This window comes from Anomalospiza imberbis, chromosome Z, assembly GCF_031753505.1.
Source record: "Anomalospiza imberbis isolate Cuckoo-Finch-1a 21T00152 chromosome Z, ASM3175350v1, whole genome shotgun sequence".
NCBI classification, from domain to species: Eukaryota; Metazoa; Chordata; class Aves; order Passeriformes; family Viduidae; genus Anomalospiza; species Anomalospiza imberbis.
Window position 1 is genome coordinate 73,983,918 of NC_089721.1, and position 66,129 is coordinate 74,050,046.

General features: G+C 43.5%; 1 protein-coding gene across 3 annotated transcripts; it reads right to left on the bottom strand.

The window, feature by feature from the left end:
* Positions 1-16,520: 16,520 nt before the first annotated feature.
* On the bottom strand, positions 16,521-40,814 carry MELK (maternal embryonic leucine zipper kinase). 3 transcript variants are annotated; one of them, XM_068175686.1, is made up of 18 exons: positions 40,671-40,814; positions 40,294-40,395; positions 39,920-40,005; positions 39,386-39,502; positions 38,716-38,859; positions 37,131-37,199; positions 35,953-36,045; positions 33,956-34,054; positions 31,012-31,080; positions 30,378-30,476; positions 29,278-29,364; positions 27,847-27,975; positions 24,339-24,558; positions 22,592-22,685; positions 21,555-21,723; positions 18,489-18,592; positions 17,205-17,378; positions 16,521-16,661 (listed from the first exon to the last, which is right to left on the bottom strand). In XM_068175686.1, exons 2-18 carry the CDS (start codon positions 40,355-40,357, stop codon positions 16,631-16,633), a joined length of 1,848 nt encoding a protein of 615 aa, XP_068031787.1. In that variant the 5' UTR covers positions 40,358-40,395; positions 40,671-40,814; the 3' UTR covers positions 16,521-16,630. The 3 variants fall into 3 exon arrangements, with proteins under 3 accessions (XP_068031787.1, XP_068031784.1, XP_068031786.1); XM_068175683.1 differs by having other exon boundaries at positions 40,574-40,807; XM_068175685.1 differs by lacking the exon at positions 16,521-16,661 and having other exon boundaries at positions 16,686-17,378; positions 40,574-40,806.
* Between the last annotated feature and the right edge of the window lie 25,315 nt (positions 40,815-66,129).

Sequence of the window (66,129 nt, forward strand, 5' to 3'; positions counted from 1 at the left end):
TAGCAGTGACCCTCTCTCATTCTGACATGGGTCCTCAGGGTCATGCCAAGACTCCCAGAGCCTGGTCACCTTATGGAGTACCTGCCTGGTTGTCTGGTATGGGCTCTCCATGCTGGGAAGCTGTCGGCCTCTGGGGACCCACCTTACCGCCTGCTGGCCTGGCACTTTTATCATGCACAGTAAGAGGAGACATAATCAATTCCCCAGTCGGCACTTTGCTCTGAATACACACTTTTTCAGTCTGATAGCAGGACTAAATTAGTTATTTAGCAATGAGACCCTAATTTAAAGTGAGCAACTGCCCTGACAAAGATCATTGTTCAAGGCTGTCTCCCCTTTGCTTTTAGATGAGAGGCCCACCAATCCATGGAAGGGGATAAATAGACAATTAGAAAATAGATATATTTTGTTAGTTCTACAAAGCTCCCTGGTGCTGTCAGGCTCACAATAAAGGGGGCTCTGGTAAATTGGTGGGCAATGAAAGCCAGCTGTACAGTCATCACTCCTACAGACACAAAGCCATATGTGGCCATTTACAGAACATCCCTGAAAATAGATGGAGCCAATAAGACCAGGGGGAACTAAAAATACTTGACAAAGTTGGCTGCTCTTCATTTAACAAAAATAAAATATCTAATGGCGTATAATAGAAGCCATCAATCATTCTTGAGTAAAGAACAGGTTTAATACTTCAGTTTTAACTATTAATGCAAGTTTTTATTAATCTGTAGTAAGTCAGCAATTAGTATCTACTGTGTGCAGCACAGTGATGTTGTGCAAGGGCTCAGAAAAGGCATGGGCTCAGCAGCACAGCTGCAAAGATAACCAGGCTCAAACACGGCAGGGGTGGGAGACACAGACATGATAAAGAAAGAGGACTGAAGGTGAGAAACTGCCTCTTCAAAGACAATGAAATATCTACGAGCACTTCCTAGCAAATATTCCATTTAGGCTTGCAAGCAAGATGACATCTCTTCTTTTTACTTATTTACTTTTACTCTTTCTAGGCAAGGACACATGAGTTAGGTGTTAGGGAAAGTCCTTCAACCACCTGCTTACCACTGATAAATATCTGTAGTGATTTTCCTGGTGATAAGGATTCGGAAGTTGAAAACTCCTGACAAGTCCTCAGTTCTGCAAAGTGGGCCTGTGGTGTGGAGCTCAGCACTGAATCCAGGCAACAACACATGGAAGTCAGGCATGAGATGGAGCCAAGTCACACTACACATTTGCCTTCAAGGTGCCTACAGCATATGCATACCACTGCTGAGTCATCACAGCTATTCTAAGAAACTACTTCTTCATGTAAACAATCAGCCAACCAAATACCAAGTTTCATCAAAATAAACTCAAATTTTGCCTCATGTTACCACTGCTATGAAACAGGACAAAGCTGCTACAATGCTTGGAAACTGGTATTTAATAACCATGGAGCCACGGCCCCCTCACGAGATAAAAACATGCATCAGCAAGTCAGATGGTACTGGTTGTGCACATGAGTGCTCAGACTTCACCCTGCAATATTGGGGTCTTTGCCTGCACTTAAGAGATGGCATATGCTGCAAGGTAACTGTCTGCTCTCTTGCCTATTTTTAGTTGCTTCCACAGGACAAGAATTGTAATTTATTTTGCAGAATAGCAAATGTCACATCCTATGAGTACATTGTTGTACAAAATGTGATATAGTAACTGGAGAAAAGTGACCTTCCATAATGGAAGTGTCCTATAGAACTAATAGAAAATGATAACCAATAGCTTTTACCAGATAATTATATCCCTCTTCTAGAACAGTTTTAAAAGCCAAGGACATCTCTATCCATAACACTGTGCACTTCAGGCTTGTTAGGTGTGTGCCTTTTTTTTTTTTTCCTCTCTTTCTATTCCATTACAGCCAAATTAATTTAATCTGTGTCTAAAAAAACTCACACTGGTATTGTCAGGGATTCAGACACAAGGCTTAACCTTTTGACTATGACTGACCATCTCCTCCTTTCTACATGTACCACAAGCTTAGAAGATTCCAGTCTTCCAAATCTAGTTTAATTGATCTTAAATCTATTATGTTTTCTTTTAATGGGGATTGCTGGCTGGGCAACTGTAGTGATTTTGATTCCCTAATTTAAGATTTCTTTAATTTTGAGATTTCCTAACCAATGTACTGATGAGTGTGGTGGGTTTCAATGCTGGCTAATCACCGATGTACTCACTTTCTGCTGTGAGACAGGATTAGGAGAAGGCAAAGCAGGCTCAAAACTTTAAAAGGTATAAAGAAGATTTTATTAACAATAACTAAAAGGGAAAAAGTAGTAAGAATCAAAACAAATCCTTCAGACCACGTCTCCTCCTCTCACAACCTTTTCTTTTCCACTGATAATGTAAAGAAACAAAACCTTAAATTTCTAGTTAGTTTACCACTTCTAAAATAGTTTTCCTTCAGTTTACTTAGGGAGACAGTTCCTCTTGTTAAGGTTATGGGGACTTCTCCACAAGAAGAAAAAAACAGTTCCCTCGTGGCTCTCACGACTAGCAGCCGCCCGGGGAAAAATCTGCTATTGTGAGGCCCCTCCTGTTTTCCACAAGCCTTCTCACAGCTTGTCAATGGGTTATGTTGACTTATGGGGTATTGTTTTAAAAATGAGCTGTTCAAAAGCAAAAATTCTCCTTATCTATTTCTAAAATAATCTTAAACCCTGAGAACAGAGATCTTCTTCTTCTCCTGGGGTACAGGACTACTCTTTTTCTCTGTTCAGACTTCTTATGGGATTACAGCTACTTTGACATCTGTTTAGTTTGGAGGCTTTCACTTGATATCTGTAAATTGAACCCTTTTCTCTCCCTATACAGTTCCATGTGCTTTAGGGAAAAAGAGTCTTTTCTCCATAGTTTACAAGAGGATTTCAGCCCCAAGATCAAGGCATCTCCTCATTCCCTCCCATCTGGGACTTAACTTCTTTCTTACTGACCCCGATGTCTTCATGTTGTTTCTTTATGTGCTTGCATCTTGTTCCTTTCTCTCCCTCGAGGGAAGATTGAAGTACTGAAAGAGTTAACATGTTGCCTGGGCCCTTCAAATGGTCAGATTGGTTTCATGGTTGGTCTTTGGTTTTCTCTGCGTTCAATTCTAGCCGCAGGGCCACTCTACACGGGCTGCAGGGGTCTCTGGTCTCAGCTGTGCTGGGGGAAGGGGGCCTGGTAGCAAGATCTTCACAGCCGCCGCCAGCCCTGCTCCGGCCAGGGTTGCTCCGGCCAGGGCTCCGCAGCCTCCCCCGCCTTCCTTCCCGGCAGCTGCTGGAGCCCGGCCCGGCCAGAACAGAGTTGGATGGGAGGCTCCCGGGCGGCCCGGGGGAGGGAGCCCAGCCTGGCCGAGATGGGGGCCGGGGCTTGTTACCTCTTTGCCGACCGGAAAAAGAAAGTTCCAGAGTTTTTTTCATCTTTAACATGTGCTTTTCACAGAGGCATGCTCAGTTTCTCAGTGGTTCAACAGACTGTCAGTTACACAAAAAGCTTTTGCCTCACTTCCCCGAATTCTTCCCATGTTAAACTGTGACAGTAACAAATACAGAATTTTTTGTATATGTCTACAGCCACACATGAATGCAGATTTGATATGTCCTCTACCAGTGTAGGGTGCTATTCTGAACTGAAGCCTCTTTTGTAAGGGCTTTTTAGTCTGCTTTTGAAAGATTTCAGCAGCTGCATGTGGTAATGGTAGTAACTGAAGTGCACACCTCCTGATGCATAGTTACCTGTGTAAGAGCAGAATAAAAATTTAGTTTCTGGGAACCTACAGAATACTTCCAGGAAAAAAAAAAAAAAAACATGGTTTAGGGCATATCCACGGTTCAGTGTCAATATAGCTACCTGAAACAGAAAACAAGCTTCCATTTACCAGCAGAATGAGGACAGAAAAATGAGCGCATTCACAGCATTGGGAAGAAATGAGCATTCTTGCTTTGGCAAGCTCAGCCAGAGGATAGAAACCATTTTACACCTACACCTCTCTGGAAATGTTGGAAGAGTCTCCAAATAAGGGCCAGAATAACAATACACAAAACAGGTCAGCAGTCCCGTTTTTCCAGCATAAATATCTGTGTGCTCAGGAATACCAGATATGGAGGAGCATGGGTTCTGTCCCAAATTGTCATGTTTGTCATGATAGTTAGTAATACTTTGAGAGGGAAAAAACACTGGTTTCATAGAGCTACCAAATATTGCCCACATATACTTTCTGTCAGCAGACTCAGCTACCTACGTCTTCATCAGGGTTTTTCCATTACCTTAGAAATCCCTCATGCTTCTCTGGTAGGAAAAAAAGCAAAAGTTTCTATAAACTGATCTTCCCATAAAAATGTAGGACAGAATCTCAGAATGCTGGAGGTTGGACCCTGGAGATCATCTACTCCACCTACTTGCTCAAGCAGGGCCATTGGCACTGTGCCCAGTTGGGTTTTAGAGGTCTCCAAAGATGGAGACTCCACAGGGATGATGCTCAGTCACCTTCACAAAGAAGATGGGTTTGCTGATATCAGAAGGAATCTCCTGTGCCTACATGAGCTTCCTCATCATCATTCCTTCCATCACATACAGATAGGTAAGATTGTTCTAAGCCTGCTCTTCTCCAAGCTGAATAGTTCCAACTCTCTCAGCCTGTCCTCATAGAAGAGATGCTTCAATCCCTTCATTGCCTTTGTGGTTGTGGGAGACCACAATACTGGACACAATACTCCAGATGATTCTCACCAGCACTGAGTATAAAGGAAGGCTCATCTCCCTCAGCCTTCTGGAGACAGTCTTGCCCAGGATGCCATTGCCTTCTTTGCTGATTCATGGTCAACTTTGCATTCACCAGTACCCCTAATGTTATTTGTACCATCTGCTTTCCAACTGGATTTCATCCCTCCTCATGGGCAGTACTTGGCTTTTTACTTTTTTGAACTTCAAGAGGTTCTTCTCTGGCTTGCTGGCATCTAGTCAGAGAAAAAAAAAAAAAAAAAAAAAAAAAAAAAAAAAAAAAAAAAAAAAAAAAAAAAAACTCCTAAGAGAAGGATTTAATAACTGGAGTTGCATTTGTATTAGTCAGCTAAACAGAGATGGTCTTACCGGAGGTGTGACACTATGAGGATGGAACCAGAAATCTCAATTTGCACACTTAGAAAAACACACACTGAACATGTCTGGACAGTGTTTGGACAGCAGTTCAGTGCAGCCCCTTGCTGGGCTCATTGTAATATACGGTCTGTGTGTATGTGCCCTGTCTTCCACTGGTGCCAAATGACAGCTGTAATGGGAAGGAGTATTTTTCAATCCTAAGACACCCAGAAGGGTTCCAAGTCTTTGTCTTTCCCCATCAACTGACATGTCCTGAGAGGTGGGGTATCCCAAACAGACCTTATCTTATGTCCCTATCAATAGATTGGAGCTCAAATCCTCCATGTTTGCATGGGCGCAAACAGCAACAACATCTCTCACACCTTGGAGACAGTGTAAGTCAAGTGGTCAGGAATAGACAGAGCATGTAAAGATGCTTTTTTTTCCCCATGCTAAATGTTCAAAACCTTAGGGAAAAGGCAAATCCCTCATAACTTCAAAAGGACAACAGCCCGGCTGAGTCCCATCAGCAGAGGGCTCAATGTTGATACTGGAGGAGTTGCATCCAAAGTGATACTCAGAGCTCTGGTTGCAGAAAATAGAACACAGTGCTTACCATCCATGGGGAAAGGTTTGGCACACTGCTGTTAAATGGAGTTCTACTAATTTACAAGGCATATCCTTAAAGATCCTTTCTATGATTAAATTATCATTAAATGTTTTAATACATGAAAATCACCAAAGAGGATGAATTTGCAAGGGATTTTTTTTTGTTTACATTTGATAGGACAAATACAAAGTAATTGCTTTTCAGGATGTGCTTGTGCTCATTTGTATGATTATGACTTTTTGATTAACCTTTTTTTTTCTTTCTGTTCTGTACATAGTAAGCAGGATCATCTCCTCTTGTAACTTTATCATTTTAATAAACCTTCCCATGCCAGCAGCAACCCAGAGACCATTGTGACCTGCCCATGACCACCTGAGCCCTACTTGATTTAATGAATTTACCTTACACAATCCTTGAAAACAAGTTTAATCAAATCCGTTTGATACACCAAAAACTCAATGGACACTCGTGTTACATCTTGGTGGAGGAGGTGAGTGTATGCGTGTGTTTGTGTGTGTGCATGTGTGTGTGTGTGTGTTAATGTCCTGGGGTGACTTTATGATGCTTGTATCCCCATTTGTCTGTTTAGCCCAGAACTAAGTTCTGCATCTTTAAGACTGGTTCTGAGAGCAAAGAGAGGGAGAGAAGCACAGAGTTTGTTTTGAGAAACTGCTCTTGCTCCCCTGCATTTGTTCTCCTAGACTGTGTTGTCTAGAGACAGACAGCAGAGAGAGCTCTCCTTTGTTTTCTAGTTAGTTTTTAGCTAGCTAAAGCAGAGAAGTTCCCTAGACTATAGTTTTTCTTTTTCTTAGAACTGTTCAAACCTGCTCTAGACTGAGAACTCAGAAGAGCACCAAGAGGTCACACCTATAGCCCAGCAGAGCCTAGCCTAGGCCACAGCATTTTTCCAACACCAAAAAGACTGATAACAGACAGAGTGAGCCAAGCTGCAGCCCACAAAGAAGACTTTCTGATTTTGTCAAATCTTCAGAGCGGCAAGAAATTTTATTGTTTAATATTTTTCAATTTTTGTGCTAGTAAATGTTTTGCATGTTAAATAAACACATTTTTTCCACTTTTCTGCAAAGAAATCTTTTGCTGAACCAGTTGGGGGAGAAGCCACTTAGATTTGCTTTCTAAAGAGACCCCAATTCAGAAGTTTCCTCCAAAATTTGCCGAAAAAGTTCTTTGGTTTGTCTTTTTAAGAAGAAATTAGCTTTTTCTCCGTGACCTTTGCTAAGTGAAACCATACACATGAAGAATAGATTAACTTCTCTCAAAAAAAGGTAAACAGAAAGAGCAGCCATGCAAGTTTATTCAGTCTGGCTGATTGTGATGGGATCATCATCCCAGTATGGAATGTCCATGGAGGAGTATAGTAAGATAGCCATTACTTTTCTAAGGTTTTAATTAAATAATCTCCCACTAAATAATGATTTACAGTTCATGAGTGTCAGCACCTCATTTTTAGCAAGATTTCCAACTCAGAAACATGAAAGAGGGACAGAAGTACCACACCAATCCTTAAGTTTATAAAGTAGTTGCAAAAAAATCACAGGAAAAGAGATTAAATAGGAAGAGTTGACTATACAGTTTATACACTGGTCAAAATTGCAAAGCCACAGTATATTGAAAAAAGCTACATACAGAGTGACACATAATTTGGAAACAAGCCAAGTGACTGGGACATCATTCCTAGCAGGTTGGTCCCTGTCACAGCAGCATCTCCAAGAGAGGGAACTGCTGCCCACTACACCCTCATCAAAGCCATCTCCAGAGTCAACACAGCCCACAAGGCTGCAGAGTGGGCTTCCTTTAAATGTTATGGTGTTATTACTTTTTTTTTTAATCACCCCCTGTAGTTACATTGAAATGACCTCTATCCTCCTGCTACTGTAAAAGCTCCTTTCTAAGGGAGATCTCTGGAAGTCAAGATATGTGTTTTGCTTCAGGTTGAACAAAACATCTGCCCTGACCCTGAAAACAAAGTCAATGAGAATGTGTTTTGGTGACTGTTGGCTGAATTTTCATGGGGGAAAAAGATCAGCAAACCAAGCACCCAGACCAGTTGTACGGAGAAGCTCATTACATGGGCAGGACAGACTTGGTCCCTAAGAGGTCACAGGGAAAACCCCTGCCGAGGAGTGAGTGCTTCACACCAGAGGAGTGTAGTAACCTGCACAGCCCTTTACCACAGCTTGCCATGTTGCTTGGTCACTTCCATCCCACTGGAGGTCCAGCGACAAGCATGCAAGTAATGCTCACCATTCCCTGACTCATCAAAACCAAGGTAATCAAAGAATAACCAAGGTAATCAAAGGTAAACCAAGGTTAATCAAAGAATCACAGAATGGTTTGTGTTGAAAGAAACATTAAAGATCATTTTGTTCCTGTCATGGGCAGGGACAACTTGTATTAGATCAGCTTGCTCCTAGCTCCAGGCAACCTGGTCTTGACCACTTCAAGGGATGGGTTATTCATGAGCCTGAGCCCTGTTCCCAAAGCCTTATGGAAGCTCAGTTTGTTGCAGCCCCTGCCATTAATGTGACTAGGAAACAAGGATTCCAGGGTTTGGGGTACAGAAATTACCCCTACAATTCACATATCCATAAAGCCCTTACAACTTGGATGTGTGGCTTTGTGATCAGGTTGGCCCAAAGCACTGTTGCTACCAGAGAGGCTGCTGGTCCTTTTGCAGTACTCTGCTTCAGGGTCACTTCTCTCTGCAGCTTCTCTCTAGTTTCAGGTACTTTCCCAACAAAGGCTCTCCCCAGCACAAGACTTTTCCTTGCAAGCTGGTGCCTGCCAAGGGAGAGAGCAAAGGGTCATGAATGAACAGAAAAACAGGAGCTTGCTCTCAACTGCAGCACACTGCATTCTTCTCCTGTCTTTCCCAAAACACTTGCCAGCCCCTGAGGGAGGAGAAAGCCCCCAACATCCCCTCTGTACCATGAACTCCCAGGCAGGCATAGGAGGAATGTCCCCACTACTACCCCTGGGTCTAGCACCCTACTCTGAGTCTGTGCCTCACTGCTCCCCTTTGGGGCTCTGCATATGACATTGTTCATCTGACTCCTGTGCTGCAGTAGGCTGGGATTCCCCAGCATCCTGTCAGGTCCCCTCTTAGTGCAATGTCCTTTCCTTTCTATCCACACACTGCCAAAATCACCTGTCATAGAACTATTTCTATAAAACCAAGTATGTCTGTGTAGTGGTGCTGTGGCTGAGCAGCTGAAGGGAGGTTCTCAGCCATTCATGAGAAGTGGGACACCATTTGGGGATGATTATGATTAAATTTATTGCTAGTACAATATCTAAGTATTGCTGATATCTACATAAAACTATGTTTAAAAGTATCTAAATAACAACTCATAACACTAATCACTCATTTTTTGCAATGGATTGCAGTAGCATCGAGTCACAGTCTCTCCTGTTGAGTTGCAAGCCTTGGCGAGACCCCCTCTTCGTCTGAGCTTTCTAGAGAAGTGTAGGTCTACTTAGTCTCAGATCTGGTCACAGTCTGTCTCTAAAGGATTATGATATAAGCAGGTTCAGCTAGAAATATACAGGTTTACAGTTGGCCTTTCAGAATTCACACATCTCAGGTTGGTTTTTGCTTTAGTTTTTTTCTGTAAGTATGTACTGAACAGGATTTTATCTAAGCAGCCCAGATCCCAATGTTAAAACTCGCTTTTATCCCACAAGTTAAACAAAATAGAAAATCTATTACTATGCAATTAATTAAAAACGGATTAGTTACTAGCTGCTGAGCTTTTAATTAAAAGAAAACCTGTATTATCCTGATCATTTGCATGAGAAGGCTGTAAAGTATTGCTGCATAGTGATATGGAGAGAGTTTAGAAGATTTGAGTGCAGATCTCCATGTTTCAAAATGAAGATGCTGCTACCAACAGCAGGAAGCCACTTTACTGTTTCCCATTTGGGAACTCTGCTTTGTCCTAGCTAAATTTCCCTTTTTCCAGCCCTCGAGGTCAGCACATCTAGCAACTCAGTTACATTTTCCCAGCTGGCTTGTGAAGCCGAAACCCTGAAAATAAACACTGGAGCAAGGCTAAATATTTTCCTCTGATTCCTCCTTTCCCAGATAGCTATGCGTCTTCAAGACAACTGGGTCTTACGGGGAATTTCAAATTGCAATTAAAAATTTTATTTTCACCATTGCTAGCACTATTTTATAAATCTGAATAATTTGACTTCATGGGAAAATGTTTATTGCTTTTTCTTCTTAGGGCCAACTTTACTGAATTATGTCAGTCTCAGTGTTTGCTTCCTATTCTGCTCCTCAGCCTCATGAAACCCTATCAAAAAAAAAGGCGACCCCAGATGCAGGAAGAAATGATGATGTCTGGCTCCAGATCAGAAGGCTGAAGGATAGTTTTATTAAAACTATACTATATTACATTAATATACTATTTAAAGAGAGACTATCCTATTCTGCATACATACTTCTTACTTACATATCTAACAACTCTAACTAACGAACTTGTGACTGCCTGCTGAGAGTCTGAGACACAGATGGATCCAATTGTCATTGAAACCCAAACAACCTTCACCAGAATCCAATCAAGCAATCACTTCAGGTAAACAATCTCCATACCAAATTCCATATGGGGAAAACAAAGGAGCAGAGATAAAGATTGTTTCCTCTTCTTCTCTCTGTGCTTCTCCTGAGAGACAGAATTGTCTCTCTGTCCAGAGAATGTGAATGCCACAAAACCCCTTCAAGCTTCGCTGGTGTCTCCTGAGTGTACTGTCTGGTGCTGATGGTGACCTTCTCTGAGTTCAGATATGGGGAATCCTTTCCCTGGCCGGACCTTTATGGGGACATCCAGCTCCTGCACTCCAGGAGAAGGCCTGGTAGAGGTCAAGGAAAGTTCTGTCCTTGGAGGTCCCACACCTGCTACTTCATCTCAGCTTGCAAGTACCACTGGCATTCATAAAATCACAGAAATCATAGAACAGTTTGAGCTGAAGGGATATTAAAGGCCATTTTTTCCAAATCCCCTGAAATGAACACCTCCTCTCTCACATGTATGGGTAAGCTGGCTCCTGATGTGGGATAGACAAGTGTTCACACATGTTTTATGAGCATGGTAGGACATATCACAAAATAAAGCTTTTGAAGATTGCAGGGTGGTTGGACTAGATGGCCATTAAAGGTCCCTTCCAACCTGAATGCTTTTTTAATTCTATGAATATTGCTTGGCATCAGCAGTGTGACATGGGAATTTTCTCCTGTAGGATATCTTGGGGTATTTAGTTTTCTATATAGAGTTTCTTATGACTCATAGTTCTTCCTTGGGATTGTGATATATTCTGAAGGTTTAATCTCATTTTGCTGTTGAAGCCAACAGTTTGTCCAAGACAGATTTTTCTCCTTTTACCAGCAGATAAAAAGGAGAATTTTGTCCTAGAAAGGATGGTCATTAACTCACTTTTTTTGTACTGTCTTCAGCAAAAGTAGCAATCACTTCAGAAGACTCAAGCCTGGATGAGGGGAGTGGACAGGAAGGAGAGACTGAGAAAACTGAAATCCATGAGAAGCAGCCAAGGACTCGGGGAGATTTTGAGATGTAATGAGCCCTTGGGGAAGGCAGACCAAGAGCATCCTTCACAGGAAGGCTTTGAGTGGGAGACAAAGGACCTAATAGCTGTCATGAACTGAGAAGGTACAAGAGTTCTGGAAGAAAGGAGGAATAGAATGTTGTTAAGGCAACAAATAAAGTACTCGATTTCTTTTTAAGGAGATGTTGGGTAAAGGGTTGTTTTCTTGTGATGATGACTCAAGGCTGTAGGAAGGGCTAAAGAAGAACTGCACTTAAAAAGAAAATTTATGTATAGAAACAATGGAGAATTACAATTAAGAGCTCTAGGGATTGGAGAGTGATTTGTCCAGCCATTACACAGTCATTTCAATTTAAATTAAAATTGCAACTATTTCCCAGGCTACTAAAAATATGTGGTGTCACATTAAGAGTTTTAATGGACCTTTCTCCAGGGAATGTAGCAAAGGTAGTTAGTAGCACATAATAACTAAGTATTGGAAACTGAATAAATTCTTTGCCAAAACACTAATATGATAAAACCAAAAAATGGCAGTAGATGAGTTTATTTTCTCTAGTGAAGTGCAGCACCCATATTAAATCAAAGAAACAGTTCACAAGGTGTCCAAGTCTACATGGTTTAACCAGAGTTGACTGATAAAAATAAATAAAAGTCTGCCAGATATATTTTTCTAACCTGACAAGTGCCTGTGTGAATGATGCTGCATACTTCGTTAACAAACTACAACAGTGCTATTGAAATGTACAGTTATCCCTCATTCACCTAGAATACGCAAAATAAGTCACTATGGTCTATCCAATATCCCTGATGTAAGGAAAGATGACTTACTCTTTATGTTTTCAGATTTTAGCTTAGTGATTAAGCTTTAAGTTTTAACCACTGCAAAACATGTTTTCAGAAACAGGTTTTTACTGAGTTGCTTTATTAAAGTCTACTTTAAGATCTGACTGATCAATATGTACCCATTCACCAAGCCAAAGACAGCCTTCAGGTGAGCCTGGATGGCTTTTACAATTCAGAAGGTACTTGGGATCTGGGAGCACCAGCTGCTGTGCTGGGTGTACTAAGCAGTTTTCATAAAGAACAGGACAATGTGTTTTGCCTGCAGGTGCCGCTCTACCCCACACCAGAGCCCAGAGGAGGCTATGATGCAGTGGGAGACTTGATGGAGACAGGAGATCCCTGCTTCTAAACTGGAGCAGCCTGTCCTTGGAGGACTGCACCCTGTGGAAGAGTGTCCCGCCACCACAGCAGTTTTAGGAGAACTGCTGCTTGAGAGATGGGAACCACACTGGAGAAATTCTCAGAGAACTGCCTCCCATGGGAAGGGAGACCATGGTCTCACAGGGGAATGATTTCTCTCCCTAAGACAAGCAGAAGAAAATCTTGTGTGACGATCTGACCCCCCACTCCCTGTCTCCCTTCACTGTCAGTGGGAAGGAGGGAAGTGTTAGGGGGAAAAGGTATTTTTAAGGGCTTATTTGATTTCTCATTTTCCTGCTCTGATTTTATTAGTAATAAATTCACTTAATATTTCTAAACTGAGCCTGTTTTGCCCTTGGAGTGTTTTTTCCTGGTTCTTATCTCAACTCATGAACCCTTCATTAAATTTTCTCTCCTCTGCCCAGCTGCAGCAGGGGAGGGTGAGTGAGTAGCTTTCTTGGATGCCTGGCATTTGGCCAGCATCTAACTACAACATCCCCATGGGGTTAAATGCTGACAGTGACACCCTATGGTTGGAGGTATCCCTTGGGTCGGTTAGGTTTGGCTATCCTGGCTGTGCCCTCTCCCAAATCCTTGTACCCCCTGGATGCTCATTATCAGAGCATGAGAAGCTGAAAAGCCCTTTTCTTAGGTTCAGCACTATCCAGCAACAGCTAAAATGTCTGTGTGTTACCAATGTTATCCTCCTCCTAAACCCAAAAGATGGCATTGTACCAGCTCCTGGGAAGAAATAAACTCGAGCCCAGCCCAAACCAGGACAATAATGAATGTAAATTGAGTTTAGATTCCAAAAGAAAAGGGACTGAAGTTAGTACACATCTCTAGGAATAGCAAAGCAAGCATGCTTTCAAAACTGAAAGATACCCATGACATTATACAACCTGGCTGAGTGAATGCAGGCAAGACAAACCTTCTGGCCCTGCGTTTGTCTGTGCAAAGTCTTCTACAAGCTTGGCACACAACCCATGCTTCTGCTCGTCCAAATAGCTCCTTTATCTGTTAATCCTTGTTTTTGTCTTCGAGAGGGGGAATTGTGGGAATCCTTAAAATCAGAGAGTTTTGAGAAAGCTGCCAAAGACAGGCCTCAGAGACAGCAAAACTGCGATTAGAGCTAAGCAATAGCCATAAGATTTGTCAGCAGAAAAATTATGTAAAAGTAAGGACAAATAGAACAATGGTCTGTGTATTAACACTTGGCTAGAATAACTCCCTAAGCTACATAAAAGTACATTGAACAAGATATTAGGAAGTTCTAAGCTTGATAATGGAGCTCTGTGCTTTAAATTTTAAGGCTTACAAGCAAGTATTATATTTGAAATAAGCAAGCATTATTTTAACAAAAGGTACTGTCAATATGCTTTTGCTTTGTGTGATTAGTCAAAAAACTTTTAAAGTTATAACACTGAGCTCTTGGTCTGCTGCCAGGGATATGAGCTGCTGGCATCTGCCCATTGCCATACCCATGTAATAACATTGATGCTGGAAAATAAACAACTCGAGACGTGTTCCTCAGCACACGTCCCGTTCATGATTTGTACATAGACCCCAAGCCAGCAATACTAAGGTCAGGTGGGAAAAATTTCCAGCAATGTTAGTAAAAAAAATTAGTGCTATAGTAGCAGCAGTTTGGTTAAAAAAAAAAAGGCATACATGATTCCTGTTTCTTGCCTGTTTTCTAATTCCTATCACCAAATGTTATGCATTCACAGCAAGGAATATTAGTAAAAAAAGTCAGGCTGGTAGCCTGTGAAGAAGAACCTTATTTCACACATCAAAGCTTGTAAGACAATGTGAATCAAACCAGTGATCTTTAGCTTAAAAAGAATGAACAAGACATCGTAATTACTTGTCTGTTCACAACATCAGTTTTGTCACCATGGGGAGAAGATAGTTACACACAGAGAATGTGCTTTTGAGCAGTGGCAGTTGGGGTATTACAGGATAGTTCTGTAGTCATTCCTGAATTTAGAACTCAAGGAATGCAAAGGCAAGTAAATGTTTCACTTCTTCAGCCCTTGCACTTTATGACTGCGACTGGTGATTTAAAACAAGTCATCGTGCTATTCATTAGCAAAACTGCTACCAATATGCCTCCTTATAACAGCCCTTCCTTCTTCTATCCTTTCTTCATTTTGATCAAATTCCAGGCAGAAGCCAAATTCTTGGGGAGAAGTTTGTATTGAAACAAGAAAACAAGGAAAATCAGAGATCACATGATACTGCAGCACTCCAGATACACAACAGCCACAACCCTCAGCTGCTACACCAACAGTTTTAGCTGATTTCCAATTGATATCTGATATTTAGCAGATTCAAATTTCAGCATGCAGAAACCAAACAGGAGTGTCACGTTGCAGCTGGGAATATTGAATGTATTTAAGTGCTGATGTGAATCTTTAAGTACCAATTTATTAGAAAAATAGGTTAGCTCTGCTTTTACCAACACAAATCGTTAATTCATGTGCCAGTCACACACAACATATGAGATCTCCTGCACTGGCAGGAGGAATGGCATCACCATTCACACTTCAGTACTAGCAGTTAATGGATGTCAAGAGCATAGTTGCCTACTACACCATAGGCATAATCAAAGGTACCCAAGAACCTATTCTGGACCCTGACAGACTGACCCCATATGGCTCCCCTGCTCATCATCTGGTTCAGTGTGGTGCTCACTGCAAGTATGCAGCATGTGCACAATGGCCCATGGGCACACTCCAGGCTTCTGTGTCCCCCTTAAAACCAGAACCCACCCTCTGCCCATGTGACATCCCTGCCCAGACCTGAGGCCTCCCACTTTCTTGCCAGTTCAGTGTCTCATTTGCTGGGGAATACATGTACAGACCTGGGTTGAGGAGGGCATAGCCAGCACCAGGCTGAGACTTCTGTGCATTGCCCCATCAACTGGCACCATTGCACCAGCACTCTCAACACCCCAGACCTTCAAGATTCCTGTCTCACTAAGTGCAAAGTTATATTTTGATGCAGTTTCCCCAGAGACCCTGCACTTGCTGTGATTGACAGGATTGTTTTGTTGTCTTTCTGTCACAGACTAGACATAAAATGTGTCAAGTTGAAGGGAATCATAACCATCAAGTCCTGCTCCTCTTGCAGGACTGCCTGTCACATTTGCATCTCTCTACTTTAATTTCTGACTTTCCCTTTCCTGACTTTTCCTTAGTATCCCATTTGACAAGGTCCTTGATTAGATAACCTTTCCAAAGTGAACATGATCATGTTCCACATCCTCTTATCAATTAATGTGACCAGCTACCCCTGGCTCTCATTACTACCTCTCTTACTATCCCTCTGGTGGATTTGTGTCTTTGTTCACATTGTCCCGGTTTTCCTACTAGTCCCTTCTGCACCTAAAATATTCTTAACTGGAAACACTTCAAGGAGCAGCAGTTCTCTCTTTGCTCTCCTTCCTTCCCAACATTTCTTTTTCTTGAAATCCGCTAAAAATGTTCCTGTTCTTTACTTGTCTGTAAAGCAGCAACTGGACAACCTGGCATTGGAAACAAAATTGGTGGATGTTTCTATCTTGATGCAGAAAAAATAACCCACCAGTTCCTGAGGTAATGGTTACAGAGAACAAGCAGACAGGTTTCATTAACAGCCAGATCTCATGTCTGTCACTGCAAGCTTCCAGCAATGCTCAGCCCTCTGTTTGTTAGGGTGACCCAACCCTTTGGTGGATGTGCCTCAGGCTTTAGTTAAGGGGCAATAATGTGAGGTTTACATGCAACAAATGGCAGTCAACTCCTGTTTAATAAAAAGCTTCAGCACACTGTCAAATTGTCTAGGTATTACTGAATGTCATCGCATAGAGAAAGGCTTCAACATATGTCTTCCTGCTGCTGCTAGGGATTGGCCTGATGTGGTTTCTGCTGTAGCACAACTAAATGCAGAATTAAACACTCCACACAACACCTAGCACAAGCATAGGGAGATATGCATCTGTTTTTATGATATGATAACAACCCCCCAAGCAAATCTTAGATGCTCTTGCTTTGTTCTGCATATTTCTAGTTTTATTTCTGGTGCTTATGTTCTCTTAAAGGTGTCACTGAATTCCTTGCAGACAGTTGGCTGACAAATGCCTTCTCCATTCAGAACAGTTCAAAGGTGGTGGTGTTCTTCAGAGATCCTCCTATCATCACGTTAAAAGGCTTCATAACAAGATAGCACAATGCTTTATATGGGATCAGTTTAAATCCTAGCACTCTTGACTTCACATTTACTAAAGCCCATCCTATTTTGTACAACACTGAGCATATAGTGTAACTCCGGGAACCACAGCTGTGACTTAGTTAATGATCTCAATAAATCCTACTTAAGCAGAGACAGGAAGAGAATTATGCAAATGACTATTACTGTGCACCATGCACTTGATAACTGAAGACATCCCACAATAAGCTTCAGCACATAAAACCAGCACTTTTTAAACCCAGATATGTGAAAAGTACGTAAGCAAGGGAATGGCTTACAGAATTTTGCTTCAGAAAAGTTGTAGTTGCAGAACATTTATTAGAAACCTAGTATTAAAGGAAGCACACAGAAGGAATATGTACAAGGAGGGATGGTTAAAAACCCAAGATGACAGATTTTTCACATATAGCTGTGACTGTGAGAAAGAATTACTTGTCTGAAAAGACCTTTCTAAAACATCGTGATAAAAGACTCTGCCACTCACACTTGGCAGCTAGATAAGATGTCTTCTATCAGCCTCTTGTAGACCCAGGCATCTCCTTTAAGCCGTTGTCGCCGGATACCCACTGCTTCAGGCTTAGTGAGCTGACATACTTCTAACTCAAACTCCATAGTAACTTTACCAAAATCTGACCGTGTTTGACATTTCAGGGTATAACTGTAAAACAGAAGGGAAAACAGAATAATTATTGAACCATTTTGTATTTTTTTTGCAATGCTATTTTAAATTAATAGAAGCACTTTAAATAAAATAGCCCACTGCTGTTCAGAATATTGTGAAACAGTCCACAATTTAATCACCTGAGACCTTTGTAAATACTGTAGTTTCAGGGCACCATATTTATTATTATGCCCTACGACCAATATGCAGCACCAATGTCCTACACTACCACAAGAACCCCTGCGTGCCAAAGACCCCTATCTTCAGAGCTGGAACGAAGGAAAGTTCCCATGTTTTTCCTAGACAAGAACACTCTTCACTCTGTTGGTTGCAGTTCAGCTGGTGTGAAAATAGGAAAAACTGAATGCAGTTTGAATGATTACAATGGGAGCAGGTGCTGCTGTGCAATCTAGCATCCTTCCATATTATGAGTTTGGAAATCCATCAGAGGTTGATGTATTACTATGATGTTCTACAAATACCCAACACTGAAATACTCAAGAACTTGAGAAAATGCATATTGAAAAGTGAGCACAATGGTTATTTCATGCATTGGGAGCTCACAAAATAGTCTTGCAGTTTGATCAAAAGTAAGAACCTATCTAACCAATCAGTAGCTTAGTGTAGCTAGTAAACAGTACAAATTCAAATACTCATCAAAAAGGTGCGTGGCTTCTGCACACCTTTTAAAATATACTGACCTCTTGCCTAAAGGTTAATGTCTTTTTACTGCCCAGAATGAGAGTTAAAAGGTATCTACACTATTTTCCAAAATTATCTCATTTGTTCATGTGACTGTACCTGAAACAACTTTTGGTATTTAGAATTTCACATGAGACAGGCTGATGTGATATTTTCCTAAGTGTTACCCTACTACTATTGGTTTATACCTGTTGGTGAAAGAGCTCTGCTAGAATACACTTAACACAGTTTTGTTCTGTGTGGGCATGTTTTATTGCAGACATTTATTTAGTGTTTTGTACACTTTCTGTAAAGATTATTTTACAATAAAGTCAAGAAACTAAGTTTAAATAATTTGCTTTTTAAGGACTGGACTAGCAACCATTTAGACAAATAGGAGTTGAACTAATCGTATTTTAGACTTACCCCTTCTGAACATATTCCACATGCTTCTTTGAAAGAACAATGATTATTTCATTCAACAGTTCGTCTGGATTCAGCAGATGAGTGGTGGTAATGTTACAGCGTGCCTAAAAGTAGTATTAAAAGTAACATCAGCTTGTTAAAAAAAGGAATAAAAAAATTAAAATCTCCTAAAGCTGAAGACATTGCAAAAAGTTTTCACTAAGGAAGTTTCACAATACGGCATTCCAGATGTGGCCTCACCTGGGCAGGGCAGAGGGGCAAGATCCCCTCCCTGACCTGTTGGCCATACTCTTCCTGATGCATTCCAGGATCTCACTAGCCCTCCTGGTCCCCAGGACACTGTCAGCTCATGGTCAACTTGCCATCCACCAGCACCCCGACGTCCTTCTCCACAGAGTTAGTCTCTTGTAGGTCACTCCCAATCTGTTCTGGTACTTGGGGTTACTCCTCCCCAGGTGCAGGACCTGCAGCTGCCCTTGTTGAACCCCCTTAGGTTTCTCTCTGCCCAATTTTCCAGTCTGTCAAGTTCCCACTTGACTGACATCACAGCCTCCAAGTGGATCAGCCACATCCCCAGCTTAAAGACTGAGGCAAAGAGGCATTCAGTAATTCTGCCTTCTCTGTATCTTTCATTACCAGGACACTCATCTGATTCAACAGCATCCCATGTTTTCCCTAATCTTACTTTTGCTGATGATGTACTTATAGAATACATTCTTGTTTTCATCGATATCCCTTGCCAGGCTCAATTCCAAGTGGGTTTTAACCTTCCTAGTTGCATTCCTGCATATTCTGGCAATGTTCCTAGTCTTCCTACATGGCCTGTACCTTTTTCCCTATATTATAAATTTCTTTCTTCCATCTCAGGTTCACTAGAAGCTCCCTACTCATTCATACAGATCTCCTACTCCCTGTGCCTAACTTCTTTATCACAGGGATATGCTGGATTTGAGCTTGGAGGAAGTGCTGCCTGAATACTGACCTGCTGTCTTGGACTCCCTTCTCTTCTGAAGCCCATCCCATGGGATTCTTCTAAGTAGATCTTTGAAGAAGTTGAAGTTAACTCTCTAGAAGTTTAGAGTTCTAGTCCTGCTACTCTGCATCCACCACACAGATCCCATGTTCCATTATCTCATGGTCACTACAATGAAGGTCACTACAGCCTTCACATCTTCACTCAGTCCCTCCTGGTTCATTAGTACAAGGTCCAGCAACACACCTTTCCTTGTTGGTTCTTCCACCACTTGTGTCAAAAAGTTATCTTCAATAATCTGTAAGAACTTCCTGGATTGTGTGTGCTGTGCTGTGTTACCCCTCCAACAAATATCAGGGTGGTTGAAATCCCCTATGAGAACCAGGCCCTGTAATCATGAGGCTACTTCCATCTGTCCACAGAAAGGCTCATCAGCTTCCTCCCTCTGATCAGGTGGATTATAGTAAACACCTGCAACAGTGTCACCTTTTCCTTAAATTTTCACCTCATTCACCTGACCCTGGGTAGAGCTCAATATGTTACAGTTGGTCTCTTATATAATGAACAACTACCTTATCACACTGACTTGGCCATTCCTCTCAACATTTCAGTCACATAAACTATCCCACCATGTTCTGTCATTGCATTGAGATCATGGCCCTGTGACCACACATAGATTTTTAGTTCTTGTTTATTCCCCATGCTGTACATGTTTGTGTCCAGGCATTTCATGCACGTAATCAAGCAATTTGGTTGCACAGAGCGGGTGTAAGAGCAATCACAACAGCAATGCACACTCTCAGCATGATTTGCCCTTTGATCCTCATCTCGAGAGGCAGCCAAGAAACATCTGTCACTGCATTGGTTGGTATGGCCTAATCACCAGTGACCTAAAGAAGGAAGCAATGCCACCAGCATCACCATTTGGAACCCCACTTCTGAGTCCCTCAGTCTGAAGTCAGTCTCTCCAAATTGGCCAGAGGACTGTCAAAGATTCTCTTGACTGCTTTAGGCAGGTGGATCCATCCCATCTCTGCTTAACAGGCTACAATCATTCAAGTACAACCCATTGTTATAAAAGGCAAAACCTTCTCAATGGCACAGCCATGAAGCCAGATGTTGATCTGCACTATGCATTTGCTTCTGGCTGTCCCCTTTTCTCTCACTATGAGAAGATGACTTGGGCACTAATGTTTTTACCTGCCTCACCAGGTGTTAACAGTCTTCCTCAGTCCTGTCTGTTGTTTGGCTTGCAGCATCATTTGTTAGCTACATGATAACATAGTAGGTAGCTGTCCATGCTCATGAGAAGTTGGGGTACCCTCTCAGCAACATCTTGGATCCTAGCACCTGGTCAGCAGCAAACTTCTTGTGACTCTTTATCAGGCCAGCAGATGGATGTCTCTGTGCCCTTTAATACAGTCACCCACTGCAAGTACTCAATGTTTCTTTTTATGGGAACCTTGCCTGTGGACATCTAAAACCTTTAAAGCACCATATGTGTTTTCATTCTGAATGCTGGAGTGTGGAAGTTGAATTGGAGCACTGTTTTTGTGGGTCACAAGGGCTCAAGGTGTCTCCTGCTCAGTGGTATCCATTGTAGGTGGATGGTTCTGAAGCCACCACTATGTCCATTTCAGCCCCTCAGTTCAGCACAGCCTGTTAACTGTCTCTTGTTATTCACCCACCTGTCACAACAGGCCATCAGCCTGTGCACACTTTGTGCATTTTCTCCAGAATGATTAAAAACTGGCCAGTAGGGGTCCTTTCAAACCATGCTGCTTCCTTCACATTTGGTTTAGATGGGCTATAAGTAGCAAGGGCCAAACACCTCCCTGGATCTGTTGCCTGAACCCAGGCTAACAGATAACTGAATTTGGTAACTGGGGCACTGTCTTGTTATCAGCAATAAGTAAGAGCACTTTACTGTAGAATTCAAGCAAGACAGGTGACAGAAGCTTTCGCAAAACCATTTCTGAAGCTACTGGATGTTTTCAATCATCATTACTGTAAGATAATAATTAATACATAACTAATATTATTACTTAATATTTTAATAATTGCTTTATGTAAGACTTTTGCAGCAACCATACCTTAAGTTTCCTTGGACAGTCTCTAGTGCATCGTTTCTTCTTGCTTGGTGTAAGCATTGTGATCACTTTATCTAGGCCTCTTTCAAGACTTCCAAATATTTTGGCTTTTCTCTTCTTTTGGCTGCTATCCACATGTGCAAGGTCGAGATCTAATACCACTGACTGACACCTGTTAAATGAACAAATTAATCTGTTATTTTTCCCTCAGTGTTAAAAAACTATTATTTCAAAGATGTTACTAAAATATTACCAGACATGACAGAACAAAGAAAATGGAATCAGGTGCAATGTATTATAGGAGTTTCTATTTGAAAGTCTGTTGAAGTTTAAACCCAGAGATGTGTCTAGAAATTGCAGTCCTTTGGAGACCAAGAATAAGAAGGCACCTACATTATGAAAAATAGATCATATTGAGTTACATAGTTTTAAAACTTTTCTCTACCTTCATTGTGGTGTGAATTGTGGTGTTATATTTTAGTTAAATGATATACTGTGTCTCACCCCTCGAAAATGTATGGTTTATTCCAAGCCTGTGATCCTCCCCTGCAGTATCCTGTGTCTGTAATCCCATTGGCCCAATCTGTTCCGTTCCCACTTTGATTTTCCCTATTAAGTGTGCCGGGGGGATGTTTCTCTCTGTCTTCGCCGGCTCTCCTGGCTGGTGCCCGCTGAGCCCCTCTCTCCCCCTCCCCTTTCCCCCCTCGCTCCCCTTTCCTCCCCTCTCCCTCAGAAACCATGCTGCCTCCCGGAGGTAGGACCCCCCATAAACCCTCATCTAATTAGCACCCTCAGAAGCCGTGTGGAGTCTCCTTGCCTGCCTGCTGCTGCCAGCAAACTAACAGCCTTGGGGTCCCCCCCCCGAAATGCGCCGCTAGACTTCATTATTTTCTAGTGACTGTAAAAAGAGGTTCTAGAAAAGTTTTTACCACAAGAATAGGAACAGCAGCTTGCTGTTGTAACAGGGCTTCCCAGGCAGCCTATGGATTAAGGTAGTCCTGCTCTAAATCAGGAATGTACACAAATAACCGGACACTTACCTTCTTTCAGGAAGAATCTCAGCTGCTGCCAATTCATCTGCATTTGTTCGGTTAGTGGGTTTCTTAATTGGGGTGGCAGCAGTGAACTGACTCTCTGAAAGAAAATGTCCAAGCCAAACCAGGTATGTCTTTGCGTAAAAGGATTTTCTTTTCTTCAATGACGATTTCTCATTATTAATAACTTAGTTCTAGCACCAGACCCCCTGTTCTATCTCAGGTCTATATTTTGGGAATTATGAAATATGTTTTTAATACTACCTCTACTCTATAAATTAAAACTGACTGATTTCCTCGGGGCTCTACAAGTCAAACCTTAAGAGTAACCATTGCAGTTCAATACTAGACATTTGAGGACTAGAATTGCTTTCTTGCTCTGCTGCTGGTCCATGAATAAATATGGAGCAATCCACTGCATTGAGTAGTTGAGTTCTACAGTGATCCATTTCCCTTATATGAAAGGTGTAATTTTATATAGTCATGTTTAATATACAATGTACATGCTACACAACGGTCTAGAAAGTCAATGTTTGCAGAGCATGGTTATAAAGGTGCAGGAGAAAACACCAAGTGAAACAGTCAGCAAATAAATTGTCACAATTAAACCCAACTTCAATGTTCAAAGTAACAGCTCTCTACAGAATTGCACCTGGCTCCAGACAAACAACCTCAAAATTTCCAATGGATTCTTCCACTTTTCTATTTCCTGAATCAAAGATCTTTCCACACAGCAAGACAGCTTTCTTTTTTTAATCCTCAGAAAAGTCACTAAATAAATGAGCTAGAAATGTTTTTACATTTCCCATTTTGGATAGCAACTGTTTTGTTTTTAGACATACACAGATGCCTGACATTACAAGTTATGTACAATCTTAAGGCAAACTCATAAGCTAGTTTTTGTATTGCTCTTCTTTATGAATGATCTCATTAAATAGGAGTATATTCAAAATCCCTTATTCCTCGAATCAGCCTGCAAAAACTTACTCTTCCTGAACAATGCTTCTTAGCACCTGAAATGAAAGAGTCTCCTATTGCAAGGAGCCTTTGGCATTTGAAGGACAGAGTTAGCATTTACAGTATCAACACCAAAAATTTAATGGTAATCATTGAATGAAATGGTAATGAACATATGGGATATGTACATGACTAGACAGGCTGATCACAGAAAATTCTGGTAATTCAGAAAAGCTGACATAATTTATGCAGATTTCTGTGGTCTATTGCATAGCTGCAAGACCTACATGTTGTTAACAGAAGAATTTTCACTGCTATACTGGACTGCCCCTGTGAAAATGCTGATATGCAACCATAAGAAATCCAAAAGCTAGATTTCTCTTACAGGCAGCAATTAAAGCAGATTTAACTAAAAGTATGCTTTTATTTTCATTCAGGGTAATCACAAAGGAAAAACAGTGTTGAGGAAACTGCAATCTCAACCTTCATGTAAAAGTGGAACCAGGTGCAAGCTTTAATAACACAGTACTTGGCTCCATGTTAGGGTATACCAAAAGGGGCTCACACATGACAACTGTGAGCAGCAACACAAGTAACATGCCCTGATGGATGGTTAAAACTTTTGCAGCACCCTGTCAGATGTACTAGAAGAACCTGGGTGCTGCATAGGACAAAAAAATTGAGGTGTTTCAGAAACTGATGTAGTGGATGAAGAAATATTGTGCTTATATTTGGGTTTCATTGATTCCCAAGCAACATATATGTTCTAAGCTTTAGTTAGTTACATTCTACATACCTTTGAAAGCAGGTGCCCTAAGAGGAGCAGCTTGTACCTGTGTCTCAATCTGACTCTTTGCAAGAGGAGTCATAGGAAGTGCAAAGGGCATTTCGTTTCTTAAAGCTGATACTGTCTCAACATTCTCTTTGTTTTTATGCTTCTTTGATGCCACTTTTCTTGTCACTGGAGTTGACAGTGTGAATTCTGTATCCTCCAGTTGGGCATCAGGCCTGGAATGCTACAAGAGATATAACAAAAAGAAAAAAAGCCATCCTTTGTTGTATTCTGATCACATTCAGGAACATTACAGACACAGAAATTCTGAAGCAGGGTAAAAATATCATACAATGCTTGACTACAGAGCAATAGTTAAAAACTCTTCAATACTTCTGATTCCCTCTACAACTTGCTCATAAGGTTTCAAGTAATTTGCCACTTCTTTACCAGCTCTTCTAAATTCTTTAGCTTGCACATTACTATTACTATTCCTCACCACCTTACCTAAGCACAGCTAGGAATTTCCATTTGGCTTAATTGCAAAATTTTAATTGAGTCGTTTGATTTTCTTGTCCAATATGGCTGCACTTCTTCAGAAACTTGCCCAGCTTTAGCCTAGGTCTGAGATCTTGTTTGTTGCACCTTATTTTTTTTCTGTTGGATTTAAAATCCTTATTTACTCATTTTCTATATGATCAAAGCTCAAGTTTTAGTCAAATTACCTACAGCTAGAGGAAGGCAGAATGTATGTTCAGCTATATATGTAAAACCTCCATTTGTAACTCCACTAGGCCAGGGTCTACCAAACATTTACATATTCAGTTATTTTTATGTACAATGAAAATAAGATCTTTTGGATTAAGGACACTGTATCAAACACCTGCTTCATTCCATGAGTATTTATACCAAATTTTTCTAACAGAGATTCTTCAAACAGTGAAGCTGTATCTGTAAATTCCATGAATACAAATGCCCATGGCACTTCACTGCACTCTGGCATATCACAATTTTTTCAGACTGGAAAGAAATATTCAGTTGAGATTCCGCTGCACGCTTAAAAGTAAGATTTCATCAGAAAAGACTGCCATTAAAGTCTAAATCTAATTTCTTTCTAAGTTCCTAATAATGGAAGTTCCCATGATGGCGACATAGGTTATATAATATGACTTTAATGTTGTTGTAGATCTGTCATTTGTATCAAAAGTAGGTGTGAAAGTATTCTCAAAGCACCATTGCCAAATCATCTTTCTTGACCAGTGTCTTGAAGAGAAGCAATTCATAAAAATAGCCACCTTTGAATTGAAGGCTTGGACCACAACCTCTTTTTACCAAAAGTCCTAGTAATGATGTGGAAAGAATCCATGAGAACAATGGAGTAACACTTGAAAGGGGGCTGGATAAAGGTAAACACATATATCCAAAACATGACTACTGAATCCACAACACTAACTGGAACTAGCATTTGGAACCCCCTTCATCTGATGGCTAGCTCTGCCCTCCCCAAAATTTGTCAGTTATTAAATCAAGGGATTTGTAACTTCAGCCAAGGTTGCTAACCTTCATGGTTCACACCACATACAGGCAGGTATATATCCAAGCATCCTTCATCTCCAACACCTTTTTGTTACTTACAGGGAACTCTTCCCAATAACTTGCTTCATACCATTACAGTGAAACTGTACACAGTCATTTTAAATTGTCAGTCTTTGGCTGAAATGGACGCTGTTATAAAAAGCTAGAATGGATAACATTTTAGTAACCTATGTTCTGCTGGTGAGTTTCTGTTGCCCCATGATCAAGGATATCACAATGAGCAGATCTCTCATTACTACTGGAATAGAGAGCTGTCTGATAAGCTTTAGATCTTCTATGATGCCTTACTCAAAAGCCTGTACCAGAGGGTTGCTAACTACAAGAAGCTGATAGTGTAGTTGAAATCACATTCCATTAAACATGAATGCATGATTAGGATACCTCAGCTACTGTGATCTAGATGTAATTCATGGCATGGTGACTATTTTGTAATATGCTTCTATATCAAACTGCTTGAAGTCAAGCAGTATTATGTACAAGCTTGTGCCACCAAATTCAGAAATGGCTAAGTAAAAGGTTCTGTTTACTTGGTTGTCTTCACATTAGATCAGGTCCAGCTAGAGAGCTTTGCTAGCTGCGTGTTTCAGCTAATTCAGTTGATGTTTACCCAGAAGCTACACGCAGGCAAGTTAATTGTGTTCTGAGCAGTGCAGGAGGATTAATGGATTGCTGTATTGTGTAGACATGAATTTCACCATCATCTAGGAAGGCGTAATGTTAATTAGTAATATTTGCCGATTTACCTTGGACATCACTAGAGATGAAGTAGCTTAACAGTTCAGTACAAGTGAACCTAGTGAACCTCCACCTTAATCATCAGAGTGTAGCAGGCTAACCCACCATGATCCTGGAAATCACATTAGGCATATTCAGGAAAGCTTACGATTCATGATCTATTATGCAGCTCTAGTAGTCCTAGAATTCTCATATCAAAAAAGCTGTATGGGTGAACAGCAATTATTTACACACAACTGAATTAGATACATAAAGTATTTATTCTGAGTGCTTGCCTCTAACACAGAAAGCAGCACACTCAGACCATTTCACAGATGTTTTGTCTCAAGGGGAAACAGCTTATACAAGTCTGCAACTCCACTGAATGTTTTGGAATTTGTCAACTAGACTAGTATTGCTGACATCACATATATTTGCATATTATATACAACATTGCAAGGAGTTTAGCAACTCTAGCCACTACCAAACTACAAGAATAGAAATTCCCCTAAGATATTCAAAATTACTTCAGAATCCCAATCATCAGAAAAACAGTAGCAACACATTTCCTTTACTCAAAGTAAACAACTTCCTCTCTAGGATTATGTTCTCAAGGGAAACAGATGAGAAAGGGATGACTCCCTCTGATTCGATCACCAGCTCCCATAGTGCCTATGTCATCTCGGAGAACACTGCTCAGGTGACATATGAGTTATCAAAAGATTTTCCTTACCAAATGCAGCCCTCAAGGTAGAAAAAAACAGAGACAAACAGAGTGCATATAGTCATCACAGAACAAGATCTGGAATCATCCAGGCCACAAAAGAAGAAATTTGAGGCCATTAACAAGGAGGGATTCTGTGCAATACTTGATGCATCAGATGGCTATTCCAGTAAAGCCAATCCAGAGAAGCAGCCTAGCTTGATAAATCATGTTAATGAGACAACTGAACTCTTTAATGCCCAAGACTTTGGCTGACTGTGTACTTCACATAATATTCCAAGTTGGAAGGGACCCTCAAAGATCACCAAGTCCAACAGTTATGTGAATGAGCCATACAAGGATCAAAACCACCTTGGTGTTATTACCACCATGCTCTAACCAGCTGAGCTCATGCTCTCTTCCTGATGTTTAGAGCACCAGAATGTTTCTCCAGGCAGAGCTTTGTCAATGCAGAGCAGGATTTAAAACAAGACGCTGTCCTGCTGAACTCAAGTTTACCTCAAGGACGGTTGACATCATGGTAGTGGCATGCTCTGTTAGACACGGAAACCTTAAACGAACACGCTTGCCACGAGCCTTCTTGGATAGAAGCAAGAGGTATGTTGCTGACATGTGGTCATATTTCCACTGTGGGGTCAGGGAGAAAGAAAGAAAAAGTATTTTAATCTCCTCTTTGGAAACATTGCAAGTACAAGTCAAGCTCAGCCTTCTGAGTATTTCCATGTCTCCACAAGTTTTTCTATCTGATATGTAACCCTAATTACACATAACTGTAATTTCAGACTTCAAGTGATTTACATTGTGTGCCTGAAATCAAGAAAAAGGCACTATGTTGGTTGTTCTTTGCAAGTTTGTAGTTCATGCAGTAGCATGGAAATGCTGGAATGAAGATCTATCTACTGAAGTGAATGCAAACCCAGTAATTCAGTTTATCTAATACTTCAGCAAGAGTATAAATTTCTTGGAAGTAACTCCTGCCCATTCTTTCATAACTGCCAACTTTTTGCATAATTTTCAGCAGCTCTTTGTGTGTGAGGAACACAGGCACCACTTTTGATAGGTTTGCAGCATAGTGCAGTTAGTTTGAATAACTTATAAGGTATTAGAGGTCTTCCAGGAAAGGACTATGCAAATATCACAGACTTATTTGGAAGGACTTCCCCCTCTGTAAACAGGTTATTCTGATTATTTGCTATAAATAAAGAACATTAACTCCACAAATCTGTTAAAATATCACACAAATTTTAAAAGTCTGTTTCTGCTACAGTTATGTGGAAAACCCAAGTGTTTTCAAAAACTATTGTCACTGCTAGGAAGTACAGAGAAGCAGAAAATTCAGTTTTAATGAAGAATTTCCAGATTCAGGTAAAAGCTGGAGTACACATCATGCTTTAAGTCTTTTCAACAGCCTGCAATGTTACTGCTAACATTTGCACAATTCTTCCAGAAGTATTCAGTTCAACTTTTATTACTTGTCATCAAAAATGACTAAACATACTCACTATTTTAAAAAATCTGTGAATTGTAAGTCTAAAAGCCCCTGTATTTTGTAGACTGCCTGGGTGTTGTTGATTTTTTTTTTCTTTTCCTACTCTTTATTGAACAATTTCAAAGCAAACAGTTAACCTACTTTCAGAGATTCAGAAGGATTTTACCATAGTGGTAAGATTTAGGAAACAGTACGATTTAGGAAACATGAAGACCACAATTACAGGAGAAAAAGAAATAAACAAATTTGAACTTCCGAACCAGTAGCTTGTACTTGCAAGCTACAGCCAGATTCTAGAGTTCTGCAGGGCCTCCTTAAATCTGAAATGTATGTAAAATATCGTACTTTGGAATATGTAAGTACTGGTCTGATAACACAGTAAATTAATTTACTGTATTACTGTAGTTAATTACTGTAAATTACTGACATAAACTTCTTACCTCTGTTATTAATTGCAATATAGTCTCCCTGCTCTGCTTATGAGACACAGAAAGCTCTGTTATACAGTCCTCATCAAGATATCCCAGCTGCAACAACACAATGGATATTGAAGCATGAGGTTTTCAATTTACCCCCTAATGCATATCTGACAGTGACACTGTTGTGAAACCCAGTGGGCTGAGTCAATAGTCAATGATGATTTTAGACCTTGCATTTCAAACGTTTAGCATCACAGCTAAACATTGTAGGAAACAGACTGAAAAAGTCATACAACTTCAACAACTTCACAGCCAGGATCCTCACAGCCTTATAAATTCAAATAAGCCACCCAAATAAGCAGGTAAGATTTTTACTAGACTGGAAGGTCCACTTTCATCTGCCTATAAATACCCAAAGCTGCAAGCCATGCCCATCTCTACTTCTCACACTGATGGTGCGAGCACAGTCAAAGGGTCTTTATCTAGGGTAATAGTGGCATCTGGTGGCAATGAGAAGCATTGGCTGTCAACATGCAGAACTTGTCAGCACGTGCTGCTGACAGCCAGATTATTTTGGTTTTTTTCCTCTCCATACTGCCTTCATCTCTCACACAAGTAAAACAAGTGAGAGACAGACAGGATGACTATTCTTTCAATGAAATTTTAATTTTCCAATTAAATTTGGAAAATTTTAAATTTCATTTAATTTCATTGGAATTTTTGAAAATTTCAGTTTTCATTCAGGACTATGTACAAGATAAACCATAACCACATCTAGCATGACCTTCATATTATTTGTGTTTTACACATTAAAGAAAGTACTGATCAAGCAGCCTAGGGAAGGAGCTGGTCATTCATATGTGGAAGTACTTTTTGATGAGAATTCAGTTCTTCTGCATATTCAGCTGCAGAATACAAGGAAAACACATTTGAAATATCTCCTCAAGAGAAATCAAAACTAAGTAATAATATTTTGACAGCTAAAAGAATCAGAAAACAATTACAACCATCTCAAAGTTCATCTTGTAAAAAACAATTTCATACCACACACTGTGAGGATGGTAGTAAGCCAGCAAATATTACATGAAATGCTTTAGTATCTATCTGACCTGAGTACTTACTGGGTATTTACTTTGCCACTGAACAATATTAGAAAAACCTTGCATGAGCCAAGGGTGATTTAACAGGTGTTGGATTGTAATCCGCTTCTTTGGGTCGACCTGGTGTGCCATAAAAATCAAAGTGATACTTAAATTGTGGAGAAAAAGTGAAGAAACAATTGATCTTCCACACAGAATGTTAGGGTGGTTAGGGACAAAAACAGAAACAATACTTTTTCAGAGTTTCACAAAAGGAAGCTCACACTCAAAGATCTTAGGTGTGAAGAGCAGTTATAGAACCTACAGCTACAACAGATCTCCCAGGGATATGCAGCATTGGCTATATTCATTAGGTGTAGCCCAAATGTATATTTGGGCTACAAAACAGCTCTTGCTTTTATATTAAGAAGAACCAAATGCATGCTGTTTGAAGATTTTGTTAAATCATGTAAACTTTGCAAATTATTTTTGAAATCAAACATTTTTCCCAAAGATTTTTTTGCTGAAGGCAATGGTAATCTTCTCTTAAAAAAATTTCAAGAATTAAACTTCTTATTTAAACACAGAATGCTTTTTAAATATTTCCTTGATGTAATGTTTTGAACCAATTAAACATTACTTTATACATCTATTGAACAGAAACAATAACCTTTACCTGCAGCATTTGGTCAAGGAGCAGTGTAGTGCTAGGAGAGAGCCAGTTTGGAGTACTGTATTTTCCTGTCTGCAAAAAAAGAAGAGGATTTAGAACTAACACTGAACCCGAAAAGGAACTACTAAATTACTTGGACAATAGTGACATCTGTACTTTGTAAAAACAAAACAACAGCAGGAAGATGTGAACTTAGTTTAAAGAATGACTTGCATAAATGCCATGGTAATACTAAAACTCAGCAGCATTAGAAAGGAAAATGCCATGTTTGAATGACCAGCTGCAGTTTTCATCCACTCTGCTTGTATGACACCTCCATCTCCACCTACTTTTGCAGCTAACCTGCTCCTTTCTCCACTGCCTTGGTTCATCCTGTCAACTTAGTACTGAAGTTCTAGAAGTGCAAACATACTGGATTATGAATGACTGATATTAGCACATATAACACTAAAGTTACACCATCCTCAGTATTAGGATATTCTTTTTTGAATAAGTTAAATCTAATGCTAAACCTTCAATCTCATACAGCAGACAGGAGAAAGGTTACAGATCTAGCAAGTGAGATTTTTTTCAAGATAATTATTTACTGTTGTTTTTCTTTAAGTTTTTGTTAGAAGAAAATAGAAAAAAACAACTCCTATATGTGAGGAGTAACAGTAGCTAGAAACCAAACCAAATTCACCACCAAGAATAATTTATTTCTGAATGAAAACCAAGATAAAAATAAAAATCAGTACAAACTCATTGTCAAATAACGTAACTATCATTTTGTAACAGCAGTTTTCTTTTTACAGACAAGTGCCTTAATAACAAAACAGTTGGTATTACATGCAGCCACATTTCTAAGAATGGTATGTATTGCATTGACATCACAGATTAAAGACTTTAAGTTACATCTCTACAGACACTACTAGTAAGTTATTTAGGAATAGTTCTGTAGGCTGTTTTACAACACAGCTTTACTATGAAACTAAGTAACACAGGTAATCTACATATTGGCTTTAGTATAATGCTACAGAACATGACATAACAAAGAGAAATTCTCATCTATTGTACTGTGGGCAATACTGCATGGTAAATATCTGGTTGTGGTATCTGCCAGGCACATAAGGTCATATCAGTAATTTTTTTTTACAGTAGTTATACCACAGCTTAACTTTTCAGTCAAAAAGTGAATCCACTGATTCACAAATGAAGAGAACATTCCAGGGAATTAACACTACATGTAAGGCATATAATTTGAATTGAATTCAAGCAGCAGATTTAACTTGCAGCAACAGGTTCGAGATGAGATTATAATAAATTTCAGGATTCAAAATGTGTGAAACTAATTCTGTAATAGTGGGTGTCCTCATTTGAAACAATTTTCAATTCACAACCACATAAAATTAAAACAAATTCAGAGTGGAAATAGCAAGTATGCATCTTAATACCTGTGACATGATTGGTTTTTGACTGCTCCCAAATTAAACTTTAAAACCTCATTTGTTGTTTCAGCTCACTTCAATATATTCCACTGGCAGACACTGCATTGCTCCAAACATCTCAGTTCATAGTTTCTGTCCATGCTGGACAATGGTAACTACACAGAGTCATTTTTGATATTCTTAATTAAGATCTCCATTTCACATCTGAGTTCTCAGCTCAGTGAATGCCTTAAGCACTTGGATCATTTACCAGGTTCTGCATCTTGGTGTAATGAGTACCAAAAAGGGTTTTGTCATCCTATGACAGCACGCTCACAAGTGGACACGTTCTCAATGTGCTCTGACTTTCTGGGTCGACAACACAGTTCACACCAGAAGCAGAGAGGGAAAAGCAATTCAACAACCCCGTTGTTTACACTTAATAGCAATTTCACTGGGAAATTAAGTGCTTTCTAGCATTATTTGGACAAGACTCCTAATCACATGGTTTAGTTTAGGTAGAGCAGGGAATTGGACTTGATCCTTTTTGCTCTCTTCCAACTCAAGATATTCTATGACTATATGAGTTGGGAAGTCATGTAATTTTACTGGCATCTCATCTGAACATTAGCACCTTTACACAATCTCTTTGGATTAGGTAGTCTTTGCTTATTTTTTCCCTTTTTTTTCTTTTTTAAAGCTCTCCTCCATAACTCAAACTAAGCTTCCTAGTCAAGGTACTTCCTTCTGTCAAGGTACTCAAGTGTACTCCAATTCCAGATTAAAAATCCACACTCTGTTGAAATAATCAGGTGTTTCTTAGAGGTCAGACTGTTATGCACCCTGAAAATATTTCCTGTGCAAAACAGTGTCAGTTGCTCCCTGCCAAAGTAGTCCTTGAATACTGTCGAAGGTTTTTTTGCTGTCTTTTTAAAGACATATCAGGCTCTTGATGAGAGGAGAATGAGGTAGAAGAATACAAAGACATTACTCTGCACTGCTGTTCATCATCCCACTCAGAACAAGCTTCATCAACACAGATTTTTATGGCAGCTCAGAAGTGGCTGGCAGAGATGCATGCGTTATGAGGAACATCAGCTGTTTAGCAACATCAAGAGGAGTTTACAGGGAAACAATCAATGACTTAATTTTACGATGTACTATTTATTCAACTCCTTTTGGAAGAGGAAAGTATAATACCAGAGGCAGAATCCTGCTTTTCCTAGATATGAGAGTGTCTGGCATTCAATAAGAGTCGTTTTTTAGGGAGAAGACAGATAAACACTCAGATATAAAAGTCCAGCCCACTAGCAAGAGAATGCTTTTCCTGAGACTCACTTTTCTACTGTATCATAGGACCAAGCTAGAGTACTGCACGGCTGAGGGAAAACAGAAACAAATCCACAAAATACTGATCAAAAGAGAAAAAAAGTGTAACAAAATTCAGCGGATAAGCCTTTTTTTGCTCAAATCAGAAAGTAAAAATTTCCCATAATGCTTAGTGATTCCTGTTCCTCATGTATTCTTGTATCAATACCTACCATGATCTTCCTGTAGACAGCCATGACATTACTATCATCAAAGGGGAGAAAGCCACACAGCAGAGCATACAGCAGTACTCCCATACTCCAAATATCTGCCTAAAAAATGAAAGTGAGAGTTCACAAACCTCATCTGTTTAAAATGGCTTAGAGACGTATCACATTGTCTCCTTTTGGCAAAGCCCACATGAAACTTGTGGAAAGTAAGTTCCTTAACTCTGGACAGAACTCTTATAGTCCAAGTTGTTATGAATGAGGTCCCTATATGTCCAATTTAATAAACCACAAAATTAAAATTTAGCAGCTATTTTAATTGAGCAGCAATTTTATATAAAACAATACAATTGAGTAGTTACAAAACCAAATTTGGCAGTGGTTCGGATAAAGCATAAGTACAACCAATCGATCAGGGTATGGGGAAGGCTTCCCACCCTGCCTCACATACAAAAAGCAAAAGAATCCAAACACAACTTATATACTGTATGCTAATACGTATTCATCAATATTTTCTTGTAAATCTCCTCCTATTTTCGATTCTTGAAATCTACATCACTTTACTGCACAGTGCATGCTCCACTTGGAGCTACTTCTTGGCTTTTTGGTGGTCTTTTCAGAGGAAGGCTCACCAGCTTCCTCGCTGTCCTCTGAATAATCTGGCAAGTTGCACATGTGCATTAAGCTTTGTGTGATGTAAGTAAGCATTATGATCCAAATAAGCCTTACTATTTCATAGATAAGACCACTATTTTAAATTACCTATCTGGAATTTTCCCAACTTTATTCATCTCAAGGCCGATCCTGCCTCGGGAGTTGTCTTGACTCCGTTCATCAATGCCAGTTCTGCTCTGGGAGTTTTCCTAACTTTATTCATCCCAAGGCCGTTTTTTTTTTCCAGGATATTACTTATCTCAAACACTCCATCTTGTACCCTATTTCCTCATGAACATCTGAAAACATCTGTTGTGTGACACTAATTACATATCGTTTTTCTCTATTACTTTTTAACAAATATTTTCTAAAATAGCTATATATTTACAGTTATTAGCACAAATTATATTCATTTATCACAAAGTGAAAGCACACAATTTCCAATTCTCTAAAACTAGAGCACTATTAAAACCATTACCCTTTTTCTTAGGTCACCAAATTGCTGCATTACCTTCAACCTACAAGGAATTCACTGACAAAAAGGAAATCAAACTCATCTGAAGGGATTTTGTACTCAAAAGTATTTGTGATTATGACAGCTGTCAGTACAGTAACAATCAGCTTTAAAGCCCCACTGTTACTTTTCCTTATAGACATGACAAGGTCTACTTGCCTCATACTGCAACCCCCACTTCAGTCATAAAGATAAAGGAAGTTTGAGAAGCACTGACTATGTGGAAAACTAAAATAAAGCAAGACTTAGAGGTCAGGGACAGTGGTGCAACGGAGGTAAAGGAAAAAAGACTGACTCCATCCAACAGCACAGACAGGAAGTTTGAAGAGATTGAAATTGCAGCATTTTGAATGAATTGACAGGGGCATGTAGCAGACCTCAATGTTCTAGACATCTAGGAATCAAAGCTGGATAAATGCTACAGTTTTTGTTCTCTTTAATTTTTCTACACTACACAGTACAAAGACCAAGTTTTCATAGAAGATTTCAAAGGCAAAGTACACAAGATACTGAGACTGCATAGAAATTTGCAACAAGACTTGGAAAATTAACTGAACAAATTGGTGCCTGGAATAATGTGGTAGAAGGTAGTTATTTTTGGTAGAGCAACATCTGGGGACAGTGAAGAATTACTCAGAGATCAAAAAGTCAGATACAGAACCTGTGGTCAGGAGCTATTCCAGGCTGCGACTGCTCTCAGTCACACAGCTTTTGAGCGCCACTGAGGCAACATGACATTGAAGAAAGACAACATAGTAGGAGTATATCTGAATCTCACCAGCTTTAAATACATAGTGCATAAAAAAACACCCTAACTTACAATTGTATCACCTACCTCTGAGCCAATGTATGCTTTGCCTTGAATCAGCTCTGGTGCCATATAAGCTGGGCTTCCACAGCAGGTGTTCAGATGGTAATCAAGGCCACCCTAGAATAAGACAAAACTGATGACAAAGAAGCATTGGCTCTAGCACAAATGGTGTCTTCTAGCAACAACATATTAGAGGCCTCAGAAGCTTCATTTTCCAATGCTGTCTATATACAGTCACCTAACATTTTGCTTTGGTATAATATATGGCTTCACCAGGCAAAAACTGTCCAAGACCAGGAGACTCCTATAAATGTTCAGATCCCAAGCTGCTCCTTCACATGTTATCCCAGCAATCTTTTCTGCAGCTCCTCCTGTGATAGAAATACTTCCTTTTGTGACAAGAAAGAAAACTGATGGAACTTGGGAATCAGTAATCCAAGAGCCACTGGGCATAAGGCTGGTTGGATATTTTTATCAATATTTAAGACAATAACTTCATGAAGAGCCACTAATATGCTTCTTTATTAAAAATGTGTTATTCCTTAGCCTGGGCTTTGTTTTAAGCAGATCAGAGTGAGATGACATTGTACCACCAAGATGGTGGTCTAATACTCCCAATTTACTGGAAGGTGCTTTACCTTGACTCAGCTAAAACAATCTGTGGACTTTGGATCAGTAAGATCTTCTTTCCATTAAATTCCTTCCTCCCAGCACCCATCTCATATGTGAAGATGACAAACAGAGCAGCAATGTAGAAACAAACTTTAAACTTATTAAACAACTCAGTACCACCATGTGGATCCAGAGGCTTTGTAAAGGTAAGGGGAATCTATTTGATTTGAGCCCCAATCTCTCCACATATGAAAATGACACATGCCATTGAAAATTACTGGGGGCAAATGGACACCAACATAAGCTTTACAGTGCTTTGTGGGAGTAGATACTCTACACACAAGGCAATCTGTGCCTTATACTGGGATGAAAGATGAAGTGTAAGAGGAGAAAAACTGATATTCCACGCAGAAAGTGTAAAACTGTCTCACACTGTTAAGGTCCTATGAAGCAATTAGCAGTGGGACAACTACACTAACAGTTAAAATTCAGGGCAAAGCTCTGCACTGCACCCTGAAGTCACGCCTGCAATTTTTATGTGTGCACTGTAGTTGATTAAGCTCTGCTATGAGAGCAACTGACACCCTTACCTTTGGCTTTGCACAAAGTCCAAAGTCTATCAGCTTCAGATTATGTTCCTCATCAATCAGCAAATTTTCCTAGTAAAAGAGAAAGTGGTAATGAATTCTTACATAATGCCAGGTATCCAAGAAACCACATTTTCTTTCACCCTATTTCTTCTTGCCCTTACCAGCCATAATTTACCTGAAGCTCTCCTCTGGAGATTTTGGTCTGTTGCTAATGAATATAACCTATATTCCAGATAGGAAATACAAGCTCCTAACTGCTCAGAAAGGCCTAGTGGGCAGCTACACAGAAAGCAAAAACTGTGAAGCAGCAGTCTGCCCTGGCAGAAAATGCAGCCAGTGATATCCCAGATGGTGTGAAAAGAAGCAGAGCTGGCAACGTGGGGGAAGCCACTTGCCCTCTGTTCACCACAGTGAGAACGGCACATTCAGTTTTTGCCCACCCTCAAGCACAGGAAAGACACCAAACTGAGATAAACTCTGTGGATGGAAACCAGCCTGTCCAAGGTGCTGGAGCACTTTTTCCATGAGGAGGCTGAGGGAGAGATGGTTTTTCAGCCTGTAGGTGACAAAGCTTCAGTGGAGACCTCATGGCAGCCTTTTCATTCCTATAAAGGGTGCATAGAGACAGCACCAGCCCTGCCAGAGAAGCACACAGTGGTATGATGACAGTCAACAAGCCTCAGGAGACTTTCAGACTGGTACTAAGAAAACACCTTTCTCATAAAAAAGAAAGTGAAGATCTTAACAGGTTTCCCAGCAACATTATGGTGCCTCATCCTAGGGAGAGGTCCAAGATGTGACTGGATGAAGAAGTTTGATCTGACACTGTTTTAAACAGGAGATAATAGCAGAAGCCACTAGAAGTCAATTCCCAACCAAGTTCTCTCCCAATCATGAATTCATCAGGTCTCCAGCTACAATCCAAATCTTTCCAAGAGGAACACAGGAGGTTTTGCTTGAAGAGAGGCTCTTTGGAGACAAGTATTTCATAAGCTGTCTAGAAAATGCTTGTACCCAAAGAATTTGCTTTTCTCAGTTATCATTGTCTCTGAATATGCAAAATTCTAACCCCTTCTAGGAGAAATAGTCTCAAGTCTTCCTTTCCCTAAGCCCATGCTTAATTCTTGTGGTGACAGCAAAGCCACAGGATCAGTCTTTTGGCACATCCCTCCTCTGTCCTTACTTGTTTACATTGTGGGAATCACATTTTCCTTTGAATGTCAGAACAGAACAGTTTGCACAACAGAGAGGAACCCTAACAACTCTCCCCGGGAACATGCTGGAATAAAGGGGATAGCAAAAATGCCTAACCAACAGTCAAAATCAAATCTGTGTCTGCTCCACTCTCAACTGGAGTGCACTATTCTGCTTCTCTTCCAGAGGAAGCTCCTTCCTCAGATACAGCTACATCCAGCTCAGTTGAGGAACAAAGCAATAAGTAGAAATAATGCTCTTTCAGCAAATGTTAACTAAAGAGCTCTAAGCACAGGAGAACAGAGAAGACAATTAACACCAGCTCCATTCAGATAAATAAAAGTGGGTGTTCGTTATTATTTATGCAAATCTGACCAATGTTCTGACTTACTGGTTTGAGATCCCTGTGGGCATATCCCTGACTGTGCACATAAGCAATTGCTGAAACAATCTGCCGAAAAAATATGCGAGCTTCCTCCTCAGAAAGGTGGTCCTTAGAAATTATGTAATCAAACAGTTCTCCTCCAGGACAGTACTGCATGAAAGCAAGAAAAAAAGAATACATTTGGGATACAATCATGAAATGTAAACATGAACAAGGGCACTGGACAGCAAGAAGGCACTCTTCCCTTTCCATGCCTCTGCTTAATCCCAGCAGCACCCATGGGCATGCCCCCAGCCAGTGTGCAACAGACCCAACAAGACCAAGAGCCCAACCCTTGCCTGATGCTTGCCACAGCTATATCACACTACCAGCACAGGTGACAGAAACTGCCCAAGACATGACAATTCAGCAACATTTCCCAGGTCCCACATATCCTGCTGGTGCTGTTTTTTGGAGTGTGAGGTGGGAATTAAAGTCGGTTTTTTATTGCAAACAGTGAAAAGTGGCTTTACAATGAGACAGAACACATTATCAGCTTCATTTTTAAACTACAGCACCTTGGACATACTCATCATTGAGACAATTTTCTAAGAATTGTTTCATTTGGACTCTGCTACCATCTGCTGCTAGGGCTAAACCCAGAGATTTTTGCTATAACAGAAACACCATTCCTTACCTCTAAAACCATGAATATTTTCTTGGGTGTCTCAATCACATGATACAACTGGCAAATGTGCTGGTGACTCAAGTCCTTCATGGCATCAATTTCTAATTTAACACGAGGCAAGTCATCCTAAAAGATCACAACAGCAAGGTATCAAGTAGTTTGACAGACTGTACCTCAAAGTGAATTTGCACATCAGAATTGCTCAAACTCAAACCAGCACCAGCTCTGTCACTGCTCACCTGCCCTCCTCACACACTGGTCAGTAAAACCCAAAGGGGCAGATTTGTGCTACTATTCTCATCAGCACTCTGTTTGACTTACAGTAGTTTATTTAGTTATTTAATATTTAAAGCTCTAACTGTCTCAGTTTTACAGCCAGGGAACAGTGCCCTCTCCATATGAGGGCACAGGATTTGTGGTGCCTTTAAAATTCTTTCAATTTTACAGCATCTGCCACTAGCCCACAGTGACAGGTTGCACCTGCGCTCCTGAGAACTCCACAGGAACAGCACGTTACCAGCTCTGAAGTATCTTTTGGATTACCTGTAAAGCAAGCTTGTCCATGATTTTTATTGCAACTTTTTCACCAGTGAGACGATGTCGTGCAAGTTTTACCTTTGCAAACCCACCTAGAATTTGAAACAGAAATGTATAAAGCTTTGCATGGCGACAAGTTTTCTCACCCTCATCTCAGTCGCCCTGAAGCAAATACCATATGAACAGCATGTAGCATCATTGCCAGAGGAAGAAGCAATTGCTGCCACCACCTTCCAGTTACAGTTCCATAGCTGCGCCCCGCAAAATACACCGAGAAAACATGACCCACAGACTCTGAAGTAGCAGTTAATCTCTCAGATGAACATCGAAGTGAGTGCACACATCACACACACTTGTTTGCATTCACAGACTGAGCCCACCTGTGCCGACTGTTCCGTGTAATTCATAGTACTTGAGAATTTCCTCATAGTCATCTCCGGCCATTCTGCGACCCGCAGGACGCAGGCAGCTCTTCTCAGCACCTACGAGGGGAGACCGCAGATTGCGCTTATGCTTTCGGGCACAGGAAGCGATTCAGCAGCAGCCCCCGGAGAAGGCGGAGCGGCTGCTGTTCCCACGGATCTGCCACGGCTCCCCAGCGACAGGCGCGGGAGCGCCGCGACCCCGAGTCGCAGCGGCAAGAAGACCCTCGAGTCCCACCCCGTTTCTTGGGGCGCTGCCGGCAGCAGCCGTCCCGAGTGTTACCCCGTCCCGAGGCAGCGACCCCCACAGCGGAGCAGCCTAGGCAGTCCGTTACCGTTCAAATGTCCCGCTTCCGGCCGCCGGGATCGAAAAGCCAATCTCCGCGCGCCGCCAAACCGGAACGAGCGTGGAAAGCATGCGTATGCGGGGAGGGAGGGAGACAGGGAGCGGGCGGTGACCAGAGTGGGGCGGTCTCTGCTGCCGGCTGGCTGCTAACGGATGCAGCCTCAGCCGAGACCAATCCCTACGGAGACAGAAAACAGTCTCCCTCTTCCAGAAAGCACGTATTCAGGAGCAGCCGTCGGGACTGGAGCGGGGTCCGCGCCGCAGGGATGGCGCCACGCACAGGATGGTGGCCGAGGCCGTTGCTCCGAGGAGGTGGTGCCTTCCGCCGCTCCCCGCGGGCTTTCCCGGCCGGCTGTGGCTGCCGTTCCCAGCGCCACTCCTGGGCGTCTTGGGGTGGCCTGCACGGTGTCTCTCCGGGCCGGAGCAGCGCGGGGAAGGCGGGAGTCTCCATTATGAGGTATATTTTTAGATGAGTATTAATAGACAGTAGGTTTATTAATGCAGTATTGCAGCTTTGCTCTGTGCACGCGAAGAAACACAAGACAGTTTGTACCCCTGCTTGCCAGCTATTTAAAGAGTCAGGAAACGTGAGAGTGACAGGGTTGGAGGAAAGCATGAGAGGAGAAAGGGCAGGAAACATGACTGGAGTAAGGCGAGAAAACTTGAGGGGGAAAGTGTGAGAAGCATGAGGGGAAAAGAGTGGGAAACATGAGGGGGAAAATGACAGGACATCTGAGGAGAAAAAAGGGCAAGGAAACAGTATGGGGAAAATGCAAGAAGTGTGTGTGGGAGATGTATGGCAAATGTGAGGGGAAATGAGCAGGAAATATGGGGGGAAATGGGGTTGCAAAATCATCAACTTTTATCAAAATCTCCACAGCAAAACTAGCCTGTGTAGCTCCCTCAGGATGCTGCACAGGCTCAGGGCCAGCCATATCTCCAGAGACTAGCTTGGCCCTGGCAGCAGGGTGCTGATCCTCTGTCCATCCTTGTGTTACCTTGCAGAGCCACCAAACAGTCTGTAGAGAGCCTGGAATGCCCTCCTGAAGCGGGATGATTGTTGCCAGCAAAGAGGGCTATGCTGGCACCTATGCTTGGTGAGGGCATAGGCTTCCATCTGGCAAGGCAAGTCTTGGACTGGTATGTGGGTGTGCAGGCAAAACACCTGTGCTACTCAGGGTGCAGGATCAGAGTCCCTTTTCTGTAGAAGTACAAGATCTTGTTGTCTTGGGATAGCTTTTTGTCACTTGGGACAAGGCCCTAGACACTGTAGATTTCCTCTAGGGACAGATATTAGTTGATGTAATCTTTCCACTCTTCCTCCTCCTTAGCAAAGGCTCCATCATTGGTCTTTGGCACTAACAGGACTGATACCTCCAACTGTCCCTGCCCACTGCCTGCTGTGGGCATGGGGTTCCAACAAGCAAGGTGAAGGACTGGGTGAGCAGCAGGGGCTGTGCAGTGCAGCTGCCCGGCTCTCTGCCCCTGCACCGTCACCTGCACACTGAAGGCCAGAGAAGCTGTTATTGCTGCCTCTTGTGCCTCAGCAGCAAGAGGTGCATAGTGTTCCCCTTCCTCAGGAAGTCTGGCCACAGCTGGCTCAGAGGCTGTGGCACCCACTGGGGCAAGACATCCTCAGGTCACTAGCTGCCTCTCCTGCTACCTCTGTGACCATGCTGCTGAGACAGCTAGGCCTACTCTGAGTAGCAGTGTGAGAGTCCTCATTGTTCACTGGGCCCAAGGAGTTGTCCCAGATCCTGTAGCTGACATCTTCTGAGTGGGACAGATCTTGGTCTTTCTTGTCTTGGTGATGAGACAGGTTTTTTTTCATTGTCATCTTCCCTTTGGGAGAGCTCTTTGCCATTGCTGCCTTCCCCCTGGGACAGGTCTTGGTCTTTCTCCTGTTCCTGTTGGGACATTGTCTTTCCCATAGGAGACCCCTTTGTCATTGTCATTTTCCTACTAGCATATGCCTTTGTCAAAATGATCTTTATCTTGAAACATGCCTTTGTTGTCTTCCTGCTAGGTAAGTTTTTTGTCATTGTCCTCTTCCCTATTGGACAGGTCTTTGTCTCTCCTGTATTTGCATTGGGACGTCTCTCTGTCATTCCCATCTTCCTCTTGGGACATGTCTTTGTCATTGTCGTATTCTCATTATGGCAGCTCTTTATCACTGTGTTCTTCTCACTGTGCCAACTCTTCATCTCCTGTATTCACCTTGAGACAGATCTTTCTCGTTGTTTTCCCTTTCACCCAGTTCTTGGACTCTTACCTTCATTTTGAGACAGCTCTTTGTCCTTAATGTCTTGGCACAGCTTTTGCTATCCATCATCTTCCCACTCTTTCTCTTCCTCAGATAAGGTGGCATGATTGTTTGAAAAATTTGGTTCCAGAAGTTCTAGCACCCTCTGATGACTCATGATTTTTTCCAAATCCTGGAAAATTTGTCTGCCTTTCCTGAGTAGGGACAGGCTATGCTCTGCACAGGCTGGGCTTCTCCATTTCCTGAGAAGGCTCTGTCTTAGACACAATGCTCAGATCCTTTGCAGTCTTGTGGTGCGCAAGCAGAGACCTGCTGCTGAGGTTGCATTTAACGATGCTGCTTTATCCAGTGTCATGTCCCAGCATCTCTGCCCAGGGAAACTGATGTAACCATGCTATGTGCCCACTCTCTCTGTTCTGCTGTGTCTCTGGCTCCACATGTTGTTCTTGTGAGGGATGTCATACATAGGGATCTGGTTCTTGTCCTTCGCACCTGCAACATAGGCTTAGTGGTGGTGTGTTGCAGCCCTCAAGCTCTGAACATCTGAGGCTGTGCCCTGCTCACTGTGAATGCCCTGAGCAATGGGGACAAGTAGGTGGCTATTGCTGCCTGTGGTGATGGGTGTTCTCCTGCCCCTGGCAGAAGCAGTCAGCTGCTGGATTCTGCTGGTAGAGGAGGCAGCTTGTGTGTGCAGGAGTGCTGCCACCCGTGTTGCTGGCAGATAGGCTGTTTCTTTCTATGTCACTCTAGTGTGGACAAAGCAGTGACCCACTGCACCAGGCTGTTCATCTGCAAGAGAAGCTGAGGAGAGAGGCTGCCTGACTTTGGCCCTTGCTCCTGCCTTCTGTCTGTTCCTCCTTCCTGCCTGTCAGCAATTCCTTGGCGTGGGAAGATGTTCAGTCCTATTTCCCTCAGTCTCCATACATCAGTGTGATGTTCCCTGGCATCCTGTCCCCGCAGAGATATGAAACCTGGCTTTGACTGCCTTGCAGTGTTTGCCTACATCTGCCTGTGGTTCACCTGTATCTGCCTTAGCTCCACCTGTGGGAAAGTGGAAGCATGGGATAGAGGAGGCTGCCTTGGCCAGAGGCAGAGCCCTCAGGCAGCTTCATGATGCCCAGTCTGTACAAAAATACAGAAGTCTGTCTTTAACCTTGTCTGTGTAGCAACTGAGAATAACAGACCACCACTTTGTCTTCAAGCAGTATCGTGTTTATTAAACATCGTCTTTATTAGTATTTACATGTTTCTTCTGTGTACAAGTTTTAGGATCAATTACACAGCCAACCAGTAGGAGACAGAAAGTAACTACACAAAATAAGAATAGAGCTGATGTTTCTAGCTCTTAAAATTCATCCCACACACATTCACAGCCCAGTTTTCAGGACTATACATCAAAGCACAGTTATCTATGGCTGTATTTGATCCTTTGGTATGCACTGTCCCATGGGTGAAGAGCTGTTAATCAAGGTCAGGACAGCCCAAGCAGGCTGCTGCTTCTACTGTCTATCAAGTTATTTAAAAGGTGGGAAATGTGAGAGGAAAAGGACTGGAAACATGAGGTAAACAAGGAATTCAAATGTGAAGGAAGAAAAGGGCAGGAAACAGGAGGAGCAAATTGTAAGAATCTTGAGGAAAGAAAAAGGTCTAGAAAACATAGGAGAAAAAGGTTGAGACATGTGAGGAGAAAATTGTGAAAAACATAGGGGAAAGTTGTGAGGAATATGAAGAGGAAATGTCAGGAAATATGACTGAAGAAGGGGCATGAAGTGTGAAGCTCCCACTCCAGGTGCCATCACCAGCTCTGGACCCCACTGCAGCCCCAGCTATCACTCAGCCTTGTACATTGCCAGCATCCACCATCAGTCATGGACCAGCCCAGCTTATGTCACCCAGCCCTAGACCCTGCTGCTTCTTTCAGCTCCCATCACCCAGCTCTGAACCCTGCAAGGACCCAGGCCCCAGCCCTTGGCTCCCAGGAACTCCAAATGTCCCAGTATCCTCAGCCCCAGAAACCTCATGCATGCAGTGTCCTGAATCGTGCCTCAGTCTTCATGGACAGAATGATGCCCCACTCCACAGTCCATGGAGTGGCATCTAATGCACCCCACACTGCATGCACTGGGAGAGAAACCTCAGACACACCTGCTACTCAATCTGGGCACACCCCCAGTCCAGCACCCCTGCCACCCACTGAGTCCTGTACCCACCCTGAGATACTCACAATGTCCATTTTGGGACACCCCCCATGCTCTTCCCTGCCTGCTCCTTCTGAACTTTAGTCCTTCCCCATAGCACCTAAACATATTTGGGGTGACAGCTGCTGGGGGGTGGCACTGGGGAGGTGCCCCCCACCTGGCCTGGTGGCTGAGCTCCCATCAGTTGATGATGGATCGCTGTGAGGTCACTCCTGAAAATCAAGGTAAACAAGGGAATGGCCTTAATGGGGTCAGAGACATGGAGGACAGGGTGACACCAGGAACACACTGAACCTGAAGGTCATTGCTAGCTCACCCATATGTCTCCTCGTTTTTATATGGCTCCCTGGTCCCCTATGTCCCCCCAGACTCAGCTGGCACCCTACATTTAAGCCCCATACAGACTTTCAAGCTTCCTGCAGCCACTGTCAGCCCCATAGGGTCCCCCTTGTACGCCATCAGATCTCCCCCCAGCCCATTGCAGCCCTTGATGCCATCCATCCCCATGTGGTGCCTGTGACAATGCAGAATCACAGAATATTCTGAGGTGGATAGAATCTACAGAGGATTGGTGTGTCAGTATCATAACTGGTGTGCTAGTAAGATTGGGGATGAAAGGATCTCTTCATGCTTTTTGTTACCAGCTACTGAGTCTGTTTGCTGACTATTGGCTGCTCTCAGATGATCAGAGAGGAGTCCTTCCTGCTTGCCCCACTGCCTGCCCTGCCTGGGTGAACCACTGTGCCAGCTGCCATGCCAGGCCCTCACTGCCATTCCATGCCATGCCCTGGGTTATGCACTACTGTTCACCTCACTCCAGGTCACTCAGACTTCCTAGAGCTGTTTAAATCTCCCTTGGATGCTCCTTGCACTAGCCCCTCCTCATCTGGTGCCTGCTGAAGGCTGTTCCTGGTGAGGCTTGGAGCTGATGCTCAGGTGTTCCTGAGCTCAGAAACACCCCTCTTCAGCTCAAAGACCAAGACACATGTGTCCATCACCCAGGCATCCTGCTCTTCTGTTTCTTCATGCCTCAGAACAGAGCTTGCAACCATGATTGTGACATTACAGAAAAACCTCTGGAGTGAGGCCTCCCAATGGCTGGGGGCCCTGTTCCTCACCCAGAAGGGCATCCTGCCCTTCTGCCCCCAATTCCATGTCCCCATGGGGATCCACCAGCCATCCTTGTCCCTGCATTGTCACAAGGGGCCCACCAGGCCCCCTAGTTCTATGTCTCCATGGGGATCCACCATGTCCCTTTGTTCCTGTGTCGTCATAGGGACCCACGAGGCCTCCCAATCCCCATGTTCCAAACATCCCCCTTGTCTCCAGTGTCTCTTGTGGGGTTGGAGGGAGTATTGGGACCCACAGGGACATCGGCCTCTCAGCTCTTTTTGCAGTACTTTTCTTCTCCTTTGCACATGTGACCTTTGCATTTCTTTTACAAAACTGCCACCATCTTGTTCTATGAGGTGTTTTCCATCTTACTTTAGCACAGTACAGGCTCTGGCTGGGAAGCTCCTGAGGGGCTACCCATGGTGGCCCTGTGGCTCCACCACCCTTGTGACCTTATCCAGGAAATGCCCAGCCTGTGCCAGGTGCAGTGGCAGCCCTGACTGGCCAGTTTTCCTCAGGCATCCCCGGGCTGGATCGGATGGAGAGGCTGCCAAAGGTCATGGCAACCATTCAGGAACCAGCTCCTGCCATAGTGTCAGCTTCTCACCTTGGAGCCCCCCAACAAACAGGCCTTCCTCACTTCACTGTGTCTGCTGCCTGAGGCTTGGAATCTCTGCAGGATGATACCAAGAGAACATTTGAATGCTCATCTGAACCCTTTTATTCCCATTTCTTAGAGTAAAATGAGTGAGATGGCAGATCATGTTATGTACAAGAAAGAAGCAGTGCAACACTGCAAAGAAGAAACATTTCCGAATCCCAGCATGGGAAAGCAAAACATGCGGAAAGAGTGCATGTCATGTCATTGAAATGTCAGGAAGAATAAAACTCTCTAACACTGTAATTTCAGTTTTAGGAAGCAGACATTATTTTGGTGTCAGTTCTGGGGGACACTGTTCCTCCTGATGTATACAGCACATGCGAAGTTCCAAAATTATCACTTGTATACAAAGCATACATAATATCTAAATTCCCAAAATTCTCTTCCGCTTCTCAGAAGCCATTTACATATGCAGAGTTATACGCCTTAAAGTGGAGCTTGCATATGCAGTTTGGGAAATGGTCTGGTTTGGGGAATTGCCCCCACCTTACTTTCTCCATTCATCATCACATGTCACCTGAGAACAGGACTCAGGCATTGTCTCCTGCCCTGCTGGCTTGGTTGAGCAACTTCTTGCCTTGGTTAGGCGACTTTTTTATGGTTTTTAAAACTTTAAACAATCGGGGCAGGGTTGCCTTGACAGGTAGGGAAGGGGCTGGAACAAAAGGAGGGGAATGGCTTGAGAGACAGTTTTGAGGGAGGGTAAAACTTAGGGATAAACCAACTTTGGGGATAACATAGGGGAACAATAGAAGGAACCATTTAACAATAACTTAACAAAACAAAATACGAACTGCATCAGGGTAGGAAAGGTCAACAGGGTAATAGGAAGAACAGAACTGTAATAATTAACATGATGCTGCAGAGCACCATGGGGGAAGCCTCTGTTCTCACTCTGTGTTGGGAGGAATGCCCAGAGCCTATGACATTTCTTCCCGAGTATGGCCCTTGACCTTTCCCTGGTAGGTTTATGGGCCTCCACAGCTGGCTGTTCAATGAAGGGTCTGATGTTCTTGGCTGGAACCCAGCAAGGACCAATGTCTGTGTGAAACACAAGCATAACCCCTTCCCCATGTAACAAGGGGAAATGGCCTGTGATTTTTCCACTTTTTGTGTCTTTTACAAGGACTTGTGCTTTTTTTTCCTATGTCTAATGATGTTTCTTCAGAAGTAGAAACATGTTTTATTATAGGAGTAACTTTGCTATCAGCATAGCAGTTTAAAAAATTGAAAACATACAGTGCTGTGTGTAGCTATTCCATTGGAATACATCCCTGCATTCCCCCTTTCTTTGACCTAAAAGATGCATAAGTGTTGAATGAGCACATTCAATAATTGCTTGTCCTATGGGGGAATGAGGGATGCCAGAAATGCCCCATAGGACGAAAAAGGAGGAAAGTCATTCAGAAGTATTAGCAGGACCATTATCAGTTTTAATCTGTTGAGGAACCCCTAAAGTTGCAAAAGCAACCAAAAAATTGAGGCAAACATCTTCAGCAGTTTCATCTGTGTGGCATGATGCAAATAATGTACTTAAAAAGGTGTCAGTGGATGAGTGAACGTACTTGAGACAACCAAATTCAGGGTAGTGGGTGACATCAGTTTGCCATATTTGGAGGCTTTATAGGCCACGTGGGTTACTTCCCGGTGAGCCTGTCAAAAAATTATGATGTTGACAATAAGGGCAAGCAGCAATAATGTCCTTTGCTTGTTGGTGCTTTAAAGCAAATGTGCAATAAAGAGCTGCAGCATTCTGATGAAAAAAGGAATGGCTAAGTTTGACCTGTGCAAAATGATCAGGGAGTACCTAGACAGGTAAAGTAAGTCAATCAGCCTGTTGGTTACCTTCTGCTATAAATCCAGGTAACATTGTGTGAGAGCAAACATGCATAACAAAATAAGGGTGTTGTCTGGCATATAAAAGGAAAATTAATTGTCGTGACCACTGGAAAAGACCTGCCTTAGAAATTTCTCTTAGATCAGCAGCTTCAGCTCTTTCAGCAATACCTGTAATGTAAGCAGAATCTGTTATTAAATTAAAAAGTGGAGGCCGTTTTTGGAAAGCACAAACAACTATGGCTATTTCCACAATTTGTGGGGACCCAGAAACTACAGTTACATCAGAGGCCTATGTACCAGTATCATTATCAAAGTAACACGGATTTATGGGAACCTCCAGACCCATCAGTAAAATACTGTGGGAGTTTGTAAAGGAGTTTCACTGTGCTTGGGTTTTAACACAATATTAAAGTTAGTAGTTAACAACTGATGAGGTGGTGAACGGAGAGTAATCTGACCAAAAAAATCAGCTAGTGCAATCTGAAAATATTCTGACGTTTGCAAAAGCCATTGCAGGTAGACAGTAGTTACAGGTGTACAAATTTGTTCAAAATCATAGCCTGCCAATGTTTGTAATCTCTATCATGCCTTAATAATGACCTGTGCAAACATTTCATGTTGAGTAACAATTCTCTTTGTCATTTGATGTGGCAAAAAAATCCATTCAATGATAAGCAAAGGGTCAGCTGTATTAGGATCCCATTGGAACAGCAAGGCATTTGGTTGTCATGAAGGATTTAAATGGATTAGTAAAAGTGGAAGATCAGGTGCCCATTTGTGAGGCTTGCCTATGGGCAATAACATCTATCACCTTTTGCAAGGCCAATTGTGCTTCATGATTCAAATGTCTTCAGGAACACAAATCTGACTCTTTTTAACAATGCATAAAGAGGAGCTAAATCTGATTTTGTGATTCCCACTAAGGGTGTCACACAATTAATGGTCCCTTAGCAACTTTTGCACTTCATGTAATGTAGAAATTTTGTGTTGAATTTGCAATTGCAATGACTGTGCAATTTGGCATCTAGTATACCAACCTAAGTACTGTCATGGAGGCATATGTTGAATCTTGTTCTGAGCTATTTGTAATTCTGCACATTTTACAGCCTATGTGGTGAGGGCTAAGGTTTCCTTCATGTCATCTTGTTTTTTAGCTGCAATAAGAATATTGTCTGTATAGTGGTATAGTAGCACATGAGGCTTTGCCTGTCACACTGGGGTAAGGGTCTGTGAAACAAACCACTGGCAAATTGTGGGACTGTTTTTCATCCTCTGGGGTAAAACTACCCAGTGGAATCTTTGCAAAGGTTCTTGCATATTTAAAGTGGCTACTGAAAAGACAAATTTTGGTGCATCCTCTGGGTGCAGAAGAATTGTGAAAAAATAATCTTTGAAATCAATGATTGTTAAGTGCCAATTTTGAGGAATCATGGTAGATGATGGGAGGCCTGGCTGTGGGGCTTTCATATCTTCCATGACTGCATTATTTTTCTGAGATCATGAAGGAAACACCACTTCCAGCTTCTTTTCTGAGTGACAAATACAGCAGTTTCATGGGCTTGTGGAGAGGACAATAGGTCCTGCTTGCACTTGTTCATTGTCCCATGCTGTAAGTCAAGGTGTATTCAATTGCCATCTGTATGGCAGTTGCCTTCTGTTTAGGTGGGCAGTTTTCCTTATCTCTTTCACAACCAATTCTCCCTCCAGGGAGACATCTGCTGATGATGGGCTATTGAATGTCACTGCATGACTGATAAGAACTATAACATCCCCACTGTGAGATGCTCCACCCAGAGGGAGGAGCCAAGCATTCCTAACTAGATATAATCTGGGTTTTTAAGATACCAGACTCAGCCTTTCCACTGGTTCCCAAGATGAACAGCTGGGATTTTTCCACTGGACTTTCAGAGGAAGACTACGCCCTTGTACAGGATCACTGCTCCGACAGAACCACATCTGCCACTCCAGGAAGACTGCAGCCATTCCAATTTAGACTGCTACCAAGATGCTGACCAAAAGGGTGTCTGGTTGTATTCTGACTGTGTCAGTAGTTTTTTTCTTTTGTATTATTGCATGTATTTTGTTTCTTTTCCTAATAAATTGTATTTCTGACTTAGAGTCTCTCACTGGTTTTGCTTTCAAACCAGAACATTCATTCATCATTCATTCCCTGTGGAAATAAGCAGGTTCATGCCTATCCTAGGAAAAGTATTTTCGTGACAAAGTAAAAGATCCTAGGTATTCATCACTAGTCTTATTCTTCCAGTATTTTAAATTGTCAGGGAATACTATTTAATAGTTATTATTTATATGAGGAGGTGAGATGGCTGTGACACTATGGTTTTGCTGAATAACTTGATGATTCTTGGTTGCTCTGTGCAAATGAAGTCCTTTCCATAATTGTTTATGTAATAGAGCCAATCAGAACAAAGCTTACCTTACCTAAATGTCAAGACTGAACAAACTAATTTCAAATTATTGTGATCTTGTGTGATTTAAATATTTCATGCTATTTGCTTGGTATTGAATTAGTTTCACTTGGAGCATGATTTCTATGTTTGTGATCTACTATCAGGTTCCTGCAGTTGCCTTTATCATTAGTCCTTTAAAATAGCAGTACATCTTACTGCTTAATTTCTTTCTTTTCATTGTTGTATCATGGCTCTCTTTGAATAGCACATGTGCACATATATTTCTACTGAAAAAAAAGTCAAGCTTGCCAGCCTGTATTTGTCCAAATCTTCCTGGAAATGGCTTTTAAAATGTCGTATAATTTCTGCCACCTTAATTTTCTTCAGTGTCAAGATACATTTCAGTACAAACTTGGATGTAATGGCAGGTAAAGTTATTTTGTCCTCAATTTCTTTTAAAACTTTGAATGTTCAAGGAGTGAATGCTCTTTTGCTAGTTCTCATGTTAGCTTGGTTCTCTGGGTTCTTTTGCCACTGTTGAACTGTTTTGTCTCTGTTGTACTTTGCAATGTCCTTTCACACACCAGTATGACAAAGTGTTGCTGTTTGTCTTGCTGTCTTGGGTTGCAATGCAAGATGTAACAAAAAGTATGTATTCTATTACTATCTGTTAAAAAACAGGTGGTACCGCCATGCTTGCCCTGAAGCTCCCTGGCTTCGCCTGCCCGGCCAAAGCATGGTCACCTGCAGGGGACTCTCCCCTGTTTCTCAAGAAGATTCGGGGAGTGGCTAAGACGGAGTGCTTCGCTGTCTGCCTTGTATGGAGGAGAGGCGGCGTCCAAGGAGGTAATAAGAGAGTCAACTCAAGGCCAGGGAAAAAGTCTCAGGTTTAATCCGAGCTCCAAGAAGCTCTGAATGCCATTGTATCCGACAGTCAAAAGCGCCCTCAAGGCTTTCACAATCATCTTAAATACTGGGGCGGTAACCAGGGGGAAGGGACGCCCACCACCCAATGGGGGGATTCAAGGGAGTGGAAGGCAGAGGGACAGACAGACACATAAACCAATGGGGGAAGTTCAAGGGAGGGACCCCTGGCCCTTGTCCACTCACTCGATGCCCAAGGTGGAAGATTCCAGGAGAGTGGGATGGGGAGCCGAGCGATGGACAGGGTACCAGGGAGGGGACAGGGGAATGACTGAGCATTTTCAGGGAGATTGGCATTGAGGGAAAGGTGGGAAAGCTCGGGGTGGAACCACTGGGAGGAAATGGGGGATGAAGGGTCAAACCATTACAGAACTGTTACAGAGATATAAAAACACAATACAACAAGGTGGGGCAGCGTGCTTTATCTCTTCCATGATCCATCCTCCCTCCATGGGGATATCTTCTGTCAATGGGCCATTGAGTCTCACTGCATGACTGATAAGATTACATCATCCCATTGTGAGATGCTCCACCCAGGGTGAGGAGCCAAGCATTCCTACCTAGATATAATCTGAGATTTGGAGCACCCCAGGCAGCCTTCTTCCACTGGATTCTCTAAGTAAGACCAGACCCATCTACACCACCACTGGATCTTCTGAGGAAAACTACACCCTTTTATGGGATCACTGCTTCAACAGAACTACATCTGTCACTCCAGGAGGACTGCAGGCACCATTTAATCAGACTGCTACCAGCACCCTGACCGAGAGGGTGTCTGGTGGTATTTGGACGCTGTCAGAGTTTTTGTACTGCTGCATTTTATTTTAATTTTCCTATTTACTTGTACTTTGGTTTTGGGTTTTTTTATTTATATATACAGCTGTTATTCTTATCCTCATATCATTGCCTGAAAGTCCCTTTATTACAAAATTATAATCATTTGGAAGGATGGCATTTACATTTTCCATTCCAAGGGAGTCTCCTGCCTTCCTTAGCAAGCACCTGTCTTTCAAACCAAGGCAGTTGCTTTGTTTTTGATAGGCACTCCTTTACACCATGATCTTTTACTGACTCTACAGATTATGTTATTGTCTTCCTTCTTTTGTTATTTTTGAGGAATTAGATGTATTAATCATAGATGCTTTTTTCAAATTGTCCTTCAAAGTTCTCTGCCTCTTGTTGCATCATGGGCAGATGGTAGATTGCTGCAATCTTCCTGAAGCGTCCCCACAAGGAGAGCGCTCCACCAAGCACAAAGCAAATATCACACTCACACACAGCAGCTGGTTATCTAAGACAGCAGAGGCAGAGGTCTTTCTATAGGTTTCCAGTGGTAGTTTATTTCACCTACACACTGAAAGGGTCCAGGGACAAAGACAGGGAGAGGTAGAGGGTCCAGGATTATATACTGGTAAAAATGGGCAGAGCCAACTGCAACAATCAATCACCTGAAGATGTGAGTGGGAAAAGGGTTGCAATGACCAATAGGAAAACACAAGGGTAAACAGACATGGGTACAGACCAATGAGGGTAAAAAAACCAAAGAAACTGCTAGACCCTTGACCACATATGGTTAACAGGAGGTTGAACAGCCAACGGGCCCACAAGAGGAGTGGCACTGAGGTTGATTGACAGCATGTCACAGGAGTCCATAGGAGAGGTTAAAGTCTAGGGGACCGTGGCTTTGCGTTACTTTTCTCGGCCCCGGTCAGCTCTCGAGCACCCGGCTTGGGCATCTCAGCTTTTCGTTGGGGCCGGGGCTCACCGCAATTCCCGGGCACCTTTGCTGCCGCACTCCGGGGTGGGCGGCTCCGGGGGGGGGAAGCTGCTGTCTGCGCTTCGCCGGCGGCGCAAGGGAAGAAACAAAGAGGCAGGAACTTCGGCCAAATCCATCCGCATGGCGGCTGGATGCTTTATTGGCTGCGAGAGCTGCGGTGGAAAGCTGCAGCCTGCTCCCAACTTCACATGGATGCAAATGGCCCCGAGCATGCAGCGGAGTGGGATGAAATAGGGGTGGGACAGAGCGGATGGGGAGTCCTCCCGCCCAATGGATACAGACATTGTGGTGATGATGTGTACTACAGCGACCAATGGGAACACGGCAGGGGCTAACACAGGGCTTTGGGGTGAGTGGGACTGCGAGAATGGGGTGACGGGCACAGAAACTGCAGGAGTACGGGAAAACCTGGGAGGTGCACGAGGGTACACAGAACCGGAAAACTAACAAAGAAAAAAACCCATAATTTGAACCCAAACCCAGGATGCAACATCTCCCCACTTTAAAAAATATAAAAAAGACAGTTGTTTTAATTTGGATTCTTGCACAGTGGCCTCTTCTCCTAGCTTCTTCTGCTGCTGTGACTGCTTTGTAGATGGAGAATGCCTGGAGATGATGCTGGAGCTGTTTTTTCCCTGGATGTTTGGGGATAGGTGAACTGGGGCAACAACTTTATTACAAACACGGGCTGGGGACATATATGAGCTGAAGTAGACGTGGGAAAAGTGCTTTTTAGGGAGATGCTGAGTCTCTCCCTTTTCTGTGGTGCCTGCGATTGGATGCAACCCCTTGGTTGGTGGGATCATTAGTTGTATCCACTGGCACTGTATTGCTCCGACTCACTGACTGTCCTGGTGTGTAAGGTTTGACATGCCTCCTGAGGATCCACCTGACTCCTGAGGGTGTGGATACGCAGACATATCCTCGTCCCCAAGTCAAAAGTGGGAATGGACCCTGGATTTCCTTAGAGTCCGGATCCCTCACTAGTACTGGAGGCCTCTCCTCTGGCTGGAGCTCCTGATGTTGTTTGAAGTGTCTCAGGGCTGGTGGTTCTTGCCTGTCAAAAGAGCAGTTTAGGAAATTGATGGTAAACAATGCCTTGCAGAGCCTCTCGTGCGGTGACAGCACTCGCACATCTCCCTCCTGTTTCCGGAGGACCTGCTTCAGTGTCTGGTAAGTCCTCTCTATTATGGCCTGGCCGGTGGCGGAGTGAGGAATCCCAGTTTTACGTTGGACCCCCCCCATTCCTGCAAGAAGTTACTGAGCACCCTGGAAGTATATGCTGGAACATTATCAGTTTTTATTGTGGCTGGGACCCCCAAGGTGGCAAAGGCGTGTATGAGGTGTTTTCTCACGTCTGTGGCCCTTTCCCCTATGTGGGCTGAGGCAAAAACTGCTCCCGAGAAGGTGTCCATGGTTACATGGACATTCTTGAGTTTCCCAGATTTGGGGACTTTGGTGATGTCCATCTGCCATACCCCGCAGCTGCGGAGGCCTCTGGGATTCACACCTGCTCCCAGTGTTGGTAAAGTTGCCTCCTGACAGCTGGGGCATGAGGCCACAATTTCCCTGGCTTGGTCACGCCGCAGATGGAACTGGCATACCAGACCTGGGGCATTTTGATGGAACTGCTGATGGCTGAGCCTGGCCTGCTCGACTATGTTCGGCTGGCCTCCCAGCTGTACTGGAACTGCCAAGGCATCTGCTCTGTGGTTCCCTTCGGCAATAAAGCCTGGGCGATCCATGTGTGATCTGACATGTACCACTTAAAAGGGATGCTCACGGTCAGAAACCAGGTGTACTAATTTTGTGAGCAACCTGAAGATGACTTGATTTGGGACCTCTTTTACAACTGCTTGTTCAGCTCTAGACACTGCTCCTGCCACATATGCCGAATCCATAACCAGACTAAAAGGTTGATCAAATTTTTCAAAAGCCCTCACAACAGCATCTAACTCAGCCACTTGTGGGGAACCTTCCACTACCTTAATGTCTGATTCCCACAACTGAGTCTCTGGGTCTTTCCAAGTCACTACTGACTTGTGGGACTTCCCTGACCCATCTGTGAACACTGTCAGTGCTCTGAGTGGCTTTTTACTTTGTAATTCTTCTGGCAACAGTTTGAATTCTGTATTGAATAGATGATGGCCAGGATGCCCGATTTGAATTTGGCCTGAGAAGCTGTCTAGAGCAAACTGCAAATTTTCATTTTGTCTTAAATTTTTTTTTAATGTCTTAAATGTCTTAAATGTCTTTTTAAAAAAAGTCTTAAAATTCAATTTGTCTTAAAAGGTGTTCAGAGATCTCCTTGGTCATTTTCCCCATGAATGTTTTGATGGGGAGGTGGATACATGTGAAATCACAAGCCACTAGTACTTGCAGACAAGCCCTGGCCCGTATTATGAGCTGCGCCATCAGCTCTTGTGGCCTGGTGATACTTTTGGACTGTCTGTGGCCAAGGAACACCCACTCTATTATCAAAAGGGGGTCCTGTTGGCCCTTGTCCCACTGGAATATTATGCCATATAAATGGGGTAACTCACCTAAGATGATGAAGTGGAAAGGCAGCCCTGGTTGACAGCAATGGGCTTGCCTACTCATGATGGTGGTTTGGACCTCTCGAGTGCGGCTCTGGCCTCCCGGGTCAGGACTCTTGGGGAACTTAAACCCTCATCCCCCTCCCTTTCTGCTAACAAGTCAAAAAGGGGGGATAGTTCCCTTGTGATGAGTCCCAGCCATGGCCTGATCCAGTTTAATGATCCGCACAAGCGCTGGATGTCATTCAGCATCTTGGGGTTGTTACCTATCTTAATCTGTTAAGGCCTAATAGTTCGGTTAGTAATTTCTAGGCCTAGGTATTTCCAGGGTGGCAGTAACTGTAACTTTTCTTTTTGCAGTTCATATCCAGCCACTGACAAGGCCCTGATAGTGTCTTCCAGAGCTGCTTGTAGGACCTCGCTGTCAGGGGCACAAATTAGCACGTCATCCATGTAATGACAGAAAGTACAGGATGTCCACTTGGCACGCATTGGGGACAGAGCCCTGGCAACATACCACTGGCATATAGCGGGGGAACATTTCAGTCCCTGAGGTAGTACTGTCCAGTGGTAGCACTTCATAAGGGCTTCCCTGTTGATGGAGGGTACAGAGAAGCCAAAATGGGGAGCATCATCTGGATGGAGCGGGATTTGAAAAAAGCAATCCTTAATATCAATTACAGACAAATTGTAATTTTGGGGTAGCATAGATAGAGATGGCATACCCGGTTGGAGAGAGACCATACCTTCTAAGGCTTCATTAATTTTTCTTAAATCATGGAGGAGTCGCCATCTGTCCTTCCCCTGTTTTTTAATTACAAACACCAGAGAGTTCCAGGGGCTGTTAGTTTCGACCCTTTGCTAATTCCTCCTCCACTAGTTTTGTGAGCGCCTGCAGTTTTTGTTTACTCAGCGGCCACTGCTCCACCCAGACGGGCTTATTTGTGAGCCATGTTAATTTCTGTGTGAGGCGCTCCTCAGTGGCCACACCTAAAAATTCTGGGCGGTTGGAAATTCCAATTTGGGTCCCCACTGGGACATGGCATCTCTCCCCCATAGTGTAAATTTACAATCGATCACAAATGGACGTACTGAGGCTAGCAGCCCGTTCGGACCCTTAATTTGGATAATATTTTTGGATTGCTTTGCTGGCTGGGGCCCACCTAGTCCTAAGACTAGTGTGGCCATGCTTTGCAGCTCCCAGCGTGACGGCCACTTGTGTGGTGGGATGACCGTCACGTCTGCCCCTGTGTCCAGCATCCCCTGAAGGGATGCAGAACACCCCTCGCACTTGAGTTTACATCATATGAGGGGTTTTTCCTCTCCCAGCTTCCCAGCATAAAAGACTGAGAGTTCCAGGTCATTGCACAGAGCACGAGGAATAGGAATTGCCTGTGCAATAACCTGGCCTTTACACAGGAAGAGGAGGGGGTGGACACAGCATGCTGTGAGATAGAAGAGCCTCGGATTAAGGGTGGAAATTACCGGAGGGACTTCTATCTCCAGTGGGGTGCTTTTTGTGTCTCCAACCACAAGGTACCTGCAGTTCAGAAGGTCCTCTTTCCTCCTGGTTTCACAGAGGCAGATGTGCGATAGAAGCTCTGCGTCTGCTATGAAGAAATGCCAGTCCTGGGAATGAAAGTTGACAGAATTGGTGAGTCGGAGCCGATAAGGCTCCCTGATGTCAGTAGTGGAGAGGCAGCCGCTTACAGATGGGACTAGATGGTGTATCGCGGCTCCTCTCGCGGCACCGCGACTTGCCTCATTTTTATCAGCACGCGAGGCAAGTGCGCATTCCTTTCATAGTTTTTTTGGAATTGTGGGGTTCCCATCCCCTCTCCCTCCTCCCACAGCCCCGGGTGGTATAGTCCTTAGAAGTGGGCAGCGATCCTGAAAATGTCCCTCCTGATGGCAGTGGAAGCACCGGCGCGTGGATGGAAATCGCCTCGGAGCTGAGTTCCTTGGAGGAGCAGCAGCCGATGCGACCAGCTTGTCTTTAGGTCTCTTTGGGGCCTCCTCTTCCATCAGGTGTGATTTCAGGGTGCCCTCCTCGATCATCTGGTCAAGGGTTGGGGCTGGTGAGGCCGGCAGTGACAGGATGATCCTTTTGCGTATGGTGTTGGCATTCATGTGCACCACTTCTAGGACTAGTCAGTCTTGGTGTTCAGGTCTCTCCACCCGTCTCTTGACTGCTGCCTGGACCCGGTCTACGAAATCTACAAAAGGCTCTGCAACACCTTGTTTAATTGCTGTATAGGGAACCATCGGGTCTTTGGTGGGCATGCCCAGGAACGCACACTCTGCTGCACCCCTGGACATGTCCAGCATGGCCTTTGGAATTCCCTGAGCTTGAAATTGCCTTTCATTCCATTCTCCTTCACCCAGGAGATGGTCCAAAGTGATTGGTTCTTCCACGAAATCCAGGCTGTATGACCCTTCTCGGATTTCAGGAAGCAGGTCTGCTGCCAGTTTCTTCCACCTCCTCTCCCACAGACTGTATTGTGATGGGAGAAGCAGGCAGCTAAACAGACGCTTAAGGTCTGCTGGCACTATGGTTCTAGACATTAAAGTCACTTTTAAAATGCCTTTTAAAAAAGGGCTTTTTTGTCCAAAATCACGTGATGTTTTGCAGACCTCTTTTATGGATTCATAGGGAAGGGGTGTTTGTAGGGTTTTCCCCTGCCCTGGTGTAGGAGGTTGGAGTGTGGAGCGACTGCTTGATTTCGTAAGATTGGGCCCCGTCCCCATCCCCTTCCCTCCTCCCTTCCCCCCCACCCCCCAGCGGGTATCCGAGGAGCGGGAGGACGTGGGGGTGGAGAGCGAGGGACAGGGTGGACAGGGTGGGGAGAATCTTCACCCTGGGACATCAGGTCAGAGGTGACAGAGCCCTCCCTGTTGGGAGAGGGTGGGGCTGATGTTGCAGCAGGCAGGACATGGAAGAAGGGAACACCCACCCGAGGGGGAAGAGGGGGAGGGGTGGCAACCTGATGCCTGGAGTGGGCGGTGCCCATGCCCACAAGGAAGCAGGAGGGGGACAAAGGAGAGAAAAGGACTGTGGGAAGAAGAAACCCCTCCATGTGGCTGTCCTCTATCTTGGGAAGACAAAGACCCCGACCACGTGGCCGTGGCCTCTTCAGGGGAGCAAAGAAAAGGGTTCAGGGGAGCAGAACTGCATGGGGAGCACCAGAACTGGGATTTCTGACTGGGAAAAAGGGATTGGAGAAGGGGTTTGGGGTCGATTCCTCAGAGAAGCAGTTAATTTCGCTAAGGCGTGCATGCCGGGGCGGCTCGGGGGAGCCAGGAAGCACAGTCCATGTCTGTGGAGCTGCCCTGTGCCTCAGAGTGGTGGAGTACTCCCCTCTGCCTACCCGGGTTAGGGGAAAAAGGGGTAGGAGAGGATGTGGAAACGGGTTTAAGGGAAGTAGCAGTTTTTCTGGGTGGCTCGTTCCCTTCCCGGTTCGCGTCCCGCGTGGACTCTGTTTTTACAACCTCCGATATCAATAGATGGAGCTTGGGGAAGCAGTCTTTCCCAGAGTGATCCCTGTCAATTCCCTCTGCTAACCTGGCTCCTACTCGCTCCCAGAACTCTGTTCTGTGAGCATCCTCCACAGTCAAGCGTGGGAAGGAAAAGTACAGCCATCATACAAACTGTTTGACTGAATTTTTGGGGTAGGGACCCTTTACCAATAAAATTCCCTTAATTTGGATATAGAATTCCCTTTGTTGGGTAGATAGCGTGGTCCCCATGCTATTTCTACCCACAACCTCACCTCTGGTGCAGAAAAAGCGAATAAAAAGCAAAAAAAGGGAAAGACCCCAGTGGCTCCCATACATGCCGTGCGCGCCTGATCTGTACCCTTGGAAACGCGGCAGAGCCCACCCACGTGAAGTATTAGCCGGGTACCCCCCACTGCTAAACACTTACCAAACTGGAATCTTCGCAAATAAAAGCTGCTACCAGGGTATTCTTTCCCAGGAAACATCCGTTCTTCGGCTTTCTGTAGCCATGAATGGTTGTTCTTCCAGTCCCACACGGGAAAACACGGCATATTTTCCTGTGGGTGGCGGAGACGTCACTGACTTACTTCAGGGGGACTCTTGCTCCCATTTTCAGTCTGGCACAGAGCAATTTTCCGTCGTAGACCGCAACCCTGTGGTGGCGATGGCAGTTTTCCACGCGGATTGCGCTCACTCGTCTCAGCAGCAGCGCTTGCTGGTTGGTGGCGCAGCTTCGCAGTGGTGGCGTTCTCTCTGCGCGGCTCCCAGGTACTCTGTAGTGACCCTCTGCCTGCTCCGCTGCTTTGCACTGGCTGTGGCCCCGTGCTGGGCACCACTCGCGGCTTCACGTTACTTTTCTCGGCCCTGGTCAGCTCCCGAGCGCCCAGCTTGGGCGTCTCAGCTTTTCGTCGGGATCGGGGCTCACCGCAATTCCCAGGTGCTTTTGCTGCCGCACTCTGGGGTGGGCGGCTCCGGGGGGGGGAAGCTGCTGTCTGCGCTTCGCCGGCGGCGCAAGGGAAGAAACAAAGAGGCAGGAACTTCGGCCAAATCCATCCGCATGGCGGCTGGATGCTTTATTGGCTGCGAGAGCTGCGGTGGAAAGCTGCAGCCTGCTCCCAACTTCACATGGTTGCAAATGGCCCCGAGCATGCAGCGGAGTGGGATGAAATAGGGGTGGGACAGAGCGGATGGGGAGTCCTCCCGCCCAATGGATACAGACATTGTGGTGATGATGTGTACTACAGCGACCAATGGGAACACGGCAGGGGCTAACACAGGGCTTTGGGGTGAGTGGGACTGCGAGAATGGGGTGACGGGCACAGAAACTGCAGGAGTACGGGAAAACCTGGGAGGTGCACGAGGGTACACAGAACCGGAAAACTAACAAAGAAAAAACCCATAATTTGAACCCAAACCCAGGATGCAACAGGGGACATTCTTAGAGCATAGCCCCAGGAAGTCCCCTGGCAGCCCCATAGGCCTCCACAATCTCTGTTAATATGTTGTCACATATAGTCTGCGTGTTTTCACGTTTGACTGATGAGTTTTAATGCATAAAGTTAGTCTATTTCTGAAAAGTTATTTACATTTTGTTTTATTGTCACAGGAAACACAGAACAAAAGCAGCACACAGAAAACACAACACTCATCCACCACACACAAACTTATACACAAACTCACAGTTGCTCTCATCTCGACCACTCTGTTACAGCCCTGGCCATCAATGCTCCTTGGGAATGTGGTTCCCAGGAGTCTCATAACAAAAAGAAAAAATCGTCCTGCCTGACAAAAATCTCAGTCCTGGGATGGTCCGTACCCGAACTTTGGCAATGAATGTCGCCTCGCAGACCAGGTCGGACCAAGGAAAAAAACCCAGCCGGGGGGGGAAAAAAAACCTGTCTGGGAGTTTTTTATTCTAAATTTAAAGATGTGTTGAAAAAACTGAAAGGCAAAAGTCATAGACACCAGGCACCAGGTTAGAACCAGTCAGCAGACACTCACACAGGCAGACACAAGCAGAAACAGACAGACACAAATTCTCACAGACACAAACTCTCACAGACAGACCCAGACAGTCACACACTCTTTGGCTTACTCACTGACTGCAACCTTCAATTGAAACACTACAGTAAAGAAGATGCTTTGACATGTCTTCTGTCTGCCCCTTGACATCAAACAGTAATTTCTGGGAAAATCGGTGGTATTGGCAACCACAGAGATACAAACCTACCTTGGGGACCTGTGAGACAGTCAATGAGTGATTATCTGACAGCTAGAAATTATCCCCACTCTGGGCCCATAAATTTTCTACTCCATAGAAAGGACATGAACTGTAATGTTTCATAACTTTCTACCTAACCGTGACTATTATAACTGTTCTACTTAACCTGCCAGGCAGGGCAGCTCTGAGCACAATATAGGTACATACAATATAAGTCAAGATAGGTACAATATAAGTCAGGGCTTGACATTACTCTCTGGAAGATTAATTCTCAAGCCCTATATGCTTTGAGAAGACAGCACCCATGGAGCTACTGCAGTCACATGAGGGTCTAATACACTCCCTATAGAAGTCCATGAAAATGGCACATGAAAACAAGGCACTGCCAAAGCTGAGAAGAAAGATGGGTGAGAACATCTTGAGTATTTCTTCTGCCAGAAGATAAAGTAAAAAGATAAAGATGCCAGAAAAAGCATGATACAGGAAAGCATGTGAGTACAGTATGGCTGATATGGCTTAGAATGATGCTGATTAAGCATTGAGATGTAACAAAGGGCTATGACACAGAAGACAATGGACACAAACTACATAACACAGACACAGACAACATAACAGACACAAGCTGAAAGTGCCTGGCAGTTTCACCCTATAGACCCTACATTCCTAGTGCAAGATGAGCCAGAGGCCGATGATGCCAGGGGAAAGAAAGCTCTATGACAATAACACATGATGATGAAATGTGGTTCCTTACAAGAATTTAGTGCCAAAGCTGTTAAGAGGATGCTCAAGAAGCTTGGTAGGTCTAGGAAAGGAAGCGATGACTCTCTGGTGACCCTGGCAATAGCTCCAGACCTGAAGGCAGGCTCTGTAGGAATATAAAAGGGTGAAAGACTTTAGAAAGTGCAAAAAAGCCCCAGAAAGTAGACATAAAGCTAAGAAAGGCTGGGAAAGTTCAAAACCTTCTCATGGGAAGCTAGGAAGTTAAGAACCAAGTGAATACATTTATATTATCATAAGGAACAAGAAAGAACAAGAACTTATTGGTAGTTCAAGATGTGAAAAGTTCTAGACATATGCTTTGCAAAGATAGAAAAAGTTTCAATCTTAAATAATGAATTAATGTGTATTGTTTGAGGTTAATAGAAGTCCTTTTGTTAATGTTAAACCCATGTTGGTTCTTTTCTTATTGGTTAGAATAAAATGACTTTACACCATTTCTTTTATGGTATTGGTTCAAAGAATATGTAGAAAAAAGGCTTTGCAAAAGCTGCCATCTTGTCTCTGATCTGGATTTGCATGGATGTTGCTGTTTCTCTGTGTCTCTTGCTTTTTGCTTGTATGATACAGACAGATAATAAATCCTAAGTCTGCAACCAGTCAGGGTCCCATCCCGTTTGTGAGACACGGACTGATGCAGCAGGGTTCCTCTGGTGAAGAGATGCAGAACAGCCTCAAGACTCGAAGAAGGCTGATGACGTGAGGCTCATGAGAACATGAAAATGAGTCGTAACTACCCTTCCCAGGGAGGGCTCTGGTGAGGCTGAGGAGAAACCCTCTCCCTTTACTTCTGAGGGGCCCGTCCCACTACAGCCCTCTCCTCTAAGCTAACTTCAAATTGCTTCCTGTGAGTGTAAAGGTTTTTTCTTTCTCCCAAACACTGGCCCCACTATTTAGCTTTTGGAAGATGAGCAGACAAAATCCATCCTCATTTGGATGTGGATGTGATGTTCTCTGTATCTGCTTTGATACTGCCATTTCCAGACTTTGGCTCCTGTAAGAGACAGTCTGAAGTTTCCTTCATTTGCCTCATGACCGTCACAAAGGCCCTTGAAGACCCCTGACAGGAGGTCTGGCCTGGCCGAGGTAGAAGCTTGCCGAGTGACTGTTAGCAGGTGCACTCGCTGTGCTTCTACAGAATGCTGTATTCAAACAGGTTCTGACATGCGGTGGCTTGTCCCTGCAAACCTGCATCTGCTTCACAGACCAAGGGGCTCCTCACAATGGCACATAAATCTTCTGGCCAGATGCCACTTGCTTTGGCTAACGACTATATAAGCGGTAACTTTTTGAGAAGACTTTGGTTACCCCCACGGACAATGATGAATCCATGTGGCTGTCCCATTGAGGACCTTGTCTCGATGAGTGGTAGCTATTTCTATTTTCCCCCTCTTTTCTCTCTATTCTTTATTTCCTTTCCTGTCCCCTCTATCGCAGTTGCTGTTGGCACCAAAATAAAGGTGCTTTTTTTGTGATTGAACTGATAGTCCCCTGCCATATGCCTTTTTGCACTTTTGGGATGAGTTAACAAACCATCATGACACCCCACTTCTCTAAGTGGATTGTGATAGCTCCCCACCTTGTCATGGTACCTAACACAACAAAGCTGAAAAGAAAGCCCTCCAGAAGAGTTTATCCAAAAGGATATTTGCAATAGTAAAACATTAGGGTTATGGTTTAGATTTAGGGCTTAGGGTTTAGGGTTTGAGGGTTGAGGTTTGGGGTTTGGAGTTCAGGGTCGAGTTCGGGTTCAGGTTCGGGGTTTGGGTTAGGGGTTCACAATAGGGTTTAGGGGTACGGCTTCAGGTTCAGAAGAGGGTTCAGGTAATTGTTGGGGTTACGGTTAAGTGTTTAGAGTCAGGGGTTAGGGTTAGGGTCTGGGGTTAGGGTCTGGGGTTAGGGTCTGGGGTTAGGGTCTGGGGTTAGGGGTCTGGGGTCTGGGGTTAGGGTCTGGGGTTAGGGTCTGGGGTTAGGGTCTGGGGTTAGGGTCTGGGGTTAGGGTTAGGGTTAGGGTTAGGGTTAGGGTTAGGGTTAGGGTTAGGGTTAGGGTTAGGGTTAGGGTTAGGGTTAGGGTTAGGGTTAGGGTTAGGGGTTAGGGTTAGGGTTAGGGTTAGGGTTAGGGTTAGGGTTAGGGTTAGGGTTAGGGTTAGGGTTAGGGTTGGTTAGGGTTAGGGTTAGGGTTAGGGTTAGGGTTAGGGTTAGGGTTAGGGTTAGGGTTAGGGTTAGGGTTAGGGTTAGGGTTAGGGTTAGGGTTAGGGTTAGGGTTAGGGTTAGGGTTAGGGTTAGGGTTAGGGTTAGGGTTAGGGGTTAGGGTTAGGGTTAGGGGTTAGGGTTAGGGTTAGGGGTTAGGGTTAGGGTTAGGGTTAGGGTTAGGGTTAGGGTTAGGGTTAGGGTTAGGGTTAGGGTTAGGGTTAGGGTTAGGGTTAGGGTTAGGGTTAGGGTTAGGGTTAGGGTTAGGGTTAGGGTTAGGGTTAGGGTTAGGGTTAGGGTTAGGGTTAGGGTTAGGGTTAGGGTTAGGGTTAGGGTTAGGGTTAGGGTTAGGGTTAGGGTTAGGGTTAGGGTTAGGGTTAGGGTTAGGGTTAGGGTTAGGGTTAGGGTTAGGGTTAGGGTTAGGGTTAGGGTTAGGGTTAGGGTTAGGGTTAGGGTTAGGTTAGGGTTAGGGTTAGGGTTAGGGTTAGGGTTAGGGTTAGGGTTAGGGTTAGGGTTAGGGTTAGGGTTAGGGTTAGGGTTAGGGTTAGGGTTAGGGTTAGGGTTAGGGTTAGGGTTAGGGTTAGGGTTAGGGTTAGGGTTAGGGTTAGGGTTAGGGTTAGGGTTAGGGTTAGGGTTAGGGTTAGGGTTAGGGTTAGGGTTAGGGTTAGGGTTAGGGTTAGGGTTAGGGTTAGGGTTAGGGTTAGGGTTAGGGTTAGGGTTAGGGTTAGGGTTAGGGTTAGGGTTAGGGTTAGGGTTAGGGTTAGGGTTAGGGTTAGGGTTAGGGTTAGGGTTAGGGTTAGGGTTAGGGTTAGGGTTAGGGTTAGGGTTAGGGTTAGGGTTAGGGTTAGGGTTAGGGTTAGGGTTAGGGTTAGGGTTAGGGTTAGGGTTAGGTTAGGGTTAGGGTTAGGGTTAGGGTTAGGGTTAGGGTTAGGGTTAGGGTTAGGGTTAGGGTTAGGGTTAGGGTTAGGGTTAGGGTTAGGGTTAGGGTTAGGGTTAGGGTTAGGGTTAGGGTTAGGGTTAGGGTTAGGGTTAGGGTTAG

Coding starts and splice junctions, on each gene's coding strand:
- MELK (XM_068175686.1), bottom strand. CDS start 40,357: ATGGCCGGAGATGACTATGAGGAAATTCTCAAGTACTATGAATTACAC. Junction 37,200..38,715: donor CCCACAGGGATCTCAAACCA/GTAAGTCAGAAC, acceptor CTCTTTTACTAG/GAAAATTTGCTGATTGATGA. Junction 30,477..31,011: donor TCCTTGACCAAATGCTGCAG/GTAAAGGTTATT, acceptor ATGGCACACCAG/GTCGACCCAAAGAAGCGGAT.